Source organism: Coptis chinensis, chromosome 3, assembly GCF_015680905.1.
Source record: "Coptis chinensis isolate HL-2020 chromosome 3, ASM1568090v1, whole genome shotgun sequence".
NCBI lineage: Eukaryota > Viridiplantae > Streptophyta > Magnoliopsida > Ranunculales > Ranunculaceae > Coptis > Coptis chinensis.
The window spans coordinates 88,072,090-88,144,178 of record NC_141458.1 but is presented as its reverse complement, the minus strand read 5'-3'; the positions used below and the strand labels follow the sequence as shown (position 1 = coordinate 88,144,178).

The 72,089-nt window shown below is 35.0% G+C and overlaps 2 protein-coding genes and 2 long non-coding RNA genes across 4 annotated transcripts; 3 read left to right on the top strand and 1 right to left on the bottom strand.

Moving 5' to 3' along the window:
- Positions 1-13,248: 13,248 nt before the first annotated feature.
- Positions 13,249-16,211, bottom strand: LOC147511436 (uncharacterized). The gene is made up of 4 exons (XR_015216994.1): positions 16,154-16,211; positions 15,738-16,023; positions 15,322-15,520; positions 13,249-13,449 (listed from the first exon to the last, which is right to left on the bottom strand). It is a non-coding gene; the product is annotated as an uncharacterized LOC147511436 (long non-coding RNA).
- A 20,713-nt stretch (positions 16,212-36,924) lies between these two features.
- Positions 36,925-42,015, top strand: LOC147511435 (DNA-directed RNA polymerase subunit beta). Its single transcript, XM_086603142.1, has 4 exons — positions 36,925-37,314; positions 37,421-37,865; positions 37,998-38,113; positions 41,424-42,015. Exons 1-4 carry the CDS (start codon positions 37,008-37,010, stop codon positions 41,843-41,845), a joined length of 1,290 nt encoding a protein of 429 aa, XP_086459268.1. The 5' UTR covers positions 36,925-37,007; the 3' UTR covers positions 41,846-42,015.
- Positions 42,016-49,551: 7,536 nt separating this feature from the next.
- Positions 49,552-50,022, top strand: LOC147511434 (uncharacterized). The gene has a single exon (XM_086598458.1). The coding sequence runs from the start codon at positions 49,552-49,554 to the stop codon at positions 50,020-50,022; it is 471 nt and encodes a 156-aa protein (XP_086454584.1).
- An 11,691-nt stretch (positions 50,023-61,713) lies between these two features.
- Positions 61,714-62,851, top strand: LOC147511433 (uncharacterized). Its single transcript, XR_015216993.1, has 2 exons — positions 61,714-62,207; positions 62,643-62,851. It is a non-coding gene; the product is annotated as an uncharacterized LOC147511433 (long non-coding RNA).
- The last annotated feature ends 9,238 nt before the right edge of the window (positions 62,852-72,089 follow it).

The following is a 72,089-nucleotide window of genomic DNA, read 5'->3' as shown; positions in this document are numbered from 1 at the left end:
TTTTGTTGAGCCATGGTGTGTATTAGGTGATTTTAATAATGTGCTTTTTTCAAATGAGAGAATTGGATGTTCACCAGTTCACCCAAGGGAAACTATGGGCTTTGAAGATTGCCTTAACTTCGTAGGCCTCTCAGATATGAAGTTCTCTGGAAATTTCTTTACATGGTCAAATAATGCAGATGGATCTTTCAGAAGAATGTCAAAGATAGATAGGTGTCTAGTAAACTCTACATGGACATCTGGAAGTTTGACTGGGGCTATTTTTGCCCCTCCAGGATTATCTGATCACTCTCCTATCTTTATCAAATGGTATGCGTCTAAAAAATCTCATTTACCTTTTAGATTTTGTAACATTTGGTTCTTGCATCCAGAATTTCAGGAGGTATTGCTGAAGGCGTGGTCTGTCGTTATTCAAGGAAATCTAATCTTCATTCTAAATTCTAAGCTGAGATTGTTGAAGAAATCTATTATAGGATGGTCTAAAGGGAAATTTTCTCGATTTGAGTCTAGAGTTCTTGCTACAAAAGAAGAATTAAATAGAATTCAAAATCTATTACAATCTTGCCAGCTGATCATGCACTTTCTAGGCAAGAAAAAGCAGCAAAAACTTCTTATGTTTTTCTAGTAAAAATGGAGCAAGAGGACCTCAGGCAAAAGGCTGATTGTGATTGGCTTCAGTTCAATGATAGGTGTAATGCTTATTTTTTCAATGCTATTAAAGAAAAGAGAGGGAGAAATCTTATATGGTCAATTAAAGACAGTAATGGTGGTATTCTTAATGACCCTAGTCTTGTCTCTGCTGAGTTTCTTAGCTATTATAAATCTATGTTGGGGCAAGATGCAGTTATCTCGCATGACGATGACTTCTTCAGTTCTTTACAAGTGACAGGTACCTTATCTCACCTTGATGCCTTTGAACTTGAGAAAGATATTTCTTTTGAAGAGATTAAAGCTATTCCCTTCAGTATGGAGGATAACAAAGCTCCTTGGCCAGATGGCTACAATGCCTTTTTTTTTTAAAAAAATGTTGGTATATCGTAAGAGAGGATTTTGTTAACTCTATCAAGTATATGTTCCAACATGCCTATATGCCTAAGAGTGTTAACTCTACGTTCATTAGCTTAGTTCCTAAAGGCCCTACCCCTTCTAAAGTGAGTGACTATAGACCTATTGCTTGTACTAATGTGATCTACAAGTGTGTTGCTAAGCTTTTAGTGCAGAGATTGCAACCTTTCATGGATAAACTTATTGCTCCTAGTCAATCTGCATTTATTCCTAGACGTTCGATTCAAGAGAACATTCTGTTGGCTCATGAGCTTTTGCGAAGTTACACTAGAAAACATGGTTCTGCTAGATGTGCTATCAAAGTGGATCTCCAAAAAGCTTATGATTCTGTGGTTTGGCCTACTATTATTCACATGATGGATGCTTTATCTTTTCCTGCAAGATTCAAAGGATGGATTATTAGCTGCTTCACCTCTCCTTATTTCTCAGTAATGGTCAATGGTGCTTCTCACAGTTTTTTCTCTGGAAAAAAGGTCTAAGATAGGGTGATCCATTGTCGCCTTATATGTTTGTTTGTGTTATGGAGATTCTTAATGCTCTTATGCTTCGAGGGCTTCTGGAGAAAAATATATTGCCCCACCCCAAATGCTCAAAGACTAGAATTACTCACCTATGTTTTGCTGACGATATTGTAGTTTTTTCTAAAGGAAGTATTGATTCAGTTCAAGCCATCAAAGATATCCTCTCATCTTTTACTACTGCTACTGGTCTTAATATGAATTTGAGTAAATCCTCTCTTCTCACTGGTAGCATGATTTCTGATGATGGAGTTGCTCTTGCAAACATGTTGGGTGTCTAAGTTGTTGAACCGCCTCTCAAATACTTGGGACTTCCTCTAGTATCTTCCAGACTTAACATAAGAAATTGTTTCCCTCTCATTGAGAAAGTTACTGGAAGAACTTCCAATTGGAAGAGTATCCATTTAAGTCATGCTGGTAGACTTCAAGTCATCATTTCTGTGTTATCTTCCTTCCATTCTTATTGGGCTAGAACATTCCTTCTACCTAAGAGTGTTTTGCTGAAAGTTTCAAGGACTTGTATCAAATTTTTATGGAGTGGTCCTCAAATGGCTTCTAAGATGCATCAAACTAGTAGAGAAAATTTGATATATAGCAAGCAAGAAGGAGGGTTAGGAATAGTTGATCTTCTAATCTGGAATAGAGGCGCGTTGTGTGGCTTGGTTTTCAAGATTGCAAGAAGAGAACACAACTTGTGGAATTGTTGGATTTGGGAAGAGTAGATTAAATCAAAAAAAATTTGGATGATGGATATTCCCAAAGATTGCTCGTGGTCATGGAGATCAATTCTCAAGAGTAGAAAATTTGCTCAGAAATTTACGAAATATATTCTTGCAGGTGGGAATCAAACCTATCTATGGCATGACATATGGTGTATGAATGCACCCTTGCTTAGAAACAGTGAAGCAAGTACTCTCTTCTTTTTCCCTGAGAATGCCAGAGTTAGTGAGCTTATTGATAATGGAAGGTGGAACAATGTTGTACACTCATTACCTACAGGAGTTCTCAAGAATAGCATTCTCAGTATTGATATCTTTAATCATTTACATGAGGACAAGATTATATGGACTCAGACCGCTTCAGGGGAATTTTCTACCAAGTCAGCATATGAGAGTCTTAAAAGAACTAGAAGTCCAGTCAGCTGGTATGGACTAGTGTGGGGAAGATTAGTGATGTCGAAGTATTCGTTTAATGCTTGGCAGTTATTCTCGGGAAGCATGCCCACCCAAGATAGATTGGTATATAAGAAAGTCCTTAACTCTTCTTCTTGTTGCTTGTGTAACAACAGTTGTGAGAACTCTAAGCATTTGTATTTCGACTGCAACTACTCCAAGGTTGTCTGGTTCCAGGTTAAAAAGGCACTATGTCTCACAGCCATAGTTCACCACTCCAATCGAGAATGGTGTAACATCTTAAACTTATGCAGAGGCAAATCTCATACTGTTGAAGTTTATAAGGTGTTCATTTGTGCAATTATTGGTTATATATGGAGGGAAAGGAACAACAGACGGTTTAATGATGTGTCTATGGCAGCCTCTAATCTTAGTAAACTTTTGATAGCTGAAATGTGTCATTACTTGGAGGTCAAGGTGGATGAAATTGCATATTCTATTTCGTTGAGAGTTCTTGCACACATGCTTGGCATTTCCTTCAAGTATAAGAGAAAACCAGACATTCAATGCAAATGGGTACCTCCTGATCATGGTATAGTCAAGATAAATTGTGATGGGTTTATGTGTGAACAAGGAGTGGGATATGGGGGAATAGGCCGGGATGAATATGGAACAGTTCTGTTCGCATATCAAAAGGAGGGTCAACTAGATCTATTCCATTTCAAGAGATTAAGGCTATGGAACAAGGTTTAGCTATCTGTGTGGAGATGAACATTACAGGAGTCCTAGTAGCATCTGATTCTTTGAGTGCTATACAAATCATGACGGGAGCTGAGAATACTCCGTGGAATTGCTGGAATTTGATGGCTGCTGTTAGAAAACACATCTCGAGACTGTCGGGGATTACCTTCATTCATGTGTTTAGAGAGGTGAACAGAGCAGCTGATTACTTAGCGAAATTGTCAATATCTTGTAATGTAGATGATTGTAATTGCTTTATCCCCCCTCTAAGTAGTGATCTAACTACTATTGTGGAGGAAGACTTACATGTAACTTATTCGAGAAGCTAATATAGGTAAGGGTCGGCCTAACCCTATCATCGTTTCAAAAAAAAAAGCAGCAGACACTGAAGTGCAACCCACATTCTTTCTAGTCATGTCATGTTACTGTATATTTGTGTGCTTTTATCTATGGGCAGCACTACAATACTGTAAGTTGAAAAAAATTCAGTTTGAAAATATTTTCTTTTTTCTTTTTTCTCAAGTTCCTATGTCGACATATGGTGCATGAAATTTAAAACAGAGATTAAAAGAAGTCAGATGTGAGTTCCTTATTGATTTATTTGAGAGTGTTAGCTTTTCTAATTCACTTTGTTGTCTTATCACAAGAATACCTTGGAGACACACTCCCAGTTTTTGCCTTGAGTCTGTAAAAGGGGAAAGGGTAAATGATCTACTTAACCGTTGTGATTCCTTAATTTTTAAGGTATTTTTAATTGTGACTACTACGAATACAATATTTAAATGGTCAAGTTTTGTTGCCATTTGTGTCTTTCCTATTATTGTTACTAGCATAATTGCACGTGCTCTGCACGAAGATGACAATTATGTGAACCTAATATTGGTGTCTAATGGTAATTTACTCTTCTGTTGTTAAAGTGCCATTACTTTCAGTTTCTTATTTCTAAATCAATTTTATTAGTGTTAAAATTTGATTTAGTTTACATCACTTTGTAAAGATTAAGGTTATATCGATTCAAACTCTGACACCGTACCCTTACCAATGTTCCTTAATAAAGGTTACCCCCATCAAAGAAATTTGGCAAAATCTGTAATATCTAAACATAATCCAGTTTCTACCATTTCATGAACTTAATGCCTTAATGGAAACCAGGCCAACTAACGTAATCAAAGTAACAAACATAAACCATGAGTGACATTCAACTAGCCATTTACAGTTAAATCAAGTATGCTCAAGCAAGTTGTCAACATAACCAAATAACATAATGCCTTAATGGAAACCAACTAACATGTGCATTACATTGAAATCAATTATGCTCAAGCAAGTCCACATCAAGTATTTAAATAGAGGATTAAATGAATTTCCTAAACTTGAGAAACTGCTTAAAAAATAACCCAAACGTGTGTCCTTTCCCATTGCTTCACATCTGCATAGCGAAAAGTTCCAACCAAGAGTATGCATGTGCCGACCAAAAATAATATATGCACGTCCTACAAAACAGCAGGCCACCAAATTAGCAAATTATTAAGAATCCAAGATAACTACCATGAACTATGGTGCATAACTACCTATTTGTAAAAGATAAACATAACCCTTAGATAGCAATACTTACAAAAAAAAAACAAATCCATAAATATATTAAAGTTTTAAGTGATTTATATTCCTATTGTGCTATCTTGAAATATCATTTACCATCACTAACAGGACACACATGAAGAACATGACAGACTATAAGTCTTGAAAATCTAACATCAAGTCAAGATTATTTTAAGTACGTCTGTTGTTGCAAGATCAGTGCAAAGGAAAGTTCATAACCAATACAAAACATAGACATATATGAAAATTAATATTATCTATGGAAGACTATTCAATAAAGGCCAATAAAAAAACAAAGACTATTTAATAAAGTCATTGCTTTGTAAAGAATGGTGCCTTCCTCTCTGCCAAGGGGGTTTCAAGGCATACCCTTCTCCTAGAGCCAAAACAAAGAGAACTCGTGTTTGTACCTACAAAATCACTAACACTACCTAAGTCCAAGAATGTACCTCTTTGGTCTAAAATCAAAAGGGTTGTCCCAAAATTCAAGATTGCTTGGAAAGACTTTTGCACCTTTTGGGACGATATAACAACCCATTTACATGGTTTACTTGGGATTTTAGGTACTATGAAAAGAGCTAGTTGGTACAAACATAAGGTTTCTATTCTATCAATATTGCGTTCAAGTATTTCAATTTGGGTAAATGTGACACCTATGTGTTTAAGTAGTTCGGAAAACTTTAAAGGATCGATATTGAGAGAAAAAACTTGAACAATCAGCTCTAGATCTAAATTTGTTCAAAATCTAAGATAGTTGCTGCTAAAGAAAAGACCAATCAATCACCTTGTTAACGACTTCCACATATTGGTTTAGTTAATTGGAGCTGGAAAAAAGGCTAATATATGATACCCAAAACACACTTTCTTTGACTAAGCACAACATGCTCTAAGCCTCTAAGTGACCGGCCTATATGTGTTATGAATAAAACCTTGTTGACATCCAAGTTAGAGATTGTTTGGCTTTAGCATTCAACCTATTTGAAAGCAAGTAAAGGAGTTAAAGATGGACCTATGTGACTAAACTCTAAAGGAACTGAGCATATAAACATGATATATGCGAACAAATAAAAAAGCTTAGTCTTCTTTTGCCTCCATTACATCACATTTCTTAACACACTCTAAATCCATTTAAAGACAATAGCTAAAACAATTTCATTAAATAAAAATCCATTCAATCTAAAAAAAAACCTACAAAGACCAAATCATCTATACTTATTTATACATATCATTTTATCTACTCAACCCATAATCCCAAATTATATATCATCAATCCCTCAGCGAGTTGTATTACCAATAAATAACACCTAAAATGCAAATCAAATTCATGAAAAACAACAAAACATGCAGAGGACTTACCTCTGCAATCTGAACAATAATGGTTGAGGCTATTCGCATCGCTATTGAAACCATACACTGATATACTGCTCTTAATGAATTCACTAAAAATACCAACATTCTTACTAACATTTGAATACAGTTAACAGAAGAAACGCCTATATAACTTTCTAGATCGCACAATAGGAACTGTGGGATTAAGATCTTTCCCTCACTTTAGCAACAGGGTAACTATTTACACTATCCTATGCTTCAACCAATTCATGCAATAGCCAAAAATTAAAAGATATAGTTGAGATAGATATCGTCTCTTTTGGTGATTTGGGAAGTTGATCAAAGGAGCAACAAACATAGTAACATGGATTTTTGTGGATAATTAACAAAATTAAGAAGAGGATATAAAAGATGGCATGCATACCATGTTTCGAAGGCGATTAATTAAACATTATCAAAAGATGTAGACTCAACATACAACCATTTTACTTGTTGTGCACATAAATATTGACAAACACTTGTAGGTAAAAAAAAAGATTCAAAAGGATTGTCGAACCTTTAAAAATTGTGTTGCTCACTGTTTGAGCCAAGAATACGTACCAACATATGGTGATTATTACTCTTAACTAGTTTGACATGTATCGAGTTGATCGGTAGCCACCCCTAACACCTAATATTGAAAAACTCACTATGGCAATGCAAAAAAGAATGGTCTACAAAGCCATTATGTATGCTAGAAGAACGATATCATTATAATAGTGCATACTCTTTGCAAATAGGTTGATAAATGTAGACTTCTTTGATGCACTACCATAATTGTTGTATTTAATAGAGTGATTATATAAAATGAAAGGATTGAAGAAACTTGAAAGCAAGAGTTACATGTTTGTCACTTATCAGTTGTTGGTATCGAGTTGTAAACTGCAACATGATAGAAATTAATATAGTTTACCTAGTCAAAGATTGGATACTCTGCTTTGAAGGGAGTGAAAGCAAACTGCACCATTTGGTTATTAGTTCCACAATCTTGTGAACCTAATTGATTGCATGGAGATACCAATATCTCCAAACCTGCAAGAAAACACCAATTTATTTGACGTAAGAACACTAACAACATATCATCACACAAAATTAAACACTACTTTAATTCTCAATTTCTTTGATGTAGTACAACTTATGCATATATGTAAAATGATTAACAAAGATCAAAACAAAAAATATAGCAAGCCATAAAAATACCTCTTTGCTTTTGGTTATATATATTAGCTGGGTGTCATTGATGTCGCACTATAATCTAAGATATTAATATATCAGCTTGGAAACTTAAATATTGGCATTGAATTCGTACATATGTTATGGTGTGTGTGTGGCAATCTGGGTTTACCTAAAATGAATGAAGTTTAGCATTACTGAGTGTAAAAACTTAAAACTGAACAATATAATAAGGAATTCTAAATGTCCCTAGATTTATATATTGTACTAACTGTTGAACAAAATCTAACCTAAAACATTTTTTTTTTTTTTGTATTTTCTTTTTCTAAACTCATATTATATAAAGGTATATTGTTGAGTGGTGTTTGGTGTTGCTGTTGTCAAACTTGCAATATTTCATTGGTACGTGCATATCCTGAAAATTTTACAATACAAACTTTTTACATTTGAACTCAAGTAAAAGTTTGAAGATGCAATAATTGAATAACAATAAGTCACTACTACCCTACATAACACTCAACCAACATCGCAACAAACATTAGAGTTTTCTCAAGGCTTATAGCTACCAATGCCAAAAGTGCAAATATATAGAATGAACTAATAGTCTCATATAATTCATTAATCTATTTTGAGAATAGGGTGTAGTAAGGAAATCCTCGCAAAGCAAATACAATAAAAAGGAAAAAAAAAAAAACCCCACGAGATGGATTCGTAGAGGGAAAAAAAAAAAGCAAACAAAGTTTGATTTGCATTACAAAGAATAGAAAACAATATAAAGAAATCCAATTACCTGAACTAAGAAATTGATACTTCTGTATGTGTAATCCAGTAATTATTCTTCCATGTTTTCCAAGCCGTCCTGACTTCCTCAAGCTTTTCATCTGGAATGCTCGTGTTTCCATCTAATGTTTCAACCCATTGCTTCCATGGAGGATTCAAAGGGTCCAAGAACTTTTATACTTGAGGCAGCATAAAGGACACATAAAACTTATTCACCGCCTTAAGTCTTTGAATAAACAAAAAATGGTAAGTGATGAGACAAAGAAAAGAAACAATTTGAATAAGGAGAGCATATTTACCTAGTTGTGACCACGATTTGGTAAAACACCAATCAAATCGAATGATATTTTTTCTCTTCAATCTAAAAGCAATGATATTAATTTCTTGAAGTTGTGAGAGAGACAATGTTCTACTTCTCTAGGGTTTTTATTTGGTTTGTAAACTATTTGTAGTTTTAATTTAGTAACTATATGAAATAGACTGCTATATGTTAAAAATTCGGAAATTAATCAGAAATCGGATCGTATCGGATTTTGAAAACACATTCAATTCCAATCCAATTATTTTTTTCATTTTTTAGAAAAATTGGATATCGGAATTTCGGATATCGGAACACAAATATCATGGCCAAATTCAAAAAAATATTGAATCGGAATTTGGAAAAATTGGGTTTTCGGGAAAAAGTGGCACTCCTAATCGTAGGTCACTCGTGTATATTTGAAGAAGATACATATAATGGTTACAGAAAGCCAAAACAATGTACTCACTATAGGTCCATTACTCAGAGCATACTCCTTTGCAAACTTGCATGCCTGCTTCATTCACTGTGAGAGAATCCATACCGTTCACCTATTACAGTACATTCACATGTGAGAATCCATTGGTAACAAAAATAATCTAAAAATAATTACTTAAAAACTACTGTAACTAATTATTCTTTTTTTCGTGTCCCCGTAAGTCTTCCTCGGTTTGAATTGAAATAAACCTCCAAATACTTGCTGAATATAACAAAACAAACAACTGTGGCTATGAATTGTAAGACCATGACGGGAATTCTTCCTTTCCACCTAAGTAGTAGCACCTATGACGCTTAATCAAAACTCTTGCCAAGAAGGTACACACAATCTAGGTTCCAACTTACTTGAATAAAGTCTGATCAAGCATTGAGGTTTAGATTCACTGACACGCTCAATGGCATATACTAAGTAAATACAAATAAAGTAAAGCATAATAAGGGAAGAAAAAAAAGGTTGGAAGGAATGATGTACACGTGACAGAGAGAATTAATCTTGTACTATTAACTTTACAAATCTGAAAATGCAACCACTTTTCACCTACAAGCGCTATAGTGTTATGACACATGCATCACACATCATGTGCTTCGGTTTTCAGAAGCTCATAAGATGAAGAAACTCATATTTCTAGTACGTGCTATAAGGATTTTCAACTTACAAGAATAACATCAACCTTCAGAAACTTGGAAGGTGTATAAAGGATTAAGAGTAACTTCAATCAAATGCAATAACTAATATTGCTTTCCTCGAAACAACCATGTTAATGTACAAGAAGTATTCATGTCTTAAAGGTAAAACCAATTCCGAGTTGTCACAAAAGTTATCATTCTTTTTAGTTTGGCAAAACATATCCTTCTTTTATGTAAATCCTAAGAGCTATTTGACTCCACCTCGCCTGCCCTAACACGATACTAAGGAAGGACATTACCCTGAACCCACACATGTTAGAACATCATCAATTATCCGAAATTCTCCAATTACAAAAAAGTCCTTGGAAGTTCAAAATTCTAAAATATGAGCACGTACCCCATAGAGAAATTATAAAAAGGCCTCTTTATGTCAAGAACAACGCTTTGGCACTCTCAAATGATCGCTTTTGGAGTTTTGGGAAATGACAAAACCTCAAAATGCACTATGTTCATGTACTCCCACCTTTGAAATAGTACTAAACATACTAACACTAAATGTACATCAAGACCAAACATGATCATTACAGTTTTTTATGAGCAAACTATCTGTTAAACAATGAATGGGCGTCTGTCCCTGACACAAAGAACCAGAGCGATCGAACATCTTGCAAAGGCAAATTTGTAGAGGAATAACTCACATAAGGGCGGGTAAAACAGCAGAGGCTCATGCTGCATGTGTTAGTTCCAACTTCCAAGTCACAAAATCTAATTATTTTAAATTAGTAGTTAAAGTTGAAGAGGATCTCATTGCAGAATCCCAATTACAAACAAAACCTTGGAACTTCACTCTTCTAAAAGATAAGGTCTCAATAGCACAATCATGCAAGGCCTCTTTTACATCAAGAATGATCCTTTGGTTTTTTGCATTTACTCTATGACATCTATGCTCTCTAGCATATTCTAACACATACATAGTACATGAGATGGTGAGATGGTGCTAAGGACCAATGACACAAGCTCCTTAGCATATTTAATGGCCACTATAAAATGGCTACAGCTGTTATACTGCAGACAATCAGAACTCTTTATCTCTTATTTTAATGCTTACAAATACTTTAAAATGGAATACAATATTAACCTGTCTACAATGACAGAACATATGGAAAGCACATAGGATTAAAGGACTACCATGATAGAGCATCCCCGCTCTTTGCATACAAATTAAATCAAACAAAGGGTTATTGATTATTAGATAAGATTCCAAACCATATTGTATAATATTATCAACACCATCACAACATATTCAATTTTAGTTATTATTCAATCAAATGCGTGCCACTAACATGCCCTAAGAATAGTATGGAAAGTAGCAATATTAAGACATGTACCTCCGTCTGCTAAAACTCTCAAAAACAAACCAACACTTGATAGTACAATTTCTTTGCGAGCAACGCAAACAGTATGTATACCATTCGAAGAATAAACATCAAATACAAAAAATGAATGAAAGATTGACTACATACCTTCATATTTATTGTTAAGCAAATAAGCCTCCATAAGTTGAGCACACAAACGACAATCTCCATCCAACCCAAAAAAAAAAAAAAAAAAAAAAAAAATCCTTGAAGACTCCTAGCGTCTCTAACTGACCCATGTACCAAAACAAACCTTCAATAGCCAAATATAAAAAAACTGAAAGCCTACAAAACAATGAAAAACAAAAGGATCTTAAGCAATCTAAAGCTCAACATATCAAAAACAACAAAATGAAAGAAGCATCGAGACATCAGGTACTTTGATTTGAAAGTAGGGATTTCTATATAATAAAATTGGTTTTATTTTTTGTTTGTTCTTGACGAAGAATTGGGATTGTTTTTGAAGAATTGGAATTTTTTAGGTTGATGAGAAGCAGGCGAGAAGAGCAAGGGGTAATTTTTTTTTTGTCGTTGAGAACCCTTCTCTCTCTCTATCTCTCTCCACATTATTTTCAATTTCTACACATCTAATTAAATTAAATGGTATTTATTTATGGTAATTAAATGGTATTTATGGTGGGCGTATAATTCAAATGTGGCGTGGATTTGGGAATTTAATTTATCACCACAAGAAATGACCGATTACTCAAGTTCAAAAGTGTTAAGCAATATTTTGAGGTGAAGGACAATATAGGTACCATAAATTTACCAAAAGCCAAAAAGACCGATTAGTCTTTCTAAATGGTATTTTGAAGTTTTAATTTAAATATTCATCCAGGGGTATTATGCGTAAGAAAAATACCCAGATGAATTTAAGGGTCTATGTTAATTATAGAAGATACGTACTACTAGTAGAGATGTAGCTAACCTATGTAAGAATAGCTCGCTTAGATATATAATCTAAGCCATACTAAGGTGTAAACCTATCTGATTTAGGGTTGATATTAAATTTTTGGGAGACGATGAATTTGATCTGTTTTGCTTAATTAATCAAATAGTTTACCACCGTGGTGCCTTAGTTTGATTAAAGACAGTTGATATTAAATTTTTGTTAGCATATATTGTCACTGTGTCAATGAGAACATGTAAGAGTGTCTGTACCTTTCTTGGAAGATACATTCTGTGATCATGCGTTATCAAAAAAATTAGTGATTGTTCAATATTCACTACTAAAAAAAGGGCTTTTTATGACAACTTTTGGCTGTCATGAAATACATATCATGACACTTTCTGATTGAAAAACTAGCCGTCATTACTGGGGGTGTCATAAAAAGTCAACCAAAACCGTCATTAAAGTTATGACGGTTTATAGAAAGGCGTATTAAAAGTTTCTCCCATTATAACATATATTAGTCTTTAAAACGTCATAGTAGGTAAATTTTATTATGACACCCATATGTAACCGTCATAAATTATAGGTAAAACCGTCAAGAAATTCACAATATTTTCTAACACTTCACGTCAGAACCGTCAAGAAATACCCATTGACTATTGTGGAACCGTCATTTTATGGAACAAAATATGTCAACAAATAGTTTACACTATGACAGTTCTTCTAAAACCGTCACCTTTTTTTAAAAAAAATTAATATTATTATTATATTTTTCCTGCCAAAATTACTGCATAATAACCTGTAATTCAATTCCTAACCTCTAAACTTATTTCACCAATAAAACAACTATAAAATTCTCAAAAATAAAATTAGAACATCCACAGTAACTTCAACCCCATATATTTTCAAGCCATTCGAAAATACTTATTCCTTACATCAATATATTCAACAAGAAAAAATAGTAAGTTATATTATCCTTTATCCAACATCATTGAAAAATGCTAGATACATTTATTTGATAACACATTCAACCAAACTAAAAATCATTCTAATCAACTCAATCATCAATAAATTAAGTATTATCCATCGATCAATCGAATGTTGTCAAACCTAAAAAAAAAAAAAGAATCTGTAAAGAATTCTAATAAAAAATTGAACGTCGCACCCTCATCAATTAGTCTGTACAGATCCGTTCTTCGACTTGAAAGAAAAAGCATTTGAAGTCATAATCCAATTCCTTAGAAAGTTTTTCTTCATGTTTGTTCCCAGAAAAGGTGACATCAAGAGAATTTACTGCTCCTTCATCCAACTTATTCCTAAAAGACTCATAGGGTACTTGAAAAGCAGATGGTGGTGATCCACTAGACTGCTGTGACAGAAAAAATAAGAAGGCATTACTAGTTTTGGAGGATACCATGTTACAGAATGTACAGTTCTATATTATCCAGGAAAATATCCTATAACATATGATAACCCGTAAAAACTAAATTAGATTACTCTAACCTTATTCTTACGGTATCAATTATTTATTTCCTACTCTCACATATAGATTTATGCAATATATAAAGTACAGAATCGTTCCACTCCTAAACTACCAAGACATAAAGAAATTAATTAATCAACACAAAGGAACAATGGTGAGAGTTATATTTATAGAGGTGAATTTATACTATGAAACTAAATATATGAATTTAACTTATACTAATTCAATTAAGCAATTGAATATTAATTGAATAAAATATAGAGAAGAATATGGAGAAGAGATTAGGGGGATTTGATTTCACTTAAATAAATTCCTAATATGCTAGTGTAGATTATTGCAATCATAACCAATTAAGATTAATTGTGATCCCTAATTATTCATGGCAATCTCTGCCAACTAATAATTAGCATGTGAGGAAGTTCAACCTATTCTCATGGCGAATCAACTAACTTACTAGAGTGAACTCTTAAATGCAATAATTTTAACTAACACATCAAGTCTTCATCCAACCTTCATCAAACCCCTCTAATAGAGGTTTAGCTAGAATTAATTAGACTATCATTTCTAACACAAGAACAGTAAAAGCAAGTCATTATTGAATAACTAATTAAACTTTCTTAATCTAAATTAACAATAGTCTAAGATTCAAACATGGATTACAATTGAAATTTAAACTAATTTAGAACTAAGATTATGAATACTAATTATCAATTTAAAACAACTAAATCTATGAATGAAAGATTGAATTCGAATTTAAATATTGAAATATAACTAAGTAATTTATTCTAAAATTCAAAACTTGTTTTCACAACTAATAAAATTGACAACTAACTAAATTAATCTATATAAACTAATTTAATCAATTAAAACTAATTCTATATTACAAAACTAAATTTTATGAACTAGAACTAGGTTTAGATCTAGATAGCTTAAGAGCTAAGCTTTTGTCTCTTGATATAGAAGAGCTAGATCTCCAAATTCGTGCATGGGCTGAGGAGTCATGTTTTGGGCTGAAAAATCGATCCTAAAACCCAATTTGTTGAATCCAAGACTTTCCATTCTGGTTGTGTTATTGTAGTGCGATATTTTACCAACTTATACTGCTCTGATCGAGTCAAGGTCTAGACTATTGGAAAGAGCTTTCTGAGCCGGTCATTTTGATATAAAATGGGCCCAAATCCAAGGCCTAAGTCCAAAGATACGGCCTTTTGAAGTTCTGTTGACTTTTCTTCAGCTTTCTAATCCGGTTTGACTTTCACTTAACAGCTTTGACTTGGGCTTTTTAAGGGCTTTTTCTCCATGAAACTTAGGCTTTCTTCATAGAACTTTCATAGTAATCCCTTTAGCTCCTTTTAGCGCCTAATTAGTAACGAATTTACATTTATTCAACTCCAAAGTCTGAAATACTCAAAAGCACGTAATTAGTGATAAACCTATATTATTAATCACATAATTGGTCTAACAGCAATATTGTTAAAGGGTTAAAACTACAATTTTGGGTTCTTATCAACATAAGAAAGTACAAAATAATTTATAAAGAGAATGTTAAAGAGTGAATAGCTCCACATACTCTTAAGAGAATGCACATGAATATATGAAACCCATAACTTCAGACCTTAAAAAGAAATTGTCTCGAAATGAAATTGTTAAACTAGATAAAATCATGTTATACATAAGGAAAATGAAAACTTTTCCAGGTGGATAAGGAAAACCATGCAAAGTTCAGAGTTCAAACAATAATCAATGAAGGCATACCTTAATAATCTCAAGACTACGCTTTAAGCGATACCAATCATTTAAAGCTACATGATGAGCCTTCGAATCACCTGCTTTAACAACTAATGCTACAGCTGCATCCCAGTCCCCATTTCTTTGTAAATCAGTGAGCTATGAGCGTACTTCAGAAGCAATCTCTGGAGACGCTTTTGGAACTTCTGGCTTCCCGTATATATACCTTTCAATTTAGCAAATATATCAAATACTATACACCAGAGATAAATTAACACGGTCAAATACTATACAACTTCTGGAGATGCATTGTATCAAATACTATACAACTTGTTTAATAAATTCAAAAATGAAACAAAATCTCCCATTTCAACATTCAAACATAAGACTAGAAAATTAACACAGTCAAACTTACAAAAAAAAAAGGAGTGAAGCTTGTGTACCTGGGCAAGTTACAATCTTTGGGTTGCCAACGCCACTTAGTATAGAAACATCATGTCTACCATTCTCAGAACACCTAAAACCTTCATCCAAACACAAACAATATCTTTCCCGATACAATGCATTTGTTTCATTCTAAACCCATTTCCCTCTAAACAAATCACACCCTTCACCAGCATTTTCAAAAAATCCCATTTCTTAAATAACCAAACTTTTTTAGAAAATAATTAGATTAACCCCAATTACTTACCTTGATGGCTTCAACCTGATGAAGAGTTATAAAACAACCTACAAAATCACCGAAACAAAAGAATAGTACATATGAAATTAAAACTTGATTTTAAAAAATAAGTGACTTTGTGTTTGGTTGAGTGTGAGAGCGAGTGAGTGTGAGAGAGAGATTTGAGAGTGAGTGTACCTTCTTGGAGTGGGAATGAGAGAGGGATGAAGCAGCTATGTGCAACAAGGCTGAGAGAGGGATAATAGTTTTTGGGTTATATTTTTTGACTACTTGTTTTTTATTTTTCCAAAAAATTAAGTGAGGGAAGTGAAATTAGTTTGGGTACTGCCGTATTTGCCTATTTGGAAGAGATATGCCGACAACCCAAACTGGTAGGAGCAAATCTGAGAGTTCGAAAACATTGAAAAGTATTGAACCAACAGTCGAGAAATTACTCAGTCCGTCGGAAATTAACATGCAACAATTAAAAACTGTCGAAATATCTGTCGGTCAATAACTCTCCTACAACCGTCGGCCACATCTAAAACAAATGAAGTACCTAGGGAGTTTACTTGACATATGGAAATATTTTACCCGACTGACAAAACCTGTCAGGCACTTCCTGTAGACGGAAACCATCGGATATTCTTTATGGCATCTGTCGGGTAAACTCGTTTTTTTGGTAGTGAGTAAATTTGCTACCAAAAGATCAAGTCACTAACCAAAAACAAGCTATTTTATATATGACATGAGAAGAACAAAGCGATGGGACCTAGTTCTCACGGAAGGAAAAATAAATGAAAATACCTACAATGCAAATGGACTGTGGTTCAAGATATACACTACTACATTTATATATAATACATGGTCGTAATAGAGCTGGAAAAAAAAAGATCCATAAATGCAAAGGTCTTAACACAAATCTTTGCTAAAGCCATCCCATACCTCAAAGCAAACAAAAGAAAAACAAAATACTATTTTTGTAATACATACACATACCTTTGGCTTGGCAAGATAAATAATTGTTCGATAAAGTCAATAAACTCCATATGAATTTCAATAAGCTCAGCGGTGGTATAGGTGATAGTGTTGGCCATCTCCATTAGCTACACGAGTATGTCAAGTCAACAAAGAATTTAGTAAGATCTACGTTTACAAGAAAGAATTACATAGATATTTTATGTCTACTACCCATTATTTTTTGCATATACAATTTCATATACATAATATAATAGCCATGTACTTTCCCAACAAAGGAGATCAACCCAACCTTATGAAAACTTGAAAAGAAAAATGAAAGGCCCACAATTTCTGAGCTATTAGAACACCTTACAAACAAGCGCTCTTGCTTTCTATAAAGCATATTGCTTACTTATAAAGCAACCAAGAAATAACACAAAATAAAACTACCACTAGGTATCATTTTAGTTGAGCACCGGAGAGAAAAAACAAAGATATATGTGAAATAAGGGAAATTTAATTACAAATGGTGCATATTGATACCTGGTGAGTAAACGCCCCGACATGAATACCAAGCTAATATGAAGCCTGCAACCTTTACAACATTGCTTCGACGATCTAATATTAGATTATGATGCTTCAAATATCAGTGGAGACTTCTGAGAATGGCAATAAGCAATATCATGGAGAACCTGATATACAAATTTCTGATGAAACAAAATCATGCTATTAGTTACGAGGCAGTGAATAGAGACCTCTAACATCATCCATACCAGATCGAGTTTACTTCACTATGAATAGACTTTACTTAACCTATCTACCCACACGAAATAATATTGTAAATCACATACAACAACATCAAAACTACAAAATAGTGCATATACATCTTTCAGACGAGTAGTAACTATAGACTCACAACTCAAAACAAAAGCTAACGTTCAAGTCTAATCAAGAAATCAAGATAGATGTATTAAAAGTCAAATATTAATAACCGGCTCAATTGAGAGTTTGATGTCGACCTGCACTTTTACTACCACCGATTTTTAGAAAACTATAAAGGGGATTCCGACCCCCTATGCTTCTTCAAATCTAATTCCAAGTATGAACCACAAGATACAAGCATCTCTTAGTATACAATACATCCTGCAACAAAATTTTCAAGAAGACAGTGACGATATATATTCGAGGAGAGTAACCATAAGCATAAGAACAAAATCATAGCAAAAAAAAAACAATAGACGTACTAGTCCAAAATTAACGGAAAGGAGACACTCCAAGTATTACAAATAAACAACTACCTTGGATATTCAGGAGAACAAGCTAAGAGAGTTGTCTCAAAGATAAGCCAGAGCACAAGCACACACAAGAATATATAAGATTCACAAAAATCAGTACTTAAGGCATATGATAAACCAAAAGACAACATGGATAATTAAGTGCAACAACTCGGCCATATGGAACAAAAGGAAGATTGGATACGAAAACAAAAACTTACTAGTCGGCAAAATGAAGCGGTTTGTTCTTCACAAAACGTACGTTCTTGCTTGATAAAATATGGAATTGCTTGCCAAGCCAACTCCTTAAAATATCGTAGAGTATGCCTATAAACCCAATTAAAACGATAAATTTAGTACTTCTTATTGTCTAAGTAGCACCAATAAAATTTGATCAATGAAAATGATCTAAAACAAAACCAAGCCAAGATGACAGTATATCAACCAAATGAATTTTCATTACATCCATTCTTTCATAGTCAATTGACAGAAACAAACATATATATATTTATACTAACATGTGAAGAACCAATAACAAGCAAAATTTTACTAAACAACCTAATAAATAATTAAACGTCAGCATGGATTGCTAACTGGAATCCCCATCTAGCATTTTATCAAACATCTAATATGCATAGAACAGAACCCCCACATTTGCAAATAATTTCAACCTACTACAACACATAAACAAAATCTTATTAGCGACTAAAACAATTACATATGCAATGCAACAAAACGTTTTCTGTAAAACCATATTTTCGAAAAAGAAAACCCCACCTATTTCCGATAAAAACATTCAAAGGACCCACTTGTTTAGATCAAAATATTGATCTATAGGAATTACGGAAAAAAGGTCCCACTTCTTTGCCATAAGTTAGAAACGTGCAGTAAAAATCGATCTTCTCTAGTGAGTTTCAAGACAATAATTGAAGGTTTTGAAGAAGAGAGGATTCCGAGAGAATGGAAGGTCGAGAAGGACAAAAGTTAAAGGTTTTGAAGAAGATAGGGTTTCACAGAGGTGTGGGAAATTAATTCTTTTATTTTCGATCGTTTTCGGTTTTATTTCTTCTTTTCTTTTCTGGTGAGACCTCTCTCTTGAAGTCTTGGGTCATGACGTTTTAGTTGGTTGACTCCAAAGAGAAAAATACTCCACCGGTTCAACCCCCGTTCTACCAATAGTTAAACTAAGCAGTGTCATAATTTCTTGACGCTTGTGTTAGTGACGTCATAAATTAGGCAAAACCGTCATAACAAAAAGGTCCAACTTGACAGTTTTACGAAACTCGTCATAAACTCATCAAATTTTCTTGACACTTCTGTCATACATGACACAATATTATAACAGCTATCATAAAAATATCACTAGAACACTTATCTTGACGGTTTTCAACAAAGCTGTCAAGATAGAAAAAAAACAACTGTCATAATAAGTCCTTTTTTAGTAGTGATTTTTTCCTTGCAGTCTACTAAGATACACGGTGATCTGACAAACTCATGGAAGCAATTAATTGAATATGTACGTGTTAATTATTTGAAGAGGTTTCGTTTCATTGATTTGTTATTTTTGCAACTCATTAGTTCATGTTGGTAATTATGTATTCAAGTCATCATGCATCTCATTATTGCCTTTTAATATAATTTTTTAAATGGTACGTCTTGAAAGCTACCAGTCTCTTATAATCCATGAATTGCATTGTAATTTATTAGTACTTTTATTTTTTGTGTCGATTTTGTAGGTTATGACAATAAATAAAGTGGTGAATGTTTCGTGAATACAATTAATGCATCCTAACCCTTCGGATTGTGAGCCACAAGTAATTTGACTCCCAATCATTCAAATAATGGATCTAGATGATATAAATTACTGAATAAATGATTTTTTAGGATCTTTTGTTTAGGTGAGTAATGGAGCAAGGCCAGTCATGCACGGAACCAGAAAGAAGAAATAAAAATAGGAGGATATATCCGAGTCATTTAAGGCAAGCAACGCATGTACTCTGAATCAAGCGTCAACCACAAACCCATTTCAGGAACCATGATTCAAATCACCATCCAAGGTTAGCTATCTACTTCTTTGGGACATTTATATGGTGATTGAAGTGTGAATGATGTAATTGGGTTATTGTGACATACTTGGTGATATGTCCAGAGTTCTATAAAATTGTTAAGAAATGGATTCCATTTTAGATGGTAAATTGTTAGTTCTTGGAAAAAGATGACTAATATAATTTTATTATAGGCATTCATAGTCCATTCTTTTGCTCTAATCTACATAACAATGCTAAACTCTCATATACCAATTTCAACTCTTAGTGAAGTTTAAGTATGTAGCTTCAAGATATAGTGAAGTTTAAGCATGTTGCTTCAAGATACATGAATATTTCGAGGATGGTTGATAGTTGTTTTACCATTTAAATTTTTCAGGAATCATTGCCATGAAATGTATTCTCCATATAGTTTGATTACAAAAAAAGATGAGAGAAAAATGGAATTTTACGTAGACCTCAAAAAGTTAAACATTTAAACCCAAAACAAAAAACAATTCGTCGCATAAAAAAAAACCTTTCTTCCCTGTCCAAAACCTTCGTCACTTCTATAAGAAAAAAAGGGGGTTTGAATGATCGGTTCTTCCCAAAAACATCAAAACAAACCTGTGCAAAAACCTAAAAAACCCGTCATCAAACCCCAAATTTTCATCACAGTTTGAAGAAGAGATCCTATGTTTCATATGTTGTTGGGGGTTGTTGAGGCTATTGGATAAATGTTGGTTCTATTTGCTCGAGTTACTGGGACACTTCCCACCATTAGTCCTCAGGTATGTTCTATAACTATAGAATGTAGTTTATTCTCTTAGATTGTTGATGCATCTAGCCTAAGTACTAATATAAGGAAGTGGAGTTAGTAGCTTAAAATCGAATCAAGGTTTCTTTATTCTCTTTGAACTGTTATTACGAACTACAAGTAAAGAGAGAGTCCCCAGGGAATTCTGAATAAAAAAATAATAAGGTCATATTTTACTAATTTAGAATGTTTAAATAAAGGAAATTAAGTTGTGTCAAGTATGCGCCCATGTCATTTAACTTTTTAGTCTCTTCCTAATCTTAAAATTTCTTCAAGGCGCATTAATGGAAATTTGGAATAACGACAGGATTGTAAGTCTTTTAGTAAGATGATCTTAGTAGGTTTTTTAGTACGACATTTTTACATTGTTTGCACCATGGATTTAGGCAGAGTATGATAATTCTATGATAGTATTTCACATAATTGATTACATATATATAAGTTGAGCTTTTAGAGTTTCTCGATTCTTATATATAACTATTATGATGCATTAGTATTAGTATGTAGGATTATCAATGATTTGTAATTGTTACATCGTTAGCCATTTGATTGTTTGATAAGAGCAATCTATGGTATATCGCGTATATTCCCACTTGCTCAGTCTCCCTTGAAAAGTTCTTTATATGTTTTCCCCCTACTCCAGTAGGTCCTTCAAATGATCTTTGTTGAAGTATGTAGAGTCTCACACATTCTATAAGTGTGAGACCATATCTTATTTAGTAGTTTCTATTATGGTGAAACCAATTACCCAGTATAAATATATGAATTGTAGGTTAGAGTAAAATAACTCTAAACCCTACCTTCTTCTTGTGCCTCCTTCGTTTCTTCTTCTTCTCTACTTCATCTCTTCAACCTAACCAATTAACCACTATATGAATCTCCTAGCATAATTAACATGGTATCAGGAGCCGACTCTGTTTAGAGAATGCTAGGAGAGAGATCCGCAGTTTTAAGGTTCCAGTTTTAGTATTAGTTGTTGTCTTAGTATTGTTTCGCTTCCGCAATCTCTCGGTATTGATAAAGAGGAGTACGTCAGGTTTTCAAAAGGGGAAGGTGTGGTATCGCCATCTCTCTGTATCTCTCAATTTCTACAAGCAGGCGCACACACACTTAGTTTAAGGAGTCTTCGAGGCGCGCACGCGCTCGGAGTATTGTATTTCGCAGTTTCTTGTGACAGGTGCGCACGCGCTCAGTTTAAGGAGTCTTCGAGGCACACACGCGCTTGGAGTAATGTATCTCGCAGTCTATCGATCTACCTTTCCATATAGTGAGTTTTTCTTCTTTTTACAATGACTAATGTTGTTCCAAAATCTGATGAATTCGGTAATACATCTGTTTTCTCTGTTGGTATGACCTCTGTTAAATTGGATGGTGTTGCCAATTACCTTCAATAAGTAGAAGCAGTTACTGTTTATCTTACTGGAAAAGGTAAGAAAAGTCATCTGACAGATCCCCCAGATGATAAAGGAAAGACAACTTGGTCGAAAGATGACGCCTTGGTTAAGAATTTCCTATGGAATACTATGGAGAAGGATGTATGTAATACTATGCGGTTTTTCAAAACCTCTAAGGAGATTTGGGAGTATCTACAAGAATCATACTCTCAATCTCAGAATACTTCTCGTATCTTTCAGTTGTATGAGAACATCTTTGATCTAACTCAAGGCGATATATTTATCTCTGAGTATTATAATTCTTTTCGTAGCAAGAAGGAAGAACTGAATATTTATCACCCACTTACTACAGACATAAATCAGTTGAAGAAATAACGAGAGGAATTTTGAGTCTCAAAATTCCTATCTGGGTTACGTCCCGAGTTTGCTAATGTGAAAGCCCAAGTTCAAGCCGAATCTAAGCTCCCTACTCTGTCTGAAGCATATTCTCGTCTTTCTCGTATCACTGCACCTCCTCCAAAGCACAATGATAATGCGGCTTTATTGATACCTCCAAGTAGCAATAATTATAACAATCCCTCCTCTGGTCGTGGTAATGGAGGTAGAGGGGGTAGAGCCAGTTGTGGACGTGGAGGTGGTTGCAACCAAGGGAGTGGTCATGGTCGTGGTATGGGTGGTTTTGATCCTTGTGAGCATTGTGGTCGCACAAATCATAGTTCTGATTTTTTTTGGGATATACAGGTCACCCACCTTTGCACAAAGCCAACAATGCCATAGTAGTTGATCAGAAAGTGATCGACTTTCAACAAGTTCAAGAAGACCTTGTAGCCCTGATGAAGCGGATACTAGCTATTCCAATCAGTTCATCGAGTCCATCCAACTAACCTACTGCAACCCTAGCCAACTCAAGTAAAACATGTCTTCATACAAGTGGTAACAACTCTTGGGTCATTGACTCAGGAGTTTTTTATCATATGACAGGTAATCCCCGGTTGTTCTCTAATCTTGAGTATACTCATACACCATCATCTGTCATATTAGCAAATGGGGCTAAGGCTAGTATTCTTGGTCGGGGGACTATTCAGTTAACTAGTTATGTGTCACTTGTCTCTGTCTTGCTTATTCAAAATTTCCCCTTTAATCTATTGTCTATTCATCATCCCACACAATCTCTTCACTGTAATGTCATGTTTTCTTCTACTCATGTTGTGTTTCAGGATCTACAGACAAAGACACTAGTTGGTGGGGAGTATGAGCACGGTGGCATCTATTACTTTCAAGATGGTTATGGGCACTCTCACCAGAAGCAGGCTCTCACAGCCTTGGTCTCTCCTGTTCAGTGGCATAGATGTCTTGGTCATCTTCCTCTGGCTAGTTTGCAAAGCTTAGTTCCCAGTATTTCTTCTAGTATTCAATCTTTAAGTTGTGAGGTTTGTGAGTTAGCTAAACATCGTTGTGCGACTTACAAAAATAGGTTAAATAAGTGTTCTAGTGCTCCTTTTCAGTTAGTTCATTCAGATGTCTAGGGTCCTTGTAGAACCACTGGCCTTTTTGGAGACAAGTACTTTATTACTTTTATCGATGATTTCTCTCGTGTTTGTTGGGTATATATTATGGAAAATCGTTCTCAGGTATTCTCTGTCTTTCAAAAATTCTATGCTGAGATTACTAATCGGTATTCTGCACACATGCATGTTTTTCGAACTAATAATGCCAAAGAATATACATCTGCAATATTCAAGTGTTTTTTAGATGACCATGGCATTACACATCAAACCTCATGTGTGGATACACCTCAACAAAATGGAGTTGCTGAAAGAAAGAACAGACCCATTCTTGAAGTTGCCCGATGCTTAATATTTCAAACAAATCTCCCAAAGTTTTATTGGGCAGAGGCAGTCCTTACTGCCACATACTTGATTAATCATATGCCCTCTTCAGTGTTAGGTGGAAAAACACCACACTCTGTTCTTTTTCCTGGTCAACCTTCTTTCCATCTTCCCCCTCGTATTTTTTGTTGTGTTTGCTTTGTTCATAATCTTCAACCGAGTCATGATAAATTGGACTCTCGTGTTATTAAGTGTGTTTTCCTTAGGTATTCACGTACACAAAAAGGGTACAAGTGTTATAGTCCTCATCTGCGCAAATCCTTTATCTGTGCTGATGTTACTTTTTTTGAAGATGTCCCGTTTTACTCTTCAGTAGGGAAGGTGTCATCTGAACCATTTAAGGATTGTGTTCTGCCATCTGGTGTTGTTGATCTTCCTGCGGCTATTGGTGTTCATGGGGGAGCTAATGATCAGGTTATCACTACCGATATTGGCGAACCAAGAGATGGAGCGCGCGCGCACCCTATAAATTCCCTTACCGGAGCGCGTGCGCACCCTACAGATGTTGGAGAGCCAGTAGATGGAGCGCGTGCGCGCCCTACAGATGCCTTTACAGGAGTGCGTGTGCGCCCCTTGCCTACAACTGATGTTCACGAGTTTGAGGCCGAAAGTTCCACTACTCCGCTGCCCTCACCTCTTCCCACTGTGTTTGTGGATCCTATTGCCATTCCATATGACCTCGATGTTCCTATTGCCCTACAAAAACTTGAACGTCCACCTGCCAGTATGAGTATTCCTAGTAAGTATGCCCAGTATTCTATTTCTCAGTATGTTTCCACTAATCATTTACCATCATCTGTCAAGTCTTTTGTTACATCCTTGTTGTCTGTCTCTATCCCTTCTTACTATAGGGAAGCTCTATCCCATCCTGGCTGGAAGCAAGCAATGGACGAGGAGTTGAGTGCCTTGTATTCTAATAACACTTGGGTCCTTACATATCTTCCTTCTGGGAAGAAAGCGGTTGCTTGTAAGTGGGTTTTTACTATTAAGCATAATCCGGATGGTACTATTTCTCGTTTAAAGGCTTGCCTGGTTGCAAAAGGCTTTACCTAGACTTGTGGTATTGATTATTCTGAGGCATTTTCTCCTGTTGCAAAGTTAGTCTCTGTGCGTATTGTTATTTCTATTAATGTTCATCATCACTGGCCTCTATTTTAGTTGGATGTGAAGAATGCCTTTTTACATGGAGATCTCCTAGAGGAAATCTGTATGGTACAACCTCCTGGTTTTGTTGCTCAAGGGGAGAAAGTCTATCAATTAAAGAAGTCTCTTTATGGGCTTAATTAGCAGTCTCCTAAAGCTTGGTTTGGCCAGGTTTTGATGGCTAATGGAATGACTAGGTGTGAATATGATCATTCCATTTTTTACCGAAAGACTCAGCAAGGAATTATTGCCTTAGTTGTGTATGTTGATGATATCATTGTCACAAGGTTTGACAAATAGGGTATTGCTAGACTTAAAGTCAATCTCTCAAGGCAGTTCCAGACCAAAGATCTAAGAGAACTGAAATATTTCTTAGGCATTAAAGTTACAAGGTTCCCTGGTGAAATTCATCTCTCACAGAGAAAGTATGTATTAGACCTGCTCAGTGAGACAGGTAATTTAGGAGCTCGCCCAATAGAGACTCCTATGGATTCAAACGACAAACTCCAGTCAGATGTTGGATAGTTTTATGCCGATATTGAGGGATACCGTAGACTGGTGGGAAAGCTGATCTATGCTACTATCACTTGCCCAGATATCTCGTTTGCAGTCAGTGTAGTATCTCAGTATATGCATGCACCACGGATTCCTCACTACCAGGCAGTTATTCGTATTATGCGGTATTTGAAAGGTTCTCCTGGTCGTGGATTGGTATATCATTCTAATGGAAATTTTGATGTTGTTGGATATTCAGATGCTGATTATACAGGATCAGTTTTAGATAGACGATCCACCACTGGGTATTGTACCTTCCTTTGTGGAAATTTGGTGACATGGAAGAGTAAAAAAGCAAATAGTTGTGTCAAAGTCTAGTGCAGAGGCTGAGTATAGAGCTATGACTCAGGGGACTGGTGAGTTAATGTGGACTCGTAATCTGCTACATGAGTTAGGTTTTGAGGTACAGCTACCGATCCCTCTTCATTGTGACAATCAGGCAACTATTCATATCGTTTCTAATCCAGTATTTCATGAGTGAACTAAGCACATAAAGGTAGATTGTCATTATGTCAGACATAAGGTTGGAACAAATGAGATAAGTACTCCTTATGTGGCGTATCGAGATCAGTTAGTTGATATCTTCACCAAACCAGTGATTTGTCCAGTTTTGAATTATATTGGTAATAAGCTGGGCATGAGCGATATCTATGCTCCAGCTTGAAGGTGGGTGTTGAAGTATGTAGAGTCTCACACATTCTATAAGTGTCTTATTTAGTAGTTTCTATTCTGGTGAAACCAATTACCCAGTATAAATATATGAATTGTAGGTTATAGTAAAATAATTCTAAACCCTACCTTCTTCTTGTGCCTCCATCCTTTCTTCTTCTTCTCTACTTCATCTCTTCAATCTAACCAACTAACCACTATATGAATCTCCTAGCATAATTAACAATATCCAGTAGGTCAATTTTAGATACAAGTAATGGGTCGATATAGTTCTAAGATTGATATCCGCATTTACAATCACATAACCTATTAGGAAACTCATCCACATACATCAAGAAGTCAACTTAACCAATGAAGAATTCAGGGGTTTTAGTATGGTAAAGGTAGCTATCTCCAAGTTTTGTGTGAATCACAGATGAAGAATTTCATTCATTTACATTTTAAATAAGCATCTTTATTTCCAAGAATTTAGTCATTCTTAACTTTTAATTTATAGTTTTTGTGACGTTATTTGCACTATGCCTAAATTTTTCTCATGTAATACTTATTCGTAAGTGAATGTTGTATTCATGATTGGTCCAGAGGATAAATTTCTAGCTATGTAGCTGTAATGAGTACAATAATAAAGCATGTGGCTACATTTTCCTACTAAACTAGAACTGAGTCATGCAATCTTAGAACTATATTGAACTTACATTACAAGTGAATAGAAAGATGTATATTGCTTGAGCTGACTAATTGGATCCTTCTTAATCTCATATTCATATACTCTAGGATCATACAAGAAAAAGCAAGTAGTGGCCATTGAAAATTCCATTAGTGCCCAACATATTTGTTAATGTGTATGGATTGATTTGTAATACTATTTGTTAACCGAGAGTAGTTTGGATAATCTAGAATTAGCATGTGTTTGTTGGGTGTTTTTTTTCTTTTGGAATTCTCCATTAATCTTCCATACAGGAGCCGAATGAAACCAAAGTTTCAAGTTTTGAAGAGGGTAGATGGTTCACGTGTGGATAAAAAAAAATCAAACAAAGCTCCATGAAAGCTACTGCATTTTGCTTTTGAATAATTGGTTATTGTATTCAAATTTTGGTCGGTTTCACTGGCGATCGATTGTTATTGTGAGTCAGGAATCACAAGTCTTGGACCCAGGGGCGGATCTATGAGTTGGATGTCTCATCAAGCAATATAGTCAGCTGGTGAAAGAATCAACACTGTCTATCTGTTCGTCTGTCGCTCTAACTGTCTTTACCTAAGTCTAATATTTCTCATGTCTGATTCTGTTGAACTTTTTCTGAAAAACTGCAACTATCAGGTTGATAGAATATTTGCCGATAGAATTAAACAAGGCGGCTGAGATGATGTGACGCCAGAATATCTGGTGAAGTTGCTGTCATATGCTGAAGCTACATGGTATAAAAGTTGACTGATGATGCTCTCTATTTTCACTATGTACATTTATATTTGTTGTTTGCATGTCTAAAATGATGAGGTAGTGCACAATGGAACAATTTCATAATACATCTAATGTTTTTCTGCCATGTCATTATAGGGAGAAGGATGTGGATATTGCATTTGCTCAAGATGTAATTGATGAATACAAGGTACATGCATATTAAGCATACAACATTGAAGTGTGTTAGTTATTCCATGATTGAAGATATTGGTTGTTGATGAAAAAGAAGAAACTTATTATGGAATGCAGATCCAAAACTTTCGAATAGGTTCATTACATTGTTAAGATATTTAGTTTAGTTAACAAAAAGGATTTTGGTGATTTTAAAGGTGTTGGTGTCACATGGTTAGTTTAAGTACTTCTCTTACTAACATTTGGAAACAACACTTGGAAAGGATGTAAGACTTCTTTTACCTTCATAAACGTGATGTTTAAGGTCGTTTCCTCTCTTAATCACTCTTTTATAAATGTGATGTTTAAGGTCATTTCCTCTCTGAATCACTCTTTTTTGAGAAACTATGTTCTCTTTATTTCTTTTTCAATCTAATTTCTTATTTTTATTTTTATGTTAAAATATTTTTGAATATAATTTGTTGTTGATTTGGTTTTTTTCCTTCTTAGATAATATCAAATATTATGAAGTTCCTCTTTGCTTCTGATAAGTACATTATTTGGCTTTTGGTGGTTAGAAAATTCATACGTAAAAGTAGGTAACTGCTATCAAATGTCCTACTCTTTTGGTATCATTTAAGTTTACTCTTTTGGTACCAAATGTCCTTTGCCATTTGAAGATATCCAGTGCCTTGAAATGTGGTGAACATCTTGAAACAAATTCATTGCTGGAGAAGGATGACATATAGTGGAAATTCAATTGAATAAACAAAAGCTTGAGGCTAGAGAAAGCTCTTCCCAATGCATTTGTGACATTCAAGGTCAGCTGTTACCTCTGAGTTTTGATATGGAATTGGAACAGTAGAATATAATAGGATAGAAGAATTCAACTGTGGGAAAACATAATATTTCAGTCCACATTGTCAAATGAAGAATGGTCCTGACATTCAAGTTGAAAGAAAGTTATTTGTTGACATTTTGAAAGAAAGTTATTTGTGAGCAAATTGAGATGTAACTACGGGGGAGAGGATGATGTGCCATGAAATATTGTGCTACTTAGATTGGATGAATGTTGATTTTAAACCTGTATTTTTAACATTTGAGGTGAGTGCGTTAAGTTTGCACTCCTGCTACTGAATGTTTTTATTGTGCTTTTGGTCTTGATGCAGAGTGTGAACCGTTATCTGAACAGGAGACGTTCAATCAAGATAGTGGTCTGTTCAATCAATAATGCCAACTTGGCAAAGATTCGTGTCAAGGAGACAGATGGTCTCTTAACTTCTACTTCAGTGGATAAAGAAGTTGATTGTCAAGAACTGAAGAAGTCAGGCGGAGATATAAAGGACTTTGTCCAAAGTGATGACACTGCTAAAGTTGGCAAAGGGAGTGCCATTTGGAATATTTTCCAGAGTCAAGATGTACCAAAGTTAGTTGAGTTTCTGTAGAAGCATTGGAAAAAATTTCATCATATTGACAATCTTTCAATCAAGTCCATGAGTATCATTGATAGTATTCATAGTACCATAGTATTTTCAACTTTTTGGTTAAATAATACGTTGATAAACTTGGATGTTAATTTTTCAAGTTATCCACCCTATTCATGACCAAACGTTTTTCTTGGACGAAAAGCATAAGAAGCAATTGGAAAATGAATTTGGTAAGTGATTGCATCTTTGCAAGGGCAAGCCCAGAAAAATGCCATAGTTAATACTGGATGCTTACTTTTTGTAGATGTTGAACCTTGGACGTTTGAGCAATACCTTGGTAATGCTATTTTTATTCCAGTAGGATGTCCTCAACAAGTTAGGAATAGACAGGTTTGCATCTACGCTGTAAAGTGAGCTTTAGCTATCATATGCAATCATGTACGTGGAAGTTATTAAAGTAACCACTGAAACATGGATAAGCTAAGACACAATCATATAAGCTACATAAAAATTTAAGAACAACACTTATGCCTCATATTTTAAAAGAAGTTAACACATATATATTGGCACAGGTTAGGCTTAAACACTATTCTTGCATATTTCGAAGTGTTCTTTCGAATTATTTGTGGTAAGAAATGCATCCATGGTAAGTTGGCTTTGTTTTATTTTGACTTTCCATTGTTTCTACTGGATATGCACTCCTTATTGCATTTGCAAGGAGAGTTTCAATTAGATGTGGTTGTCCACATTAGCTGGGGTATTAAGTAATGAGGCAAATTCAATAATTAGGGGTATTCCGAAAAAGTTGGAGAAAAACCCCCTCAAAAATAGACCCACGAAAGTTAAAACGGGGTATTACGAAAAAACAGGGGAGACTCCAGTAAAGACGAAAACATGATTTCTCTTAGTTTAGACCCTCTCTCTTTGAGATTCTTAACACGAAAACATTATTTCTTTTCCCGTCAAGTACTCTTCCTCGGGTAATTCTTAGTGATGCAGTTAATTTTTTTGAAAGATTATTAAAGGATGACTTAATAAGAACCTGGAACAGAGCCTTTGTTTCTTAGGATGAAAAGATGATTTGTTCAACAAAAGGTAATCATACAACTCTTATTAATCTATAGAGTGTGGTTGATGTTAACTTACTGATATCTCAATTTGATATTTTTGTTTTCCATAGGATTTGACCTATTGGGTTTAGTATGATTTTAGTGGTAAACACTTTGGAATATATTTTGCACTCTGATTTAGATTCAACTTGAGATTTGACAGTTGTGGCTATAATAGGAACAAATACTTAACTACACAGTTGAGACCTTCATGTCCAACTCTTCAATTGATATGCTTATTATGCAATGTAGATCATTCCCTGAACAAACATTTTTTCTTTTTTCTTTTTTGTTATTTGGAGAATGTAGAGTTTGGCTTTATATCGGAACCCAAAGACATAGCTTTAGAAGCTATGACAATATATTCTAAGAAATTGAGATTTAATTTGGACACAAGAAAAAAGTGCTCACATATATCCGAAGGAGTCAAAGTACATGGGGTTTAATTCAAGTACATATCTATGTATGTTTGATTTCCACCTAACAAGTGTTTTCCAAACATTAACCATATGATATTTTGTTTATCAGTATAACTCCCTTAGAGAGAGTATTAAATTTTACCTTAATAAAAGGAAAAAATTAAAGGATATATACACCACTGTTAAGAAAAGACAATCACCAATCAATACACACATACACATTTCTAGCACAGAGCGTTCTTTGTGAATCCTCCAGTCACAATAATATTCGTTAGAGATACACTTCACCATTGGTATTGATAGGAGCATATTCAAGCTTAGATAGGTCTCAAGCAGTAAGATTTTGGTCCAGATCATTCCAAGTAGCAATGCAGTGGTGAGTATATTTGTTAAAGTTTTATAAGTTACAGTTTTATGTCTGATTGTCTAACCACTAAGATGCTATTATTTGAGTGTCAACCGACAATCTAAAGGTATGATTAAATTTGACTCATAAATATATTATGATCAGCAAAATGGATACTCATGCATGCTCAATATTTTTCAAGCAGGGGGATTAAGAAAAAATAGGAGAAAAAAATATGAGAAAAACTTGCCGAGAGAAAAACTACTCCAACTCAAAATGGAAACCCAACAAAACCCACAACTAAAAACTTAAAAAGTAAAAAAAAAAAAAAAAAACCCTACTTGTTCAAACCAAGATGAAACTCTATTATCTCAAATCCAAACCCTACGTTAATTGATTCCCCACCTCAAATCAAAACTCTATTCACTGTTGATCAACACTAGATGTACATTTCTTATTGTTTAAAGAGCAAGAAGATGAAAGCCCAATGATTTGTATAAAGGTATTATAAAAATTAATGCACACTGTTATTGAATCATTTCGGGAGACGAGATGAGATTAGTGTAGTTTCTTTCTTTAGCTATTCATTTGGAACTAGATACTTTTAGAATTTAACTTTCGGGCTTGGATCAAAAGTATGAAATTTATTTGTTAATCTCACACTATGAAATCTGAGCAACACACTTCACAAAGTCTTTTTGAAAGTCGATTATTGCACCATGGGCACATTAGCATGCATATCAAGTGCTCATAAGTCATCTTAATCTTTTCAGTGTTGCTTTCTAATTCGAATGCGTCATGTTGTGCCTAGAAGTAGTCTGATTCAAGTTCCAAGTTCAGGAACAATATATAACTCAATCTTTGGTTCTTCCTATTTTTATGGCCAGTTAGTGAACCAGATTTCCATTTTGAACTTTGTAGCTAAATGTGGACATTATATTTGGGACTCTAACAATCCCGATTTTGCGGACTCGAGTGTCACTGCAAAACCAATCCCTTGGATAAGGCCCGTCATACTTGCTGAAACAATTCTTTAGATTCTCCTTCTCTGTTGAACATTTTTCATTCTCATTCTCTGTTGAAATTTGTTAATAGTAGTTATTTGTTGAAATGTAGTCAAGTTCAAATCAATTGCAACTTTCTTTGAGAAACGTTTTGTGTTCTATAGCATATATTTTGAATTTGGTCAAATATTACAGACTTAAGCCTTTGCCTTAAGAACCTAAGAAAATCAATTGGGTTCTTGCAGCTAGGGATGTCAATGGATCAGTTTGGGTCGGATTCTCGAAAATCCGAAATCAAACCGATAAGCGGTTTTAGATGAAATATAATATTATCGGTTCGGTTCAATTTCAGTTCGGTGGATGGCAAACTAAATTTCCAAAACCCAAACCGTTTTTTATCAGTTTAGTTCGGGTCGGTTATCGGGTTATCGAAACCCATTGACAACCCTACTTGCAGCTTCTTCACTTTATTATATTTCTTGAGACACCTATTTGTTTATAATTATGCTACTAGAGTGACAATGATTCCGTTGTGTGTATGCTATTGTCACTATGGACTGAAACATGTTATTGATGCTTGGAAATTTGTTTATTGTTGATTGTCAATAGTGCTATTTAACTCTTATAGCATCTGTAGACTTTACTAGATATTCCTCTTTTAAAATCAGTATAGCAAATTGTTAATTGTTGTGTTAGACGTTATCATTTTGGATATTTAGTATTGAAATTAAGCTTCTAATCCTTATTAATAATGTTGAGTGTTGAATGGATTTAATTTATCAATTTGATTTGAGTGTTTCACACTTGATTGAGTGATGGGTTTAGACTATCAGAAAACGGTGTAACTAAATTATATGGCAGTGCTTCACATTTGATTTTAGCTCGATTTGATTAGGATGTTATACTTTCAATAGATCGAGTTTGCAGTGCTAATACAAATTGAATACACCGTGTCATTTTTCAAAACTCTTCCATGATACTTGCTATGGAGTGAAGATGTGTTAATAAAAAAAGCTATATACAATTTCCTAATGGTGGTGTATGCATATAACTATATATTGTCAAAAGGAGAAATAAATTTTGGAGTGGTTGGTGTCTCTATTTGTATAACTGATTGATTAATTGCTTAAGTGAATAACCTTCCCATTTCCGATCTTTTTTTTTTAAAGCTGAAATTCGATGTGAATCATGATTTATAATTTCCTGATGTTGCCATAGATTCTATCCTTATCTTTGTGAGTGTAATTTGTTCTTCATGGTGGCACTCTCTTTACTTGACAAAATTCAGAGGCTTAAACTTCATGGTGTAGATGGAATTGGATTATTCAACCCAAATTGTTCAACTGATGGTCAATCTTCATGGTGGAGTAAGTGCATTAATGACTTATTTCCATTCATTGTAATGTATATTTCCATCATATATTTTCACCTTACAATGGGTGCTCCAGCAATAGTAGACTGAATTATGTATTGCTCATGTCACAAAGGAACTTAGTCAGTATTAGACTACTTTATAAAATTCTATCCATATAACATACTCCTAATCTTTCTCAAGCCTAAATGTATTATATGTCCAATGGATATTTTGACCAGAGATTAACAAGAGAACTTTAATTTGTTGACAAATGGATTCTTTGTCCAAGTTCATGGTCTCCGTTTTGGACGACTATGAAATAAAATAAAATAAACAAAAAATAAAAATAGAATTGGATGATCTGTAAATGTCAAACATAAATGATATGATTCAATTGGGCATGACATGGTCCAGTTTGTAGCTTTATTATCAATTGATTGCATATTGTATTTGAATTGATTAAGTCACTCTTTGAAGTGTCTAGCACCCTCAAATATACATGTTAATGTCATAGTTCTGCTGCACAAAAAATTTATTTCAAAAAAGGAAGGATCTACCAAAGGATTTTGGGTTTTCATGAGAAGGTCAGGAGAGCTTTTCCAGGGAGAAAATTTACGAATTCACCGGATAATTGACAGTTCTTTTCATAAAAAAGAAGTGATTGACTGATCAAAGTACTCCATGGCTTTTAGTTCATGTCGTGGTTAGTTTTTATGTTTTGGATAGGAGATGTTTTGTTGCATGCTTATACCTGATGTACTTTTTGACAAGTTTGTAACAACATGGGTATGTCAACTATATATTTTTAGAAAATAGATAGTGTCCAATAAGTCTAATTCTAACAACAACATTATCTACAGAGTACTTTTTTTCCCTTCCCTTTTCTTTTGTACAAAGGGAGTGGAGCTTTAAAGGAAGCTATGTTGTTTGAAGTTTGAACTATGTATTGGTTTATAGATATGATTAAAATATGCATAGCATTTCTTTTTGATGCAGGAGGTTTTTAAAGGAATACATAAGAGGCAACGCAATCGTGTATGCTTGAGACAATGCCAAGTATGCCGAGATGATTGAGAATATATACTGACGGTGATTGTAGAGATAATAAAGCAACTAATGATATACATATACATACGAGCTGAGGGATGTGCTATTAGGGGAGTGCTAATTAGAAATATAACTGTAACTGTGAACTTAAATATTTTAGGAGCATAATGTGTATGCAATCCATTAAGTTGTACCGAATACAGTGTATTGATCTTAATTTTGTGGGAATAGGTTAACTAGATGGATATATTTGACGCCATGAACAATAAGTTTTCTTTACTCAAATTTTTGAAATTTTATATGACTACTCTTTTAATAGTTGTAGTTCTGACAAAAAAATGCAAGTTGCGTATTTCAAATTAGCACAGATAAATTGTTTGTGAATTTCTTTTAAAATTGGTAAAAGAAACTTTTTTAACACCAACTGACTATATTGTATCTAATTATGACTTTGTAAAATATAGTACTGCTTATGATCAAGGTTTAAATGACGACACCATTTCTGATTAAGAACAATCTTTCTCATGATTTGCTATGAAGAAGTTGTGAGGCATTCTAGCTACTCAACGTTTTTGAATTGTGTAGGTTATTCAAACATTGGTAATCCATGTGTTGCAAGAATATTGAGAGATTGTACATGGCAACTTGGAAAAACATCGAAGCTAATCCAAAGTTAGTTAGTTAAGGTAAGCACTTTGAGGCATGATTAACTATGATGTGCTAACAATGAATGTTGGTGCTTGGATTGCAAACTTGCAATTGGAGATCTTCTATAGGTATGATTGTACAAAACTTTCCTAAATCCTTTACTTTCCAAAACTTACAGTTTGTGGATTCACAAATGATAAGGGTTATTGCTGATTTCAAATGCGGAATATCTTAACTATCTATTATTTTATATTTAATAATGATGTTTGACGAATTAAGTTTCAAGAAAAGCTCTTTGAAGTTAGAAATCGTGGCCTATAGTGGCAAGGATTTGAGAATAAGTAATATAGTTCTACATTTAAAATGACATTAGTCTTGACAAATATAGTTCTACATTTAAGTAATAAGAACGGAAGCCACGATTTGATTTTTTATGTGAACTTTAATAATTAACAGAAAATTGGAAAATGGAAGCAAAAAAATTTAATTAAACCTCAAAACACACAGGAGGGTGAGAATAATAGATATAGAATAAGTAACAAGAATGTCTTGACAAATATAGATCTACATTTAAAATGATGTTAGTCTTTTTACATTTGATCAGAATCTATATGTAGTTTTTGGACATGTAATTTGGTAGGGGTTGCAATGATTCATCAATATGCTTGATTACAAGTTGGTGCTTCTTTCCAAATGTTATAGGTTAACACTTTGGCAATTTTGAAGTTTCAGAATTATATAAAAAAAAAATGATACTTACAAGCATTTGAGATTATTCTATCTAATTAATAACCTGTTTAGCAAACAATTTAAATTATAACAACAACTATAGTGTTTGTCTTTTGCTAATTACAAAATTACTAATAGCACGAGCTCATCATACAGAGTAATGCAGAAATAATGGCCATGTTAAGGATTACTACAAATATTTTTTCCAAGTCATTAAAAATAAATAAATAAATAAAACTCTTTCATTCATACCCGTTTGTAGGACGGGTTCGGAAGCTAGTTTTGTATTATTAGTAGTTGACGACTTGACGGACTCCTTTATTGAGTGAGCAGAGCGAATGATTTTGGCGTAGGGGGTATCTTGGACAAAACCAAGTTGGTTGGCTTCAGGTATGTCCGTCCTCTCATCTCTTCTTCTTCTTTCTCTCCGATTTCGATATACTGCTATTATTGATTTCGATACTGCTATTATTGTGGTGTGTGTTAAATTTATTTGAAACTTTCAAAATCCCAATATTTCAATCCTTTGATATTCCGCCGGTTCGACATCTAAATAAATATCTACACAAACAAGCAGTGCATAAATGCCAAACTCAATCAATAAACAGTTGAAATAACTGTATTCACTTGTTCAGTCCCATACTCATTTCTCAATTCCAAAAAAAAAAAAAAAAATGCTAGAAAGAGTACTCTCCTTACGCAGTAGAACAACCCAAGCAAACTCAGAAGAAGACGTAGACGATGAATCCAAAACTAGAAAAACCCTTTCATTAACCACAAGATTTTTAAACCAACTCACTAAAACCAACTTCTTATGGCCAAGTCTCTTCTTCTTCCTCTTTCTCCTCATTACTTCCATCGCTATCCACTCACGTAATATAGTCTGTGATGTTTCTTCAACTGGTTTGATTCACTCTCGTTTTAACTTCTTCGGCATCGATGGGCTTGATTCTGAGTTTGGCCTACTTGGTGTGCCTTGGTGTAAGTGTCTCTTTTTTATTTTTTTCATTTTCATTTATGTTAGATCTACTTTTTTATTATGGGCTTGGTGTGATTTGTTAATTGTTGTTATATACATTGGTAAAAGGCAGATCGAAACACGGAAAAACGGTGGAATGGACAACGAAAGATTTGATTAAAGGGATAGAAGAGTTTGTACCGGTTTATGAAACACGGCCGATAAAGAATAATATGTATGGGATGGGGTTTGATCATAGTTTTGGGCTTTGGTTTATTACTAGATGGATTAAACCTGAGTTGATGATTGAGAGTGGTGCTTTTAAGGGCCATTCGACTTGGGTACTTCGACAAGCTATGCCTAATACACCTATTGTTTCGCTTTCGCCTAGACACCCGGAGAAGTATTTGAAGAAGGGGGCTGCTTATGTAGATGGGAATTGTACTTATTTTGCGGGCAAGGACTTTGTGGATTTTGGTAGTGTTGATTGGGGGAGGATGATGAAGAAACATGGGGTAACTGATAGGAGTCTGGTTCTTGTCTTCTTTGATGATCATCAAAATGAACTCAAAAGGTACGTGTTGTTGCACATACAATTCATATGCATTTACAAGTTTCATTATATAAGTTCCATAAAGGTTTTTACCAGCCACTCAAATTGTTTGTCTTCCTAACCACTAATTCATGTTTATACTTTAATGGGTAGATTGAAGCAAGCTCTAAAAGCTGGATTTAGGCATCTTGTCTTTGAGGACAACTATGATACTGGAACTGGCGATCACTATTCTTTCAGGCAAATGTGTGATCAGTTCTATGTAAGAGGTAAACACTTTTCTTGACTTGATGATTACAATTGATTTTTCCGTTTATTTCATTGAGGAAATTGAATCTAGTCAATGAAAAAGTAAAGAAAGTTGAAAGGTGCAAAATAGCTTTTTGAAAGAGTAGATATAAACATACAAATGAGGGAGAGACAGTATCAACTTATTGATAAGATCCTCTAAGCTTTACCTGCTGTGATTTGTCTGACCAATTCGTGATACAATTGGCAATATCTATTCTTAGATGAACCAAAATGTAAAGGATGCAGTATCTGTGTAGAGATTTGGTAGGAATTAGCAGGCATACATCCATACAATGCAAGCAGCCATATTTTGACAAAATATATCTTTTGGGTATCATGGACCAATATCTTCTTTCACAACTCATGGGAGATCACACCTGAGTGAATGATTCGGATCCCTGAGTAAAGACATATATACTACTTTTGATAAAGCAATATTTATTTAGTTTTAACTATATATATGCAAGTCCTAATTTATATTTTATAAATTAAATACAACAGATTGATTTGTACTATATTGATATTTGATAAATGCCCACTTGTGAAGTTGTCATTGTATTCCATATCTATTTGACTTAAAAAGTATGAAAGATAAACTTTCTGTTTGGGTGTCTGAAGCTCCATTCAAGGTTTCCTCTTTTGTTTGGTGTTCAGATAGTTAGGTAAATACATGTCAATAGACATCTCAGGTAGAGACATGTCAAGGAGACAATTCAGCTTCCGATTTTCAAAGGTGGAGAATTTTTTAATCATATTCTTATGCTTTGTCCTTTTTCATGGTGGCTTTGGTGTCATATAGAATATAAATATGAATCTATATGAAAATATATGTTTAGAAAATTAAAATCGAAAAATTATTACCGTTTACAATAGTAAGTTTTTTTAAATTTTCTAAAGCCATACACTTAATATAAACTGATAATACTCATAGTGTCTTCTACTTCTTTTGTTGCCAAGTACTTGGTCGATAGCAAAGTCTAACTAATGAAGGTGTTTAGTGTCCCAGTGGTCAAGCATTGAGGGACTGGGCCTTAGGTCTTGGGACCCAGGCTAGGGATAGCAAAGTCTAACTAATCAAGGTGTTTAGTGTCCCAGTGGTCAAGCATTGAGAAACTGGGCCTGAGGTCTTGGGACCCAGGGCAGGGGTTTATGGGTTATTTCTAGTAATAGTTGTATCAATAAAGAGAAAAAGAGAAGGATTGGAAATGAGAGAGATTGATAGCTATAAAAGCAAATGTTGTTACTAACAATCACGGATGTGTTATTGATGGAAGAGACATGAAAACATATGGTTTGGAATGTTGCTTCTGTGGCACCCTGAGATGATATCGAAGTGCCTGTGGGATTGGTGGCCAACTCGTTTTGAGTTTTAGTAAAGGTTTACGTGTCAGATTTGGAGCATAGATGCATCGCTGTACTCACTTTATTGCCACTTATTACATATTTTTTCTGGATTCAACTAGGTTAACTTTCGTTGTACAAGGGGAGAAAAAAAAAGTGGGTATTATTTTTCGCAAAAGCATTTAAACATTTAAGTAGTCGAACCTCAAATGGAGTTGATGGTTGACAACAGAAAAGGAACAAATCAAGTTGTTGAAATCTGGAATATCTTTTAGGATGTTGTGGGGGAAACAAGCTGTGAACAGCCTTGTGGTGTTTTAGGATTTGGAATTTGCAATGCTCCAACTTTTTTTTTCCCTTTAAAACCTTTTATATGTATAGAGGTTGTGGCATACAAACCAAGAATTGGAATAGGCTCCTACTTGGCAGCAACAGCTCTTTCAAATTATATATTAAGAAAGTGGAACATAAGAGTTTCTTCATTCGACCTTGATCTATGTGGTAGCAAAAGGAAGCATTGTTCTTGACTATTTTGTAATTTGGTACAAGAAGATGTAGTAGCTCTTGCAAGATTTTATTACTATTATTATTATTATTATTATTAAGGTGGGATCATAGCATCCCTTGCTTTATATTGAATACTTCTAAAGTACATCATCTCGTCTATCCTCCATTACAATTTGACTGAGTTTAGCATCTAGAGGAGGATAGAAGAAACTTACAAAATTCTCTACTATACTAGGACTACTCATATATAGAGAAGCCAAGAAATCTGCACCCCTATTGGATTCCCTGTAAACATATTTAAAGTCCAAATATTCAAATGAAAGGATCAACTGTTCAAGAGCTACTAGGACATTGTATCAGTAGCATGTTGGTTTATCCACTGTTCACTCTGGTGATAGCTTGAATAGCACGCATAGAGTCAGATTCCACTTCCACCTTCTTAAGATATAGTTGAGACAACCTTGAAGTGCTATTTGTATAGCCAGTATCTCTTGGTAAAGGACTGATTTGTCTGTGTTTCTGCCCGTAAAAGCAACTGTTACACCCCATGCTTCCCTTACAAGATCTCCAATACCTGATCCTTCATTCCCCACTGATCCATCTGCATTCACCATAAAAGAATTGGATAGGAGTCAGTGGGGTTTGTGTGTTGCATTGGTACGGGTATGAGTCTCCAATTTAGACACCGGTAAGGAGATTTGGACACGGCATATTTTTATTTTTTTTGTTAAAAAAAATATTTGACAAGAAGGTTATACATAACTTATATGTGAAAATTTTCAGTTACAGGGTCTTAATTGAAATGTTATTTAAGTCATTGGGTCATATCTTACTAAAGGTATATTTAAGGTACAAATGTACAATATCCTCCACCTTTTCATCTAGAAGTGTCAGTGTCGAATCTGGGTCATTGGTTGGTGTCAGACACGCCGACACGGGACACAACACAAAATATGAAGTACCCATGCAACAGAGGGTTTGTCGCTAGCTAATATAGAAATTTGGTCGCTAATGGTGGATAATATAAAGTTGCCCTTTGTTACTTTTCCAAGCACTAAGAATAAATAGTTAGTAAGTCAGTAGATACTATTCTTATTTCTCCTTTAACTGGAAGGCCCTGCCTCGGCTGCAATTTGAGGTACCTTAATTTAGCAATTAAGGACATGCAATTTCATTTATATTAGATCAGAAACCTTGACTGGAAGACAAATTTTGTTCCTCTTTGATAAATGAGAGATGCAAGATATGCTGACCATCTAAATTGACTTGTGATGTTTCAGGAAATTAGATATGGAATATGAAATTAGATATTAGTCATCGTTTCTTCAATGAAATATGGATTTGGCTTCAACATATTGTTATTGTCAGTATTTATAACTGCACTTGGTGTTGAGTTGCTTTATAACATTTGCGGGTGTGGGGTGTGTATATTTTGTCCAGGTGGTGGACATAGTTGCTTTAAGGATGGTGATGAAGCTCGGATAAGGACGAAGAGGAGGATGTTCTGGGAGAAGGCCGTGGACATTGGAGAACTATGTGGAGAAGGGGAAGCGTGGTGGGGTGTTAAGGGGCAGATGCGAGATGATTTTAACCACAGTAATAAAGCAATTTCATATAATGAACATTTCCAGAACAGTAGGTTTGTGGAGTCAGTGCTAGATGTCTACTGGGAGCTGCCTCCAGTAGCTGGTCCTTCTCTCACTCATCAGACAAGATATGATCCAGCCCGTGTATCGAGTCCAATTGTAGAAGATGGGAGGTTTGGTTTGTTTCAGAGACTTGGTTTAGGTAGCCTCGAGACTTCTGTATTCAATGGATACACACAGATGGTGTATCTTCAAGTATCGAAATCTAGTTCTTAAATGTGTTGGGATAGAACTCAGTGAGGAAAAAACGTGTTGAGAGTAGATTGGAGATGTTTTCATTTGTAATAGGTATACTGATGCACTGCATTCTTATTTCCTCAGCCTTGAAAATACACTTAAACACTGTACATGAGTTGTTTTACCTCAATGGATTTAATTTTTTGTCACTAGGCTTTAGAAAATGTTTGGAATGTCTCCAGTGCTTGGCTCCCGTAAATATTTTGGGCTATGTACAGGACTTCAAGGTCTAGGCATGAGGATTATACTGACAATAAAGTGAACGTCCTGAAGCCCTAAACATCATGACTGAATTGTTTCAGTTTTCTTCTATCATGCTGCCCACGAGAAATCTTTGCTGCTTTTGAAACAAATTTGGGAACAGAATAGAACAGAACATCAGTCGCTCAGCCAGAAAGGAACGACAGAAGGATTTAAGGTCTGAAGCTTCACTGGAAATTGGGCTTGAAGAACAAAAATTTGATATTTACAGACTCCTAATTAATATCCTGTCACCATAAATTGGGCTATGTTGGACAACATGCACCTGTTAGGTGTAGAGATAAAAATATCGATTGCTAGAACACTGAAACAACGAGGTGTGTTTCTGAAACCTCGATTAGATGGGTAGCATCTGAAGGCGGTGGTGATTTGGTAATCACAGAGAACGAAATGTTGATGACTGATTTTTTTTTATCAAGTTTGACAAAATGACTGAGGTTTTCAAAATATTGTGTACTGAAGTTTACCCAGTTTCGGTGTTCTCTCGGTCTCTTCCTCACACATTCATAGTTTCATACCCAAAGTTTATATACCGATATGGCAACACCACAAGGCTGAAGGTCTAGGCATGACGATAATACTGACAATACAAAGTATCAGTACCTACTCGACGGACTTTTATATATACGGCAATATTTCGTGCACTTTGTACTGTAAGTCTGTAAGCATTTTTTTTTGGGTAATCGTAAGTCTGTAAGCATACCACCATGAAGAAATCCTTTTCATCAATCTTTGATATTTTGTAACCCAATGTATATAATAAAAGAGCTTGGTTTCGAAAAAAAAATTGGTTTCGAAAGCAACAGGCATGTGTGTTCAATATTTGCAGAACCTCAAGCTCCCATGCTCAACTAAGAGCATTATGTATGTTCTCAAATTCTGTGAGATCTAATATCTTGGCAGATTAGTTGGCCTGTGAAATATTATGCAGGCAATTATCCACTTCAATATACTGCCTTTTGGTTTTGGTAAATCTTTGATTACCTGTGATTTTGCACTTTAATTTTTTAATGGCTTAAGGTTAGGACCTAAGATTTGTTCCCAAGCTCTTTCGGTGTTCTATGGAATTTTAGAATTTGTAATTTCTCAAGCTATGTATTTAAGGATTTTAAGGCGAATATTGTTAGTTGATGTCTTGATGATTGTCTTCTGAGACATGTTTGGTAATGATTTGACAAACAACTAAATTGATATATTGCTGTGAAACAAAGACCAAATATCGAATTCGGACAATATATTGTGTACCCAAAAACGAAATATTTTTTATTGACAAGTCAAAATTTTATTTTGTATGTCGATATATCGAAAAACATTAAAAATATTGTCGATTATATTAAAAATATTGTCGATTATATTAGAAATATCGTTAATATATTAATAAAAATCGGTCAAAGTCAACAATTTATATCGTATATATCAATTGATATATATTGATATATCAAAAATTATGATATATATCGACAAAAACAAGATTCAATATTCGGTAGAGATATATCAAATATTTATATTTCGTATACCCAAAAAACAAGATATATTAATGATATCTAAAAAATCTCGACAATATTTTGGACCTTGCTTTGGAATGATTTAAAAATCATGATAAGTAATCTAACCAGCAACAAGGCCCATCTCTTCTGTGAATTATTGATGGCCCATTGGCCATTTGGCCCAATCAAACTCTAAAATATGACGCTCACCAAAAGTTCATCTTCGCCTAGGCATGCATAAGCATACTTTATGGCCAACAGCTTAGCTATATAAAACTACTTAAATTCACTCTATCATCTGTTTCCCTGTGACCAGTGAGGCAGTGACCACCGTGGCACCGTGGCAGTACACTAGATTTTGATCAACGTTAAAACGACAAAAAGTCTTGACTTTCTTTAAGACTTTAAGAGGATATTTGTTTTTTTGGGTTAAATTATAAGAGATTCTTATAAGACCATGTATTATGAGAGGGTTTTATAAAGTAGTTTGTTTTTTATTTTAAGTTCATCTTATAAATACTTGTAAAAATAGAAAAAACAAATACATGACATCTTATAGATGGTTATTTGACAAATATAATCCTATTTTACATCACATTTAACTAGAATAGATTAATTTGAAACAAACGTATAGTTTGATTTTCGATTTCAAATCAATTTTAATAATTAGAATATCGATTTTAGAAAACTACCTTAATTGGCGGTGGTGGTAGTGGTCTTAATAGCACGGTGGTGGTGGTGGTAGTAGAAGTGGTGAATGTCTTAATAGCACGGTAGTAGTGGTGGTGATAGTCTTAATAGTACGGTGGTAGTGGAGGTGATGATATTAGTCTTAATAGCACGGTAGTAGTGATGGTGGTGGTGGTGGTGGTAATAGTAGAAGTGGTGGTGGTTTTAATAGCACGGTAATAGTGGTAGTGATAGTTTTAATAGTACGGTGGTAGTGGTGGTAGAGGTGATGATGGTGGTGGTGGTGGTGGTGGTAGCCGGTGGTGGCTAGGGTAATAGAGTTATTTGGAGAATAAGATAATGAAAAGGAAAGAAGAAAAATGAGGCTAGGGATATATAGACGGAGGTATTTGAGTCATTTTTCAAGTTATAAGACTTATAGAATTAAAGTAGATCCAATTTTAGTACTTATAGAATTTGAGCCTCTTATAAGACAATTTTAGTAGAATACCTTTTATAAGAGACAAAAATCAAACAAAAAAAATGTCTAAAATCACTGGACCACATATTATAAGAAGCAAAAACAAATGGCCCTAAGTAAAACGGTTTAAAGTCTCAGACAAGTTGTCAACTAGACTTGTCAACTAGACAAGTAGTAATCCATGTGTTTTTTTTTAAATATTTTAAAACAAATAGTAATCCAACTAAACACGTTAATCAAGCTGTCATAATGTTAACTATAGTACAAAATATCAGGATATGGGTATTTATCGATATTCAATTTCTGGATATGTATCGTGGATATATCCCTCTTTTTGGGGATATTTGACATTATTTCACATGCAAATATCGTGGATATATCCAAAATATCGACAAATATCGTGAATATTGTGGATATTTTTTGATATATCATGATACATTATTTATATTTATTTGAAATATAATGATAAATATTAAATAAAATTGTTATATATACAAAATATCGCCAAATATCACAAAATATCGCAAAATATCACAAATATCGCAAATATTATCGAAATATAATTGATATTTGCAATCGTATATATCTCTAAACATATCGTGATATTTAAATATCTTTTTCTGAAATATGGATAGATATCCCCAAATATCACGATATATCGGGATATTTTGTACTATGATGTTAACTAGGCCGGCCAAATGTTTTTGGTGCGCGCGCCCGAGCAAACTCCTTTAATGTGGTGCTGCACTAAACTTTTATTTTCAGCGAGGCTTAAGCAACTTCTGGCTCATAAAAGTATAAAACTACTAAAGTCTCCGTCATCTTCTTCGTTCACTGTGACCAGCGTGATGAGATTTAGATATTGGGAAAAAAAACCAAAAAAAAAAAGCAAAACAAAACATGAGGTCAAATTATGTCAATTTACTAAGAGGTCCACCAGGCCGACCGTGAGTTTTCGTGGCCCCATGCAAACTCATAAAATGTGTTGTGGGTGCATCAAATATTCATCTTGGGTGAGACTTTGCCTTAAACACTATTAGATGCCAATATTCATCGGCTTCAATAATAAGTAAGTGTTTTTATGGATGTGTCCAAGATCATCCTTTAATAATAAGTTAAATAAAATCATATATTTCAAGTATTTCAGGTTGTAAACTATATTTTTATATTATTTATAACATTAAATACTATGAAAACTACATATTATACTAATAAATAAAATTTAGTAATATATAAATGAACGTTTTGAGTTTTTATATTCTTTCTTTCAATATTTTTTATGTTAAAAGTACGATAACGTTCGGTTCTATTCCGGTTATTTTGTTTAAAAAACCATTCGGTTCCAGTTCTATATGGTTTAGTTTTTTTTCATAAAACAAGGTTTAAAACCCTGATTCCGGTCTTTATTAGCCAAAAACCTGTTGACTTTATGAATTACGTCTAAAACCCACCCGATTTTTAAAAGTGTGAAATAAAGGTTTCATTTTCAGTAAGTTGCAAGAAAAAACCAGTTGTACCTTATTTGCTTTTTCAAAATATCATATATACCCTTTTTATATAAAATTTGTTACCCAGTTTATTTCTTTCTCAATTTAGGCTTTTATCATCTTGAATTTAGAAAGAAATTAGGGATGGTGATTTCTCATATCGTGATTTAACTCGAGTGAAAGAATTTTTGTGTTGTACAATGGATTTTACTGTGCTTGGAGTTATATCCTACAAAAATTTGACTCTCGCAAGTCGTATTGGTCCCTCTTCTTCCATTATCGATTTCAGAAATGAGATTTCGACAAATTGGCCTGAGTTAAATCCATCATGCTTTGATATTTCTTTCACTCACGATGGAAAGTCATTTGATATAGAAAATGATGCAGAGCTTCAATCTTTAGCGTGCTATAGCTTTTCAAAGGGCATCTCTATAGTTAGCATTGATGTCTCTTTGAAACTTGCTAGTATGTTGTGTTTTTATGGAGTAGGTGAGAGTAGTACATCTAGTGATAATTCTTCTAATTCTTATAGTAGCTCTTGTGCTTCTGGTAGTGGGACTGGTAATGAAATAGTGCCTATTAAAGAATAGAGGAGTAGATTATGGGTTTTTAATCTCAAACATATTAGTCAAACATTTGTTGATATTAATGATTTTCATCTTAAAGTATTGTAGTATTCTATTGAGACTGGGTACAAATATCAGTTTTCAAAAAATGATCCGAGGAGAATTACGGTTTATTGTGCTGCAAAGGAGAGTACTGGTTGTTCGTGACGTGTACATGCAGTTTTTGAGTTTGACTCTTTTGATATAAAAATTATGCATTATGAGCACTCTTGTGGATTCGTCTGCAAATATGTTAATAGTTGTTTGATGTCGAGCAAGCTAGTGGAAAATCTTATTTTAGAGATTGTGCGCGGTATGCCTTTGGTAAAGCCAAGAGATTTGATGACTACGTTGAAGACCGACTCACGGGTTGACATTACATATTACTATGCGTTCACGGCTAAAAAGATGGCTTTGGAGGAGATTCATGGTATATATGGACTGTGTTTTCACCAGTTGAAATGGTTGAAGAATGCAATCGTAAAAAGTAATCCTGGAAGTCGCGTTATTCTGGATATTGACTCTACGAAAAAGTTTGAAAGAATGTTCATATGCTTTGAGGCTTCCATTTATGGTTTTAACCATTGTCGTCGTATAGTGTACTTAGATGATACTTTTTTGAAAAATAAGCAAAAGGGATATTTGTTAGCTGCAAATTGTCAAAAATGGAAATCAAGGTAACGTATTATATCATTTAGAATGCATTGATTATTTGTTATCTATATAAACATGAAATAGTATTATATTGTTATTGAAAAGCTTACCTAGAAATAATGTTTGTTAATACATATGAGACTAACCATTTTTATTTTTCTTTTCTATTTTGGTTATTCTTGAAGGGATTTTTCCGTTGGTCATTGCTATAGTGGTTAGTGAAACTAATGGAAATTGGTTTTGGTTCCTAGAACAATTGAAACTTGTTATTTCAAGTGATAGAATTTTGACATTTTTGAGTGATCGACATGTTGGACTGGCTAAAAATATTCCAATTGTGTTTCCGGGGTCATTTCACTCGTATTGTCTTTGGCACTTGAAGAACCATGTTGGTTATGCTATACGGAAAGATAATAAGTTGAGAAAATATGTTGTGAAGCTATTTTCTGATTGTGCTTATATAGCTTCTCATCATGAATTTTTGAATTGTGTTGAAAAGTTGAAGAAACATGGCGGTCTTCCTGTGCAAAGTGATAAGCACCCAAAAGTGTAGTTTAAACCCCTTAATAGTATTATATTTAGGCCAATTATGTTTATAATAAATAAGAGTTAGTATTGTTTACGTGTTTTTGTATATTTTAGGTCTTGAAGCTATTTATGTACTTAAAGACGCCATTTTGCATTAAAAACGAGTCAAGATGATTGCTAGAAGAGTTCTATGTTTAAAGCCTAAAAATCAAGAAGAAAAAACCTTTTCAAGCCCAGTAAAAGCTGGGAAGTCAAAATCAATTCGGATAGAAAAAGAATAGAAAAGTCAATAGAACTTCAAATGGGTGTATCTTTGGACTCGGGCCTCATAATTAGGCCTATTTTATCTCAAAACGACCGTCTCGGAATAAGCTTTCCAATGGACCCAGTCTTGCCCTAGTTAGAACTGTAAAAGTGGATAAAAAGGGTACTTAAGTAATTTCTAGCAGTTGTGGCCTCTTTAGACTTAACGTAATGGACTTTGGGCTCACATTAGAAGCCCAAAATCCTCCTTTTTGGCCCATGCACGAAAATATAACCCTAACTCTCTCCTATATAAAGAGGGTTAAGGCTAAACTTATTATCTCCTTCCTCCCCATTAGTTTAGTTGTAATTAGGGTTCTCTTTCTCTCCCTATTTAGTTTAGTTTAGGTTTAATTAATTAATTAGTTGTAGTGTAGCCACCATTAATTCCCATCAATAAAAAGCTTTTAATTCTTCAATTAAATTATTGTATTTTTAATTATGTCTTCTATTCAATCTTTAGTTAGTATGATTCTAATGAATCGCAGCTAAACCTCCATTAGAAGAGGTTTATGAAGCCACATGAGGATGAGTAGCCATTAGTATTTATTGTGTTGCATAAAGAACTTCAAGTTCTTCGTTGTGAGTGTCTAGAGATAAAGCTCATAACAGAGAGCTAGAGTTTATATCCACCACCAAAGAGAATTGTGGTGGAGCTAAACTCTCAAGCTAGTGAAACCTTGATCCGAGACGACTTGGTGTTCACTAGGGATCAATATGCAATTCGATAATCAACCTAATGGTCAATCAAATTGCGTGGCGGATTACCTCTCTCTATATGTTTCTCTCATTTAAATCTACTGTTTTGACATCTTAGTTTACTGTTTTCTTAGCCTCATATTACTTTTTCATTAGTGAATAGTAGTTCATTCAAAATTCGTATCAAGTACGTACAACAAGATCGAGTGGATAAAAAATGATTACTCCCATATAACAACTGTTTTAGAGAGTGTTATTATTATTGATTAAGAATGATTTTAGCATGTTAAACAACCTATTTTTACATGTACATTTATTCTCTTATCACAAAGGTTTTTTTATAGATATTAGATTGGAAAATTAGGCAAATGCATACTTCCACGGTGCTAGATACGGTGACACGTGCTCGACACTAGCTTAATATTTCAATGCATGGACACTAGCTTAATATTTCAATGCATGGATCACTAAGGAACGCTTCCTGCCTATTACTCCTATGCTTTTTGGAATCATGGAAAAGATGATGGAAATGAGTTGGAACAGATTGGAGGAGTCTATGAAATGGAATTCAGTTTTATGTCCAAAAATGGATATAGTACTGGCTAGCAAGGTTGAAGCTGCAAGGACTTTAAGGGTGGTTAGATCCAATGAAAATCAGTTTCTAGTTCATAGCGACATTATTCATTCAATTGATTTGATTAATAGAACATGTACTTGTAACTATTGGCGAATCGACAATTTTCCTTGCATACATGCTATCGCCTGTATTAGTAGTAAGGGTGATTCCTTTTATGGCTACATTGATGAAGGATATACGGTGATTGCGTTCAGGCAATGTTACTCACATTCTATCAAGCCAGTTCTGAATGGTTCTATGCCAAGACGTATGCTTGATTCTCCTGCGGTTTATCCATGTAGTCCGAAGATTGGTCCTGGTAGACCCAAGAAGAAAAGAATCGAAAGCACCGGTGTGATTCGTTAGTCTGTGATCAGTTTTGATGTTCTCAACAAACCATATGTTTTTAGTTATCTTAATTGAGATTTTAAGTTTGGTCTTCTGACATTTATTAATGAGAAATTGATACTCATTGTATACTTTTATGGAATGTTGATACTCATTTGAGATTGTTTGCTAGTCAGTTTGTTTTATTTTTCATTTATTATAATGAAATTTATAGTCTGTAAAATGATTCATGTTGTAATCTGTTGTTGCAGTCGTAATTGATAGTGCAACATTCATGTTACAGTCTGTTGCAGTCGTAATTGAGAGTGCAACATTCATGTTGCAGTTGTAATTGAGAGTACAACATTCATGTTGTAGTCTGTTGCAATCGGAATTGAGAGTGCAACATTCATGTTGCAGTTGTAATTGAGAGTGCAACATTCATGTTGCAGTCTGTTGCAGTCGTAATTGAGAGTGCAACATTCATGTTGTAATGCGTGAGACTTACTGAACCCATCTCTTTTAAAGGAGACTTCTCCATTTTACAGGTGTCATGCTATGTACTACAACTACATAGTTTGATGCTTCCTTTTAAACTGGGTGTTTTTGTCTTTGGAATCATGTACTAATAATGCAGACAAAGCTAAACCCATTTGTTAGAAACTTGGAATTTAGGAAGCAACTAGCTGATAAGGCATTCAACATGAACATACATAGGATACTAACATTTAAGAACAAGCCACCACCTGATTATGAGTACATGATTCCAAAGACAATATCTTACAATAGATACACATGATTCATAATAGAAGATTATTCACTATATCTTACAACAGTTAGGGACAAATTAATATAACTGAAAATGCCGTAACAAATTTACAAGAGCAACAAAAGATAGAACCTTTAAAGGTAGAAGCTCTTGTGTATTAAAGACTTGCAATGTGCCAGTGGTACAAGAGTAACATCAAACTGATAGCACTAATAAGAAATTTTACATAAAATGTGCAGACAGAGGACCCTATAGCCACGGCCCGAATAACTACAATACTAACTAGCTAACAACAAGACCAAAATAACTACGAGTTAACAGTGCAACATTCATGTTGCATTAATGTTTTGACACCTAACATGGTTTGTCAGACAAAATTTTGTATGCCTTGGACGCCCAATCGCGATGCATAGCTTCCTTTTCTACTGCAAGTGGCATTTGTCCCTTAGCTGCCAAAGTTTCCATGAAGAGACACACGTAGAGTGCGTAGTCAGCCCTGCCACATAAAAAATTAAGAACAGTTATTGCAACAGTCATACTACTCCAAGGCACAAGTAGCTTTTCTCTTACGACTCTATATCAAAATTTAACAATAGAAGTAAGCCAAATAATTCATTAGTCACTTACAACTCTAGATCTTGTTGTGTGCAAATTGCAGACTTTACCGTTGGGTTAGGGTTTATTAATGTTGAGCATTCCATACGCCTTTTGTCATTGATCGCTTGCGTCACATGGATTTGCTGCAATATAAGTGAAATCAATCATTTAGATACTAGATAACACAATTCAACTTTACATTTCAAAATTTAAGTTCAACTCACCAATTGTTCTGCATCTTGTAAGCAAATGTCTTCTGTATTTCTTGGAAATATTGAATTGTAGTGAGCCCATTTGTCTGAGATTATGTTATAAACGAGTAGAGTCCAATGATTTCCCACTTTGTCATTCTTGTACTTTCCATGAATCATAGGGAAAAAGCATAAGATGACGTCGTCGCCCAAAGACTCTATCTCGGAAATCAAGTGTGATTCCACACTTGCAGTGAGATTGTCTCTTACATAGGTCTTGAATACAAATGAAAGTGTGAAGTTAGACGTACTCCTTATAAAATACTGTTTGGAGAGAATAAAGGATAATACAAGTTCAAACTTTACCCAAAGACAAGAATTGAAGAAAAATGTCTCTTTTTCAGCTCCCTTGACATTTTTATGCAAATATCAACCATACCAATTAATGATCTGCAGAGAAAAACTAAGAATCATTAACATCTAATTATCATATTAATCTCATTAATTTGATGTCACTATAATAGTGCAACAACCATGTTGCCATGCGAGGTAGCAGAGCAACATTCATGTTGCATTGGGATATCCAGTGCAAAAGAAAACTCATCTACATGTTTGCTATTGAGCCTAATCAAATTCAAGTTAGTAGTGAGGCTATAATTGTTATCCTTACCTGACTATCTATGAATCTCCCCAACATGAGGTCCATAACCATCGCTGCACTGAGTGTTAACTCTTTCCACTCATCTTCCCACGCTATAGTACTACGAAATAAATAAAAATGAAAGAAAAACAATTTATTAAGTGTCACACGCACCAGTATAAGACATCAACAAAAGCAATAATTCTTAAGCTTTGTTACTTACTCCAGTTTTGCATTCTTGAAAAACTGCTTAACCACCTTCTTCTTTTTTTTTTCTCCAAATAAGGTCATGCCATGCTTGTAGTGACATCAGGCATTTTTAATGACATTGGGTCCACTATTGGAGTAGGCCAGTAATCCACAGTTATAGGTTTGGCATCCACTTTTTTTTTTCTCTGCCTTTCTCCTCTTTTTGGGGCTCTTGTTATCACCGCTCTCAGGTTTTTTCTCCTTTCTTCCAACATTGTTCTCTTCTTTACCCTTTTGACCAATGAACCTATTTCTTCATTCTTTTTTGTTTCCAGACCTCTTTTGCTAATCTCATTTTCTTCTTCAGTTTGAACGGCACTATCATCATACCGCACAATCTCTAATTGCTTCTCATTATCTATAAAAGTATCATTGAACAACTCGCTCTTCTCCTCCTTCAACCTCGTATTCTCCTCATCCAAAACTTGGACCTCTTTCTTGAGATTTTTGATCTCTTCCTTGTCCTTCTTCTGATTATATCTCAATTCATCAATTAACTTTTTCAGGTTTTCATTTTCAGTTCGCATGGCTTCTTTGTTTGAAACAACTTCTCTTTTAACTTTGAAGTTGAGATCTAACAATTTTTCCTCCTTGCTTGATTTAGTGCCCAATTCGACTAATACCTGAAGATAATGCACAAAAAACACAATTAAAATTCAAAACTAACATGCAATCTCATTTATTTGATGTCAATGTAATAGTGCAACATCCATGTTGCAGTGGGTTTTGATACTACAACATCCATGCTGTAGTGGAATTTGACAATGCAACATCCATGTTGCAATGAGAGTTTACAGTGTAACATCCATGTTGCAGTGAAAGTTTACAGTGCAACATCCATGTTACAGTGGAATTTGACAGTGTAACATCCATGTTGCAATGAGAGTTTACAGTGCAACATCCATGTTGCAGTGGCATTTGACACTACAACATTCATGTTGTTGTAGTAACTCACAGTGTAACATCCATATTGCAGTGGAATTTGACATTGCAACATCCATGTTGTTGTAGTAACTCACAGTATTATTGGAATTAGACAAAACCATGAGACTTACATTTTCAGGACCCATATCCTTTAGAGGACACTTCTCCATTGCTTCTCAGAGTACGTCCAAGCTCCACTTACAAACTCTAGGCTCGACAGATTCAAATCCATCTATTGGTGTGATTATCTTTGTATGCTCACACAACCAATACTGCAATTTGAAACAAAAGTATTAGCAAAAAGGATTGTATTAGAAATAGAATTCATTTGCAAAACAAAATGAAACCTACCAAAAGTGCAACACAACGAGAAACTGTCGAAAGCTTGTTCCTTTTACGTCTTATTTGATCCATCAACTCTACATGGATTACTTTTGGCTATGAGATTCTTCTCATCCCATTCAAATCTTCGATATGTGGAACAAAAGACCAATTGATTCTTGTTGGGTTCGGGAAGAAGATTGTCGTAGTCAAGTATAGGGACATCAACCTCACAAAATCGTCTTCCATCCCAATCTTCTTTACAATACTTGTAATCTTATTCTTTACTCCTAACAATTTGATTTCATCCTCTCTTCCAAAGTAGGTCTTTATAAACTCCGACTTGTTACTCTTTCCTATACTTTTTGGATACAACACCACAGTTTCCTCTTTCAAAGGCAACCCAAAAATTAATGCAACGTCTTCCGGGTAAATCTAACAATCTTACCCCCAACACAAAACTCATCATCTACTCCTGAGTATGTCTCCAAAACTGAACAAACATCAATGTTTTCTTTTATTGTAGTTTTAACATTCAACCTATTATCAACAAAGACACTAAAAAGACTTGCAAATGGTGTATCCATCATTTTTTCCTTATGTACTTCCGTTATGTCGCCTCAAATCAAATCTACAATCTCAACCATTGACTTCAAACTGAACCTATAACTCAACAACTCACTTTTCACCAAATTTTGTTTACCCTTCTCCTCTATCTTTTCTTTGCCTTTTGTTTCTGGGTTTACACTTGTTGAGGTAGTTGTATCCTTACTTCGTTTGGGAAGGCTAAATTTAGATTTAGATTTTCCAACAACATCGACCTTCCCTTGCAGCATAACATGAAACAAAATTAATGATTTAGTAGCTTGTTTCAACAAATTTCCACTACAACATTCATGTTGCAAGTGTTCATGTTGCAGTGTTTTTTTTACTGTAACATAGATGTTTCAGTGGAAAACATGCCTTAAAACTCAAACAAACATCACCAATTTAAACCTCAAACAATACTCATGTTGCATTCGACCCAAACTCTCATGTTGAAGTCAAATTGGACACTACAACATCCATGCTGCATTGGTAAGTGATAGTGCAAATCAACCCTACTAAATTCGATGCAATACTCATGTTGCAATGAATACATTCAACACATTTTAACTAATTTATTTCCAATTTTTCATAAAATGAAAATCTTAGTATCAAAATAGTGAAACTATCAATGAAATTTGGGTTCTAACCTTTTTGCCGTCTGGTTGTCCCTTTTTTGGAGTAGATTTTGTATTTGCTTGCACATGATCATTTGAATCGTTACTTTTTTCTTCATTATGGTTCTTCATTTTGAAATTTGGGTTTAATTTGGGGGAACTAGGGTTTTTTTTTATCTATTTGTCTAATTTTGATTTCTGTTTAAGGGACAAATTTGTAATATTACAAACAAATGGACCGGGTGGGCTTTTGACACAATTAGAAAAGTCTGTGTCTTTTTTCCATAATTAAATTGGAACATTGGGCTTCAAGCCCATTCTCTGGGTTTTTTTAGTATCCATTTTTACATATATGTGATTTAGATTTAGATATAAATTAAATGAATTAAAGACAAACAAATAATCCTACAAAAACATCAACCATGCTTTTTTGAGGTTTTTTCTAGCTTCCCATGATCCCCTCCTGGACCGTGTCATGCAGGAGTAAGAGAATTGTTAGATGGAAGGAGATGAGACGATATGGCTGTGTAAGTACATATATTCATCCAACACTCATCAACCAATCACAAGGTGACACGTGGAAAGGTCAGCTATCAGCATCCAATATATGTCTAAGTATAGATCATACGTCCTGTACTCCCAGACGCTCTACCAACAGAAGACATCTCACATAACCAACTGGCCAACATCCAACACGCTTCTAGATCCATAACAGATTACACCACATGTACATCCACCCTCTCAGGACGTCCTACACAAAGCCCATAACGCTCTCCTTCTCCACACACATAACAGTATAATATGGCTCCATCCTCTACTATCTCTGCATCACTTGTCCACTGCATCACCAACTGCCATCATCACACTCCTCCGGCCACCAACTGCAGCAACCATGCTTCTCCACCAATTGTACTATTCAGCCATACCTTCAACCATGACTCATACCATATATCCACATCTATAAAAGCCAATCTTAGAACTACGTTAGCTTGATTCTGGATCCATCTCTCTAACAGGATAAGTAGGCATCTTCCTCTAAGAAGAGCAGTCATTACCAAACACCCAAAACCTTTTAATCTTAATATTATTTAGTGTAATATTAATGTTAGTCCTAAATAGACTCATTTTAATTGGTATTTACAAGAGGTAAGGGTTGAATCAATAATGGCTGCCTACGTATCCCCTTACTTGGGGAGGAATCAAACCCTAATACGCTTAGTTCATGAGGGTGGCAATGTTATCATTTTATATGAGAGGTTTAGGAGACCTAAGGTTAGGGTTTATATCACTTCATGTAAGTTTCCTTTCCCTCAGATTCTCCTTGCCTGTTAGGAATCCACTCCACATAGAAGTCTGTATTTAGCTAGCATCCTGTTCGGTGTGAGTTCCATTCCTGGCTATGATAACCCTTCTCTAATTAACATTTTATCCCAAAAGGGCAACTCCACCGATATGCTCTAAGATTACTTCCTTAAAGCAAGTCCAATGGAGGGTTGCTATAGTACTGCCGCATAGGATTTCTAGCATTGCTAGCTGTTTTGATCCCCACCTACGTGGAAAACGTCCGTTTAATCGACAGGGCTAAAGCCCAATTTGCAATACCATTGATCAATGTACATGCCCATTAACTCATATGTCTAAGGCTGAACCTTAGCCACATGGCTTGCCACTTACGTACATTAATTTATGTCCAGATTTGTTTCTTATCAAAGAGATAAGTATCGTTTGAGAGTTATATTCAATTACAAGTACTTGAGCTACAAGAAGTCTCTACTCTACCTATATAAATACCAAACTATTTTTCATAAAAAACTCCGTACTTAAGACTTTATCCCATCGATAATTTGGGTACGTAGGCAACCAAAAGGTATAGTCACATCATTCTCTCGATCACCATCACTTTTCTCACTACTTTTCTATGTTATTCATCTCTTTCGTCACCACTTAGTGTTTTGATCATATTTGGTCGAAACATAATTGGCCCCGTCTGCGGTCCCTATTCAACACCCTCAATCACGTTCTGCAAAAGGTATGACGCATACTCGAAGAGCTCAAGGTCCTAATGCAATTACTGACGATCATCACGAACATGATGTTCAAGGTCAACTTGGCGATAACGGACTAATCCCTCCTACTTCTTTTCCACCACAGGTTACACGCGACCCTATTGTCGTTCCACTAATACACCAAATTATTCAGCGCGAGATTATTGCCTCTGATGATTCTCCATCCTCTGATGTGGATAATGTAAGTTATATGTCTTGCGAAGCACTTCTTAAAAAGTTCAAGAGTGTCCGAAAACAAAACAACTACAACAGGCGCTATCTGAAACGACCCACTCCACTCACAAATGATGTTGTATCTGTCACACCACAACGTAACACACACCAATGACATAACAGTGTGTGGGATCGTTTAAGTGGTGAGGATGAGATTCACGATATTCGCAACAGCCATCAACGAGTTCCAAGTAATGGATGCCAAATTTCCCGACCTCCGTTGAGAAACAACCAACCCACAGGTCACATTCTCGGTCAGCAAGGTAATGCTAATAACCGTTCGACTGCACCCCAAGGTCCTACAACTTATCGACAAGTTTCGAGGAATTCGGGTAGCGAACAGAATAATGGTCGCACTCATGATCGAAACCATCAATATAGAGAAACACCTCAGCGACACGATTCTTATCATTCTGAAGGATATCGTACTGAAGTCATACCATACCGTCCACAATCATCTCGACACAGTCACAATGAATCTTCGTCATTTTCTTCTCATTCCATTCATTTCCATAAGTGTTATCGTGACCATGGACCAAAATATCGCCGATATATCCGATATATTGCCGATATATATATTGGTATTTTGGTACACCGCCATCGATATTTCCGACATATATCCACCGAATATAGAACCCTTTTTTTCTCGATATATATCGGAATTTCTAATATAAAACTTTATATCGCCGATATAATCGATATATCCGATATTTAAGATATATATCGGTTGACTTTTTGACCATTTTTTAATATAAATCCGATATTTCCAATATATTTCCAATATATCCGATATTTTAAATAGTTTGGACTGGTCACCAAAAAATGGATATATCCGATATATATCGGTTTTTGGGTACACCGATATATTCATCGATATCGATATTTTGGGCCTTGATCGTGACTATGATTACGAGCCAGCAGATATGGATCTGATGACTCCTCAACGTGTCAGAGAAATGATTAAAACAGTCATTCTTGATAGTGATTCTTTTGAATCGACACTGGAGAATCTTGCAGTTGAAGATGATATTTTAGACAAATTTTCTCTCATCGTCCCACGGGCTACTCACAACAAAGATTTCAAACAGCCTGAGTTTGATCAATATGATGATGTCAAAGAATGTCCTATGCTTCATGTGATTAATTACACCAACAAACTTGTTTTATTGGGTGGTGATGATACTCTGAAATGTAAATTTTTTCCTTCTACATTAAAAGGGGAAGCGTTGGTATGGTTTAGCGAATTACCCCCGCGATCGTCCGTTCAAGGACTTAACTGAAAAGTTTGTGAAGCATTTTCATCATAATCTAAAACATCCAAATGGAGTCTGGGTTCTTTTCAACATCAAGCAACAACGTGATGAAACTCTCCATAGTTTTGTCACTGGTTTCCACCAAGCTGCAACTCTGATTTCGGAGTAGTTTGATCTAATAGTAGTTTACGCTTTTAAAGAAGCTATCTTATTTGATAAAGACGGGTTGTACAACTCTCTTGTTCGGGACATTCCATTTTCCCGATGTGCGTTATACCAGTGAGTTCAACAATTTATCAATGTTGAGGACGACACGGCTGCTCGAATTTCTCGTGACAAAAATAATAAAGGAAAAGATTTCAACGATCAGCGAAACAAACAGAGGAATCTTACTTTTGATCAACAACAACTCGGTCAGAAGCTTCCGTATAAGAAAGAAGACTCCATGAGCAAGACCAGAAAGCCTTTTACTGATTTTGAATTAACTCCGCTTAATACTAAATATGCGGTAGTTTACGACAAAATCAAGGATAAAAGTCTGCTCACTCCGCCATTTCCCCTGCGCGACGATACTAAAACAACTCGCGATAAATCATTATGGTGCAAATTTCATGATGATTATGGTCACGAGACTGAGAATTGTCGGTCTTTGTAGGGAAGAATTGAAAAGCTTGTGCAAAATGGGAAACTTGATCAATATGTGCTAAACAAAGTGACAACTCAAGCTTTAACTGTAACATAACACAATGTCATTAAGGTTGGACATGTCATCATTAATTCATTGTCCAATAATCAGCGGAAAAATGCTTGTCGTTCTAAAGTCAAATATCTTTCTAATTTTTACGAAGTTAACGCACTACAACAAAAGGGTTCTTTTGCAACGCACTCTTTTGCCACGCCCAAAAATCGTTGGTAAAAGTTATCTATTGCCACGCCAATGCACGTCCCTAATAGTTTGATGTTCTTTTTGTCCCCATCTAACTTCCAGTTACTTATTGCAATGCCTCTTACACGGCAATTACATGTAATTAAATATTTGGTAAGATAATAAATAATTGTTTTGAGGAAATTCATTTTTAGACGCCATTAACGCCAAGCATAGAGAGACTAATCAGTTGCAACACCTCTATCGTTGTAAGAAGTTTTTATGTGAATTTAGATTTTATTTGCTCCACCTCTGCTGCGACGACACTGCGGTTGCTGAAGTACTTTTTATGGGAGCGGGATATTCTTTTTTAACAAATTTATTTCGGCGGGCCCCCATTTTTCATTATCCACTCAAACTAAAAAATGGAAAACCCTAAATATTGGAAAACCCATTTTACTACCATCGAATCTTCTTCCTCGGTTTCCTCCAGCGTGGTAAAATAAAAGGTATGCTTCTCTCTCGCTCTTCTCTCTTTTGATTGAAATTTGCTTCGACTTTTGGTTTATTATCAGAGAAAAAAAAACTTTTGGTTTGTTCCCACTTCACTTAATTTTCAAATTAGAATTCGGGGTATCCTCCACCATGTCAAAACCTTGACTTTTGCATAATTCGCCACCATCGCCAAAGCTGATGTAAGCTTCAACTTTTGTATAATCCACCATCATCCCCATTAATCCTTTTTCTGTCATTTCAAAGTTTAATTGATCTTCTCATTCCAAAGCTAACTAATTCTCTCTGTGTTTACAGTGATGGCAACGACGGGTAGTGGCTCAATCAACGTTGAAACAAAGGGTCTTCTCTTCGTACTGGTACAGTGAAATATAAATGGGTTTTGTTAAAAAAAAACTTTTTATGATAACAGTGGATATTTATGTTAATACTATACTTAGATTTTTGGTTTTTGTGTTGGTGGGATTTGAATTGCATTTTGAGACTCTTGAGCTTACTTTATGAGGTTTCTCGCTGTGAATTAATTATTGGATCAGGAAATTTATATCAGTTTTGAATTTTGTGAAATGGTTGTAATAGTTGGTTTGATGTACATCATATTGTCTATCAAATTTTGAGTGGTGAATAGATATCATTGGGATTTTTCATGCTAGGGGTGGTAATGTAGATTGTCTGACTATATTTGTATTTTTTACAATCATCGTTTTTCTGGTGGTTCAATCTATCACTGGTTTTGCTTTTATGTTTGGGCATGTGGTACATGAATGCAATCACTTGGATTTAATGAAATTTTAAGTGGCAGTACCATGTTATAAAATTTATGCTATTATAATCATGTTGTCACATAGCATGGGTAATATAAGGCATAATGTAATGCACTAACCCAAATTCAATTAAGTTTGTATCTTTAATAACTTTATATTAATTTTTACTTAGCTGCATTTTCTTCTTAGGTCTGGTCTAAACATATTTGGTTCTCATCATGCACTTCTCAGTGAAACCATTTACAACGACGTCAAAGCCAAGGTTTGGTTTTGAACAAGATTTGGTATTAAGTTTTATTTATTTATTGAGTTCTAAATGATGATTTAATGGGCTCTGATTTATTTTTGGAATTTTAGTTTGAAGCTTTGAAGAATTTATCAACATAGGGCTTCTACTTCATCAACTTCAATTCACTTGCATCTCCAGAAGTCAAAATTGTGAGCTTTCGATCTCACTAAATTCTTCAATTTAATGTTCCCATGGTACGGTATTCGAATTTTTGTTTTCCTAAATTTGTAGCTACGATACCGTAATACTAGCTCAAATACACAAGTGTAGCGAAAATCGTATGCATGGAAGTAAAGGACCTGATGTCATTTTATGGTCTTTCTTGTTTAATTTTTTAGGGACCCAAGTGATGCAGATAAGTATTTGTTAGCAACACAGACTAGAGGAGAGCTATTAATAGCACTAGAGCCATTTATAGTGTACTATTCTAATTATACGCTTGATGTGCTGAATTCTTGCACCATCAAAGTGATACTAGTGTTAGTGATGAAGTTGTTTTTCATACTAAGATGCTTGATTTGCTTAGGCAAACTAGAAGGTACTATTTTCTTGATTTTGTTTTGGCATTTTAGTCTCTATTATGTATACATATAGTATGAAAGAAATGGTTGTGTGGTGATGTTGTGAATGAGTTGTCTCGTCTCTAAATAAAGTAGGAAAGTTGTGGTTTAGGTTGAGATGTGGCAGCAATATGGAGTAAGTATTGGTTAGTAATTATGGGCCTCCCCTCCTTGTGGGGTTTTTTTGTGTAGTAATTATTGATGTGCGGAATAGGCATTGATGAGATTGGTTTATTTCATATCACGATACATTGTTGTGGACTAGGGGTAAAGGAACTATTTATGAAATCTTGAACTAAGAAAAAGAAAAGCTATCAGTGAAGGGGAAAAAAAATAGTAATCTCTGTAAAAAATAGTGAATTTTTTTTATGAGTGCATATTTAAGTAATGCTTGTGTTCCCATGTAGGGCCACATGTTCTCTGGATGTTCCCTTTGATTTCTTTCATAGGCCGGCATTGATTTCATCTTTTAATATATTCTATTCTAAAGTTTGTGATGTTTGGTCTGCTATCCAACCAAAATTTCTATCTTTGTGTAGTACTAATGTGACTTGTTTATTTGATATTCGTTACGTTTTTGGTTATGTGATCTCTGTCTATGTTTTTTGTAGACTCTAACCTACAAATACTTTCTTTTGAGAAATTGATTAGTTCATTTTCCATCCAAAAATGAGTTTGAGTGATTGTTGCGGGGTTAATTTTGCTATTTCTAAAGTTGTTTCACCCAAAACACTAGTGGGAATTGTATGCAGTTGAGTATGAGGAAATGGCTAGTGCACCACATCGCGATCTCAACCTCTCATTCAAGGTGCGTTGTATCAAATTTTAAATTGCTCATATATTTGTTTTGATAATCTTTAAAATTTAGTAGAAGGAGGGCCCAATTCTAAAAAACAAGTATGGTTTCTTTGTAGAGGGTAAGAACCATAAGTAACATTTTTTTTTTGCTGTTTTTGTTGAAATTACAAGTTTATAATTGTAACCAAATAGAAGTTATGCCTTAGGTATGATATTGACACTCAACATTCATTCTTTTGATACTAGGAGACCCATGTATTGTTGTAATTGTATTATGGAACTTCACCAATTGTGGCAAGCTGTAGTGCTATTTTTACATGCTAGGTCATTTGGTTTAACTTGGTAAAAATATTTTCACATGCATTACTTATCACTAGAGTGCATTTTAACTTTGTTAATATTTCGGAAAAGTGTACTTATTTCTTTTTTCTATTCATTGTATTAGCAGATTAGCCAATGGGTTGTCAATAGATTAATGAAGAAAACTTGGACGGACGATGCTCAAATGATAGCTATGGAAATTCTAGTTTTGAAAAACGTGTTTTGAAAAATATGTGATGCAATGTATTGGTATAGAGAATGAAATTGTGTAGATTTTTCATATACTTTTTTTTTTTGTAATGGATGATTTAATTAATAAAGTATATTTTGTTACGATTCATGGTGTAATGAAATGGGGTTGTTATTGTTATCTACATAAATTGAGTTGTGAAGAATTTTGCATATTCAAAAGAATCAAAATATTGCGTCAAATAGATTTGTTGGCATAGGATATTTCAATACGCCCCTTTTGCAACGCTTTGTATGTAGCAATAGAGTTGAAGATTTTGCAATGAAGTAGAGCTGTTAGCAACACCGAAAGTGCTGATAAAAATAAACTATTTGTGACGCCAAATAGTGTTGTTAAAAATTTGTTTTTGCGACGCTAGCCGTTGCAAATAGTTTCAAATAATTTTAAATCCAATTTAATTTCTGAAAATGAAGTAGCAACGCATATAAACTATTAACAATGAGGTAAGGCGTTGCAAAAGATTGGACATTTTTGCGACGCCATTGTTTGCAATGCAATTGATCTTTTGTGACCCACTTTTTTGCAGCGCCTTTGCGACGCCACGTTTGGCGTTGCAATAGATCAATTGCAACGCTTTTTAGTACATTTAGCGACGAGGAGTGGCGCTGCAAATGAACCTTTCTGTCGTAGTGACGGGATCAATTTCATGGAAGGTTTTCACACGGAGACTATTGAAGACGAACTATTGTGTTTCACTGACCAAGATCTAATGGGAGTGCATGTTCCTCATTATGATATTGTCATAATAACTGCGTATATCAGCTGTATGCGCGTACAACGTATAATAATCGACACTGGTAGTTCAGCTAGCGTCATGTTTTCTGGGTGTTATCGTAGTATTCCTTTTATTTATAACTTAGTCACTCCTGAAAATGCTCCTATCGTTGGTTTTGATGGTACCACTACTCATTGCGTTGGAAAGGTTTCTCTCATGGTCACTCTTATGAAGAAGGAAGTCAATACTGATTTTTTATTGATAGATTATAAATCCCCTTACAATGTCATCATTGGTCGCGATTGGATTCATTATATGAAAGTTGTCGTCTCAACATATCATCAAGTCGTGAAGTTCCCCTTCAATGGTAAAGGCTGCAAAGTGCGCAGCTTTTAACTTGCATCTCTAATAATTTGCCACGACAATGTTCTTGATGATTATAAAAAGTCTGAAGTTGTTGGATGAACTATTCTTAGTTCCAATGCCGACAAATAGCAATTGCAGCATTCGGGACCTTCAGTCTACTCTGCCAATAAAAATGTTGAAGGACCCCCGACCGTCGATCCACTTTTAGAAATTCAAATTGGCCAACTCCCTGAAGACACCACTTTTATTTCGGTCGAACTTCTAGAAGCAGAGAGACAAGAGCTTATTTTGTTATTAAGGAAGAATAGTCATGTTTTTGCTTGGCGAATAGAGCAAATGCCCGATATAGATCCTTCTGTGGTTTGTTATAAACTCGACATTGATCTCAATGCAAAGCCGGTTAGACAAAAGCCCCAAAAGAAGGCCCCCGATAGAAAGAGGAAGGTGAAAGAAGAAATCGACCATCTCTTATCTGTTAATTTTATAAGGCCTGTGACTTATCTAACATAGGTGTTCAATGTAGTCATAGTGCCTTAAAAGAACGGCAAATTATGTATTTGTATTGATTTTACGAATCTCAATAAAGCATGTCCGATTCATCCGTATCCGTTGCCTCGTATATCTGAAATGGTCGATACAACATCTGGTTTTTAGCATTTGTCTTTTTTGGATGCTTATTCTAGTTATCATCAGATTCCATTATTCATTGAGGACCAAGAGTTCACTGCATTCATTACAGACCAAGGAATTTACTATTACCAGGTAATGCCTTTCGGTCTGAAAAATACTGGAGCCACATATCAAAAGCTAGTCAACACCATTTTTTCTGATCTACTTGGAGAGACAGTTGAAGCATACATCGACGACATGGTTGTAAAGTCTATAGAAGCACCTGATCATCTTACTGATTTGCAAGCTATTTTTGACAGACTCTCCAATGTCAACATGCGTTTGAATTTGACTAAGTGTTCTTTCAGTTTGTCGTCTGGTAAATTCTTAGGATACATGATGACTAGACATGGAATTGAAGCAAATCCGGATCAGATTCGGTCTATCCTTGAAATGCCTCCTCCGACGTCAAAGAAAGAGATTCAACAATTTACAGGACGCTTAGCTGCCCTAAATCGCTTTATCTCTCAGTATTCTGATCGATGTCGTCCCTTTTTCCAAACGTTGAAAGACTCATCAATTTGGAAGGAGGACTGTGAACTTGCATTTCGTCACTTGAAAGCGTACTTAGTCCAGCCTCCAGTTCTCACCAGTCCAGTAATGAGGCAGCCTATCGGTCTGTATTTAGCCGCTACTGATCATGCTGTAAGTGCCGTCTTATTTGTCAAGAGTGATGATGGTCGTTCTATATTCATTGTTAGCAGGACTCTTACAACGGCTGAAACAAGGTATTCTCGAGTGGAGAAAATTGCATTGTCCTTGGTTCATGTTGCCCGACGTCTTAAGTCTTATTTCTAGGGACGAGTTGTCAAAGTTTATATCGAATATCCACTGCGAAAGCTTTTTCGCAATGCCCAGGAATCAAGTCGCCTCGCAGAATGGGAAAGTTACTTTAGCATTTATAACATTGTTTTTGAAACTCGCACAGCTGAGAAAGGACAAGCTTTGGCTTCGCTAATGGCCAATTTTCCTATTGATGATATTCCTATGTCTGACGCATTACTGGACGAAGAAAATGTCATCGACAACACGCCATTACCTCTTGGGGGTGATGACTTGCCATACTTATCAGATGTATCTCCAGATTGCTGAATTGTTTACACTGATGGTTCGCATAATAAGTCTTACTCCGGTATTGGGTGTGTAATCTTGCTGCCGAATGGCAAAAAAATTGAGAATTTAGTGCGATTGGGTTTTGACGCTTCAAATAATGAGGCCGAGTACGAAGCTGTCATTTGCGGCTTGTGCACTGCTCTTCGCCTGGGGGCAACTAAGTTACGATTATTCACAGATTCTAAGTTAGTCGCTAGCCAGTTTGGAGGCTCGTATGCGACTCGTGACGAGAGAATGGCGGCTTATTTGGACTTAATTCATCGGATTGCTTGAAATTTTGAATCTATCAGTATTGTGCAGTGTCCGCGTCATGATGTGCAACATGCTAATTCTCTCGCATATTTATCTGCGGAAGTTAAGTCAGATAAGCCTCGCCAGCTTACCATTGAATTTCAAAAGGAGCCGAGTATCGATCTGTCCATCGAGGACTTGCGAAATATATACATCACTCAAAGTTGTTTTTTCATCCAAACATTTTCTGATGAAATGACCAATTTGATATCTCTTATGCTGACTCGGAAGCGCAAGCATGATCTTGATAATCAAGCTGTCGTTGCAGAGAAAACACTTGATCCCCAATGATCCTGTCAATGATATTGTCTCGATCCATACCGACGATAATCATGAAGCTGACAATGTTCCGAAAGTTCCTAACGTAGAGCTAAGTTTTCCGCTTACGCCTTGTGACGAGGATGATTGATGTCTTCCTTATATCACATATTTACATGATCACATCTTGCCTCAAGATCATAAAGTTGGTGATCGTATCAAACGCGATGCTTGGAAATATTGTATCATCTCGACTTCGGACGGTCTTTTGCAACTTTATCACAAAGGCACAAGTCTTAATCCTATACTTCATTGTCTTAGTAGAGCGGAAGATTTACTCCTCCTCGCGAAAATTCATTTAGGCCTATGTGGGAACCACTATAAGGGGCGAAGTCTCGCTCATAGAGCGATGACACAAGGGTACTGGTGGCCATACATGTAAAAGGATGCTAAGCGTTTGTCTGAGAAGTGTGTTCCTTGTAAAAAATATGATAATATGGGAACACTTCCAGCGACGGAATTTCATCCAATCTTGAGCCCTTGGCCGTTTGCAAAATGGGGTCTTGACATTGTCGGTCCACTTTCAAAAGCTCCTGGCAGTGTTTGTTTCTTACTCGTCGCAACTAATTATTTTACCAAGTGGGCTGAAGATATGCCCTTAGCCCAGATCCATGCTTCAGATGTTAAAAAGTTCTTATGGCGTGACATTGTTTGTCATTTTGGTATTCCAACATCATTGACTTTCGACAATGGCAAACAATTTGACGTTGAAGAAATTCGACAATTTTGTTCTGACTTGAAGATTAGTCACAATTTCTCGACACCGTACCATCCTCAAACTAATGGACAAGCTGAAGCTACTAACAAATCCATTCTTGCAATGTTTAAGCGGCAACTTCAACAGGTAAAATGAAATTGGCTTAAGGAACTTCCTGCGATTATGTGGGCTTATCAAACCACACCTAAATATTCAACGAGATTTTCTCCGTTTAATATTGCTTATGGTACGGAAGCGGTCTTGCCCACAGAGTTGATGACTCCAACCACACGAACTTCTGCCATGGAATTGGAGTCGAATGATCAAGCACTTGCTTAAGCCAAAGCCTTGATAGATGAGACAAGAGATGTTGGTCTTCAACAATTAATTCGTTATCAGGCTGATATGAAATGAAAATATGATAAGAAATTTCAACTTAAAGTGTTTGAGAAAGATAACTGGGTACTCTGTCGAAAGACGAGGTTGATAGATTTCGGCAAATTTGGAGAAAACTGGACAGGTCCATACATCATTGATCGCCCCGCCACAAAAGGATATTATTTTCTCTGAGATTTGGATGGGAATGTTCTCGATAAGCCATGGAATGCATTTCATATGCGCAAGTTCTATAAGTAGATTTTAGTTGTTTTCCCGTTATCCTAAAAAAAACAAAAATAAAACGTTAGTTTGTTTCTAGTTCAGTCGTTTATTTTTCATTATTATCTTTGCACTTTTCAAGATTCGATGATCAATAAAGAAGTAGTTCTTTCACTTCAGTTCCAATGGTATAATTATGGTGCTAGCGAACCTTATTATCGCTACAACAAAATATGGCGAAGTTACCCCATTTAGTTTCGTCAGTCTAAGTTTGAACGCTTTTACGCTTGCTTAGTTCGTTATTATCGCTACGACAAAATATGACGAAGTTACCACGTTTAGTTTGGTCAGTCTAAGTTTGAACGCTTTTACGCTCGCTTAGTTCGTTGTTATCGCTACGATAAAAATCTGACAAAGTTACCACGTTTAGTTTCGTCAGTCTAAGTTTAAACAATTTTACGCTCGCTTAGTTCGTTACTATCGCTACGACAAAATCTGATGAAATTACGATGTTTAGTTTCGTCACTCTAAGTTTGAACGCTTTTACACGTTTAGCTTTGTCGTTCAAAATTACCACGTTTAGCTTTGTCAGTCTAAGTTTGAACGATTTTACGCTCGCTTAGTCTTACTATCACTACGACAATATCTGACTAAGTCACTGCGTTTAGCTTCATTAGTCAAAGTTTGAACGATTTTTACACTCGCTTAGTTTGTTATTATCGCTACGAAAAAATTTGACGAAGTTACAGCGTTTAGTTTCGTCAGTCTGAGTTTGAACGTTTTTACGCTCGCTTAGTCTAATTTTGCCAAGTTAAGTTAGCATTGGAGGAGTTTTTCTCTATATGGGGGCGTTTCATTCTATTTCGTTTCATCTACATAACTCAACAACATTGTTAGTTTTCCACAGATATATTCTCTGACACAACAACAATATTCAATAGCAAATCCATACTTTATTTTTATTTTTCATCAAAAGAATTGTTCGCTCTATGGTATTACATTCACACAATTACCTAATCAATTGTCTCTGTCAATTGTCTTACAGTCTCTCGATTAAATCTTTGTTTTCTTCTCCGAAATCTGCATTCGCTCGCTTAGCGCTTTCGGTTAAATATTTTCCGACAGTTTCATTATTTTTTCTAAGGCATTAAGCCGATTTTTCCGAGCGAATCTTTCCAACCGAATTGAAACTTTCTGACAGCTTCATTATTTGTTCTAAGACATTGAACCGATCTTTCTCAACGAAACTTTTGTCAACTTCTTTAATTCTTCTATGACATTAATTGACAACTTTCTACACGAAACTTTTCTCCGTCGACTCTTTGTGAATATATTTTGCTCGTAAAACCGTCATTTCTCCGTGCGGTGAAAATTCCCATTATGTCCAATTTATAAGTGAAAATTATCTTCACCTTCTTTATTTCTTCTAAGGCATTGAGATCATGCGGAGCGAAACTTTTCTTCATGGCTTTTTCGTGAATTTCTTTCGCCCATAATACCTCCGTTTCAACCTACGGCAAAAATATATCTAGTTTTTCGTCAATCTTTCAGACTTAACCAAAATTTTAAGATAACTGATAAAAAAATACTAACATACTTGTTTCATTCTATCAAAAATCATTGACACCGCCTTTGTCATATTCACCGAAAGTTTATGTGTTTTGGTCACACTTAAAGTATATTTCGAGCTCTGTTGTGTATGGCACATTTTCTTTTTCCTTTGCTTTTCAGATAGTCGGCTCCAGATCTGCCCACAACTTCCTATTCCTTTGTATTTTCATTACATTCTCCTGGTTTCACGGCTCAGAAATATTGTGCGTTGCTTGTTGCTTATATAATCTTCCACCGAATTTCCCAACCTGTATCATCCAAGTTGATTTCTCATTAGTCCATTCGTATATATTAGTCACTATTTCCAAATTCTAAACGCCACATGTCATATGACACTAAGAAACAAAAGACAAAACACAACAATATAATTTTATTTTTAGCCAAGTACATGTTTTTGTACATCCATTGTTGGCAACAGTTAGCCTTGGTTTACTAAGTAGTATGCCACCAATCCCACCGCACTCGTTCTTTGCCTTTGATTCCCATAGTTTAATAAAATTGAATCACCCATATTACTCCTCTCCACTCTTCCCACACTCTTCCCCACTACTTCATAAGACATTCATGTTTTTTTTCTTACGATTTGTTTGGTTTCATTATTCTTCCCCAGGCCAATGATTGATTACTTGTTCACACCACACACATCCTCATTCAGAAACAAATAATAATACTAATGTTTTTCTTTTCGTTGTTTGTGCATAAACGTCTCCACCGATTCGAAACTTGATTTCCAATTCCTCATGGCATGCTAATTTTCCACGCCATATCACTCACCCTTGTATATCTTTCTCTACTTAGTTTTTTCTGTCTACTATTTTGCATCTGGAGCTTAGCAAGCGCTTATATATTATATCTTAGATCTAGTTTTACATTGCTGTTTGGATTTGTATCGGTTTTACTAGATCGAATTCTTATCTAATTAGAAGTTGGCATCCAGTTTTTAGTCGCTAAAGTCTTCACCTTCGAATCCAATTCATATTTAACTTCATTTTCTTCCTATTATTACTTTTCTACCACTACCTTTAATTCTAATTCTAACATGCATCCTCATCACATGTGTTGTCAAACTGTCATAGTTGATTCTATTATTACACTCTATTTTACGTATGCTTTTTTATGCCACATGCCACTTTAACTCTTTTCATTTTATTTTTGTCTTCTTTTTCATTGCCAAGCTTTTTGGCAGGTCTTTTGTATCGCCATGCTTCAAACTATGATAAATCATCGACCCGCCCATACCGATTTATGTCATCTTTACGACAAGTTTCATACGTCATTTATAATATGCAAAATAATTGCATGCAAACCATTCCTTGCATCTCACATTGAATTTTTTGTTGCCTACATAACTCTACCTTATTTCTTCGTCTCTTCTTTGCCATATGAACTTCGTTCACATGCCAAAAAAGGGGGCGGTGTTTCGATCCCCACCTACATGGCAAACATCCGTTAGTAGGGGCCTCCACTTTATTCATTTAATCGACAGGGCTAAAGCCCAATTTGCAATACCACGGATCAATGTATAGGCCCATTAACTCATATGTCTAAGACTGAACCTTAGCCACATGGCTTGCCACTTACCTACATTAATTTATGTCCAGATTCGTTTCTTATCAAAGAGATAATTAAGTATCAGTTGAGAGTTATATTCAATTACAAGTGCTTAAGCTACAAGAAGTTTCTACTCTACCTATATAAATACCAAACTATTTTTCATAAAGAACTACGTTCTTAAGACTTGATCTATAATTTGGGTACGTAGCCAACCGAAAAGTACAGTCTCATCATTCTCTCGATCACCATCACTTTTCTTACTATTTTTCTACATTATTCATCTCTTTCGTCACCACTTAGTGTTTTGATCATATTTGGTCGAAACACTAGCTTCCCAACCAAATTTGGTTGGCCAAAAAATAAAAAACCATTCCAATGGGCTTGTTAAACTTTGAAATGCTAAAAAGATACGGACGACACAATTTTTGCCGTTCGCCTATTAGGTGCACACGTAAGTCAAAATTTAGTCAAAATTTAACACATGAATGACATAAATTGTGATGTCCATCTCTCGAAACTTAATTATGGCAGCTACTAGACAAGGCCACAAATGGGCTGGGTTTATCACACCAACCAAATTTAAGACCTTCTAGCAACCCCATTGGAATGGTCATTTGGTGTTTGGGGTGTATGGTCTTTAACAACCCATATAGCACCCCGATTGGACTTGCTCTCTTATCATATGTAGCCGCCTTCTAGTGTTTCCATTAGTTTAGGAATTGTTTAAATCAATTCCTAACTAAACGGGGAACATGTTTAGCTTAGAGGCGGTTGACTCATGTAACAGGCACATGCCACTTAAGTTACGTGAGTAACACGAGTCTGCTTATTTGCAGACATGATCTAACAGTCTTCGCCCATTACGAGGATCCGTGGGCCTGTGGTATTTCACCAACCATGTGTCACTCACTAGCAGGAAATCCCCCTTACACTTTCCTTATAATTTCATTCTAACAACTTATCAACTTTAGTTCATATAATATAAAATAACGGAATTTTGAGCCAATCCAACTTTGTAACGATATTTATGTGGGGGGTGTATCCTGTCCTTAGATATCTCTACTACTAGTATAGCCTATAATGATCGTGGCCTCTTAAATTCATCCGGGACTTTTTCTGACGCATAATACTCTTGATGAATAATAAAATTAGATCCCTACCTATTTATTAATGAGGACTACTTTGTCTTTTTATGTGTTTATAAATTTTTAGTACCAATATTGTCCTTAAATAAAACAATTGCTTAACACCTTTAAATAGGGCCAATCAGTCTTTTCATGTGGGAGTATATTAGAAAACCAAACCCACGCCATTCTCAATTGCATGTACGCATTACTATAAATGACATTTATTAATTATTAGTAATAATTGGGTTATTTAATAAGAGGTT

Coding starts and splice junctions, on each gene's coding strand:
- LOC147511435 (XM_086603142.1), top strand. CDS start 37,008: ATGCTAGAAAGAGTACTCTCCTTACGCAGTAGAACAACCCAAGCAAAC. Junction 37,315..37,420: donor CCTACTTGGTGTGCCTTGGT/GTAAGTGTCTCT, acceptor CATTGGTAAAAG/GCAGATCGAAACACGGAAAA. Junction 38,114..41,423: donor TGATCAGTTCTATGTAAGAG/GTAAACACTTTT, acceptor TATTTTGTCCAG/GTGGTGGACATAGTTGCTTT.
- LOC147511434 (XM_086598458.1), top strand. CDS start 49,552: ATGGAAAAGATGATGGAAATGAGTTGGAACAGATTGGAGGAGTCTATG.